The following is a 72,089-nucleotide window of genomic DNA, read 5'->3' on the forward strand; positions in this document are numbered from 1 at the left end:
AAAAAAGTAATTTCAACATATATTTGTACATATATATGTAAATGCATTCCAAAAATGTAGATTAAGTGTATTTTTAAAGGCATACAGTATATTTGAATATGTATATTTAAAAATATTATTCCTATATTTTGTAATATATAAAAATGCATCTAAACTTACATTTTATATATATATATTTATTTGTTTAGAAATATATTTAATACGGTCAAAATTGTAGTATTTCATATATATGTCAATATATTTGGGAAGAATATTTTTAAAATATATTTAATATATATTTTTCTTCCATATGGAACATTACCAAGCTGCTCTTTTTACATATTTAATGGATTCAGGCTTATCAGACTTAACATGCTGTATACTCTTTTTTTTTTTCTCCCGGTAGATTTTTTATTGTACAGGAAGTCATGCTGTGGATTCTTTACAGTTAGAGCACTCAGAGTGAAGATTCTCCATTGTAAATAAACTGTGGACTCCTGTACTGTAAGGGCAGTCAGAGTGAAGGTTCTCTATGGTACATCAACTGTGGACTCCTTCTAAGTGTAGGGTTAGGGATAAACAGTCAGATTGTGATACATTGCTGGTTGCAAGAGCAATCAGATTGTGGATTCTTTACTGTAAGGGCAATCAGAATTACGAGACCCTATTGTAAATGGACTGTAGACTCCGTGTAAATGTAGGGTTAGGGTTATTCTCTTAAAAGATAGTCAGATTGTGATAAAGTGTTGAGTGTGCATACTTTACTGTAAAAGTAGTCAGATTGTGGATTCTTTACTGTAAAAGCACTCAGAGTGAAGAGTCTCTATTGCAAATGAACTGTAGACTTTTTCTGTACTGTAAGGGAAGTCAGAGTGAAGGTTCTCTATGGTACATAAACTGTGGACTCTTCTAAATGTAGGGTTAGGGATAAACAGTTGGATGGTGATAAATTGTTTGCTGAAAGAAGAATCAGATTGTGGATTATTTACTGTAAAAGCAGTCAGAGTGAAGGTTCTCTATGGTACATGGAACTGCATACTCCTAGTGAGTGTAGGGCTTAGACTATTCTCTTACAGGACAGTCAAATTATGATAAATTGTTGGTTGTAGAAATAATCAGATTGTGGATTCTTTACTGTAAGGGCAGTCAGAGTGAAGGTTCTCTATTGTAAATGAATTGCGGGCTCCATGTATATCTAAGGTTTAAAGTATTCTCTAAATGGATAGACAATCAGATTGTAATACATTGCTGGCTGTGCATACTCTTATGTAAGAGTAGTCAGATTGTGGATTCTCTACTGTAAGGGCAGTTCCAGTGAAGGTTGTCTATTGTAAATGAACTGTGGATTCCTTGTAAGTGTTGTCCGTATATTATTCTAATAAAGGATACTCAATCAGATTGTGATAAATTGTTGACTGTAGTACTTTACTGCAAGAGTAGTCAGATTGTGGATTCTTTACTGTAAGGGTAGTTCGAGCGAAGGTTCTCTATAGTAAATGTATTGCAGGCTCCTTGTAAATGTAGGGATTAAATTGTTATCTAAATTGATAAATTGTAATAAATTACTGGCTGTGCATACTTTACTTTTAGAGAAGGCAAATTGTGGATTCTTTACTGTAAGAGCAGTCAGAGAGAAGGTTCTCCATGGTACACGAACTATGGACTCCTTCTAAATGTAGGGTTAAGAGTATAATCCTATAGGATAGTCAGTCCGATTGTAATAAATTATTGACCTTACATACTTTACTGTAAGAGTAGTCAGAGTGTAGATTCTTTACTGTAAGGGCAGTCAGAGCAAAGGTTATCTATGGTACATGAACTATAGACTCCTTCTAAATGTAGGGTTAAGACTATAATCCTAAAGGATAATCAGTCAGATTGTGATAAATTGTTAGCTGTACACACCTTATTGTAAGAGTAGTCAGAGTGTAGATTCTTTACAGTAAAAGCAGTCAGACTGTGGAATCTTATTGCAAACTTTAACTCTTTTCTTTAAAGTGTATCGTAAGCCAAGAACAAAAAAATATTATACTGGATCTTACCAGTCCTTAGATGTAGCGGACAGGGGCAGACTGACCATTTGGAAACTCGGGCACTGCCCGAGGGCCCGGGGTCAGTAGGGGGCCCCGTGAGATGCCCCTGGTACCTTTTTTTATAGCCTTTTTTGAGTTTGGGCAAGGACACAGGGGCCCCATGATCTCCTATTGCCCGGGGGCCCCATGAGTTGTCAGTCCGCCCCTGATAGCGGATGTATTCCTATTCTTTCCTTTTGGTTTTCCCAGTGATCCTGCCAGTAAAACACTTCCTGTCCTAGGGTGACAACGCTCACTCACTGTACTGTATGTATGGAGTAGCTGCGTTGTCACCCTAGGAGAGGACTAAAAAAAAAACACCTTACCAACAGCCACCGGTCTCACAGTGATGATTAGAAACTAGTAGGCCGGGCCCCCAATCACATGGTCACTGTGACAGCCAATCACAGTGATCACATGATCCTGAAGCCAAAGTAACGCCTCCCATGTTATGACCTCTTAAAGGACCAGGAGGAGCTGGCTTAAAGTGTTAACAGAACAAAGCGGGGGGAAAAAAAGTTCTACAATTTGCCCGTCCTCAGAACAAGGAATTCTTAGCTGGACTCTACATAGTCTGGATATGCAGGTTGTGGATTCTTTTCTGTAAGAGCAGTCAGTCCGTGGGCTCATATTAATGGACAAGGATTAGTTACTGTAAGGGGAGATACTTTACTACAGACAGACTTCATGACGGATATTCATTTTGTGGATTATGGTTTTTGCCATGCAGGTTCCTCACTGAAATGTAGGAGGACTAAAGCTCATTAACTGTTAATAGGACAGGATTCTTTACTGTAAAGGCTGTTCAATTGCAAATCCTTTGCCTAATCACATTCAGATTTTACATCCCAATCCACCCCACTCCTCCTAGTTTAAACAATATGGTCCATCCCAGGGGCGGACTGTCAACTCATGGGGCCCCCAGGCAATAGGGTATCATGGGGCCCCTGTGTCCTCACCCACACTCAAACCACACCCAAAAAAAGCCTATGAAAGGTACCAGGGGCATCTCATGGGGCCCCCTACTGACCCCGAGCCCCTGGGTTCCCAAATGGTCAGTCCGCCCCTGGTCCATCCCGATGCTCAACCATCTGCAGTGCATATTGTGAAATACCCCTTAAAAATAATTTAGACACTTTATTTATTTATTTATTTATTTTTTTTATTCAAAACAGTATAGTAGATGTTTTTTGCACAAAAGGGCATAACATATTTTACACAATTGTAAGTTTCAAAAACTGGAAAAATATACAAAGACTTTTTTTTTTTTTTCAACAATAGAAAGTTGCATAAAATATCTTTTTTTCCATAAAGGCAAACATAGAAACAAACCCTACAATTCGTATTAAAACACTTGCATGTGACTGGCCGCAAGGACAAAAAATATATATGTGAGCTATTTTTTTTTTTTTTTCATCCATGCTTTTCCTCTTTACAATAAAATACGTAGTACCTTTGCATGTCGTTGCTCATACCACCGAAAAAAGTGAAGGCACGCAATTTTTAAAATTGATATAGAATTATTATCCATCTATTATGACAGATAACCTACACAAAAAAATATAAAATGTTTTTTTTAGGCCCTCAGAAAATTTATCAAATGATGTAGGTCTGATACGAGTGAACTGTCATGTATTTCCTCTGCACTCATTGGACGATCATCATATTAATTTTTTGCAAAATAAAAAAAAAAAAAATAATTTTGAAATATTTTTATATTTTTCATTTATTTGAAATATGAAATAGAAAAATATGCCAAACTTATTTTTTATTACAGCAATATACTGTTTCTGGTTCAATAATGCAACAATTTGGCAATTGTGGGCAGTGGTTTAAAAAAAAAATTAAATCGTGGACAAGGATTTTTGTTTAAACTGTTATATATATTTTTCTTCTAAAAATTTTTTAAAAAATAATAATTTAAAATTTATCAAATGATGTATGTCTGATACGAGTGAACTGTCATGTATTTCCTGTGCACTCATTGGACGATCATCATATTAATTTTTTGCAAAATAAAAAAACAAAAAATAATTTTGAAATATTTTTATATTTTTCATTTATTTGAAATATGAAATAGAAAAATATGCCAAACTTATTTTTTATTACAGCAATATACTGTTTCTGGTTCAGTAATGCAACAATTTGGCAATTGTGGGCAGTGGTTTAAAAAAAAAATTAAATCGTGGACAAGAATTGTTGTTTAAACTGTTATATATATTTTTCTTCTAAAAATTTTTTAAAAAATAATAATTTAAAATTTATCAAATGATGTATGTCTGATACGAGTGAACTGTCATGTATTTCCTGTGCACTCATTGGACGATCATCATATTAATTTTTTGCAAAATAAAAAAACAAAAAATAATTTTGAAATATTTTTATATTTTTCATTTATTTGAAATATGAAATAGAAAAATATGCCAAACTTATTTTTTATTACAGCAATATACTGTTTCTGGTTCAGTAATGCAACAATTTGGCAATTGTGGGCAGTGGTTTAAAAAAAAAATTAAATCGTGGACAAGAATTGTTGTTTAAACTGTTATATATATTTTTCTTCTAAAAATTTTTTAAAAAATAATAATTTAAAATTTATCAAATGATGTATGTCTGATACGAGTGAACTGTCATGTATTTCCTGTGCACTCATTGCATGATCATCATATACATTTTTTGCAAAATAAAAAAACAAAAAATAATTTTGAAATACTTTTACATTTTTCATTTATTTGAAATATGAAATAGAAAAATATGCCAAACTTATTTTTTATTACAGCAATATACTAGTTCAGTAATGCAACAATTTGGCAATTGTGGGCAGTGGTTTAAAAAAAAAATTAAATCGTGGACAAGAATTGTTGTTTAAATTGTTATATATATTTTTCTTCTAAAAAAAATTTAAAAAATAATAATTTGCACATTTTATTCATCAGTGGCACATGTGTTTCTTTTGATTAAATAGGCTGGTTCATTATCCATTTTCATGTCATTGTATGAAGCAAGGTAAGCACAAATATTTTTTATTTTATTTTTTTAATTTTTAACAACTTTAATGTTAGTTTGAACAGGCAAACTAAACTGAACGAAAGGGAATGATAAGGTTTTACAATTTTGTGGTTGCCCAATTGCATCCAAGATGGACTTGGTCCCCAAATAGCTTTTATTCCAGTGATAATCTGATAGCTAAAACATTTCCTTTGTCCTCTTGGTTTCTATGTTTTTTAATTTAAAATGTAGTTTGAGGGCTGGTCTATCGTACAAGGAATACCGGAATATGAATATTCAGCTGAATCAAATAAATAGAAATCTATGTACCTGTAATACGTTAGCGGCACTTAAGCGTATTTTCGGATGAATTATTTTTAATAATAAATGTAACTGAAACATCTCATTTCCACGGCTGTCAAATATATTAAGAGACTTCAAATATGACTACTTTAAATTAAGGTCCCACTTGTTTGGCAAGTAAATGGCTGTTATTTACAAAAAAAAAGAATAAAATATTAAAAGATAATTAAACAGACCTTTATTTGTTCACAACTAAAGTCTTGTTTTGTCATGAACATTTCCAAAATAAATTGAACATAATGCTGGAACATTCATAGATAAGATATACAAAGAAAGATGGGAGCAAAAAAAATGTAATTAGCATATAGCCAATGTGATTTAAGTACTTACAAGAGACAGAAGAAAATGATAAATGACAGTTATGTTGTGGTAACACACTTTTATAAAAAAGAGATACCAAATATATATATATATCTTTACACATATATATATATATATATATATATATATATATATATATATATCTATATAAATATAAATATATAGATATACATATAGAGAGAGTGTGTGTGTATATATATATATATATAAATAATATTTTTTACCTGTATATAATAGCCACCATTTCATAATTATGTAGAATCTGTATATTTCTCTAAAAATGAAATGTAGTACCTTAAATTTTTTTCCTTTAAATTTCCTACATATGGAACAATCCTTTGAAGACAAAGTAAAAAAAAAAATAAAATTGAAAGTTTTCTCTTAATGCAAATGTATGTTTTTGACCTTTAAAAAAATTATTTAAAGGTTTTTCATTTTTAGAGAAATATACAGATTCTACATAATTAATGAAATGGTGGCTATTATATACAGGTAAAAAATATGATTTATTTATATATATTAAAAAAAAATATATATATATATAGTGTGTATATATATATATATATATATATATATATAATATTTTTACCTGTATATAATAGCCACCATTTCATAATTATGTAGAATCTGTATATTTCTCTAAAAATGAAATGTAGTACCTTAAATTTTTTTCCTTTAAATTTCCTACATATGGAACAATCCTTTGAAGACAAAGTAAAAAAAAAAATAAAATTGAAAGTTTTCTCTTAATGCAAATGTATGTTTTTGACCTTTAAAAAAATTATTTAAAGGTTTTTCATTTTTAGAGAAATATACAGATTCTACATAATTAATGAAATGGTGGCTATTATATACAGGTAAAAAATATGATTTATTTATATATATTAAAAAAAAATATATATATATATAGTGTGTATATATATATATATATATATATATATATATAATATTTTTACCTGTATATAATAGCCACCATTTCATAATTATGTAGAATCTGTATATTTCTCTAAAAATGAAATGTAGTACCTTAAATTTTTTTCCTTTAAATTTCCTACATATGGAACAATCCTTTGAAGACAAAGTAAAAAAAAAAATAAAATTGAAAGTTTTCTCTTAATGCAAATGTATGTTTTTGACCTTTAAAAAAATTATTTAAAGGTTTTTCATTTTTAGAGAAATATACAGATTCTACATAATTAATGAAATGGTGGCTATTATATACAGGTAAAAAATATGATTTATTTATATATATTAGAAAAAATATATATATATATAGTGTGTATATATATATATATATATATATATATATATATATAATATTTTTACCTGTATATAATAGCCACCATTTCATAATTATGTAGAATCTGTATATTTCTCTAAAAATGAAATGTAGTACCTTAATTTTTTTTCCTTTAAATTTCCTACATATGGAACAATCCTTTGAAGACAAAGTACAAAAAAAATAAAATTGAAAGTTTTCTCTTAATGCAAATGTATGTTTTTGACCTTTAAAAAAATTATTTAAAGGTTTTTCATTTTTAGAGAAATACAGATTCTACATAATTAATGAAATGGTGGCTATTATATACAGGTAAAAAATATTATTTATATATATATATTTAAAAAAAAATATATATATATATATATATATAGTGTGTGTGTATATATATATATATATGTATGTTTTTGGCCTTTAAAAAAATGACTTAAAGGTTTTTCTTAACGCAAGTGTATGTTTTTTGGCCTTTTAAATGATTTCAGATTTTTTTCCTTGATACAAATGTATGTTTTTGGCCTTTTAAAAATTATTTAACGGTTTTTCCTAATGCAATTGTATGTTTTTTTGGCCTTTAAATGATCTCAGATTTGTTTCTTGATGCAAATGTATGTTTTTGGCCTTTAAAAAATTATTTAAAAGGTTTTCTTAATGCAAGTGTATGCTTTTTGGCCTTTTCAATGATTTCAGATTTTTTTCCTTAATGAAAGTGTATGTTTTTTTGGCCTTTAAATGATTTCAGATTTTTTTCTTTGACGCAAATGTATGTTTTTGGCCTTTTAAAAATTATTTAAAGGTTTTTTCTTAATGCAAGTGTATGTTTTTTTGACCTTTTAAATGATTGTAAGCTCGAAAGAGCAGGGCCCTCATGTTTTGCATTGTATTGGTATTGTTCTGTCACATGTTCTGTCCCCCTTTGTAATGTACAGCGCTGAGCGAACTATTGGCGCTTTATAAATACTGTATAATAATAATAATAATTTCAGATTTTTTCCTTGACGCAAATGTATGTTTTTGGCCGTTTAAAAAATGCTTTAAAGTTTTTTTTCTTAATGCAAAAGGTATGTATTTGTCCTTTTAAGTGTTTATAAGGAAGCATAGCGCTTTTTTTGATGCCTTAGCAAAAGAATAAAGAATTAGAATAAGTTGCAAACAAAAAAGGGAAAAATTTTTAACAGCAAATAACTGTAAAATTTATGCTGGCATAAAGTGCTATTTTTATCTCTGTATGGAATGGCTTTTCGTTAACTGTTAAAAATATAATTTTAGACACTTTCGGTGCTCGTACTCTATATTAGCAGTGCATGGTGAATCTTTGTACAAAATATTGGTGCTTTTCAACATAAAAAAAAACTACTTCTACCTATTTACAGCATGCAGCGATGTAGTCCATGTAGTCTGGGGAACATCGCAATTTTTATATATTTATGTTTTTATATATATATATATATATATATATATGTGTATATATATAATTTATATATATATATATAGAATTTATATATATATATATATATATACTTCCTGTATTTTGAATGGCCTTTAAAAAAAAAACACATAAAATTTGAAGATCATATATACAGTGTAGAAGCTACAAATGGGTGCAGATTTTTTTTTTTTAATAAATGTACAGTTCAACTTGACGTACAACATTTATGTTAACCCTTTTACAATTACTTAACTACTTTAACAGGGTAACAAAAAGAGAGAATTAGTGTGTTGTCTTCCAGTAGCTTAAATACAAAAAGTGAGTTTTAACGTAGTTATCAACCCTTAAACAAAGGGTGACGTCTGTACAGTACTAGTTGTAGCAAGGCCATTAGACTACACTGAGTACTTATATTTTATTATATTTTACAAAAGTCCAGAAAAACACAAGTATATTTACATAAATCATTTACACAATTGTTTGTATACTTTCAGGAACTCGTGTACCTTGTACATGTTATTTATATGTACAGTATGTACGGGTCAAAAAAGCTAGATGAATTCCAAAATATTTAATTTGCTACCACAATATTGTGGTTTCAGCCCAGGTTTTTTTTTCACAACCTATAGAATGTTAAAAAAAAAAAAAAAAAAAAAAAAAAGGATACAAGACATAGCATGAAATGTCATTTTTGAAATTTTTTAAAATTGACATTTTTTTTCTATACTTTCCCCTTTTAATTCAGAAAACTGTACCATTGCTGCTGTTGGTCAACAGTTTATTCACCTTAAGATTTTATTTATTTATTTTTTTTTTATTTATTCCGGTACCATTGCTGCTGTTGGTCAACAGTTTATTCACCTTAAGATTTTATTTTATTTTTTTTTATTTATTCCGGTACCATTGCTGCTGTTGGTCAACAGTTTATTCACCTTAAGATTTTATTTTATTTATTTATTTTTTTATTTATTCCGGTACCATTGCTGCTGTTGGTCAACAGTTTATTCACCTTAAGATTTGATTTTATTTTTTTTTTTTTTTATTTATTCCGGTACCATTGCTGCTGTTGGTTAACAGTTTATTCACCTTAAGATTTTATTTTATTTTTTTTTATTTATTCCGGTACCATTGCTGCTGTTGGTCAACAGTTTATTCACCTTAAGATTTTATTTTATTTTTTTTTTTTATTATTTATTCCGGTACCATTGCTGCTGTTGGTCAACAGTTTATTCGCCTTAAGATTTTATTTTATTTTTTTATTTTTATTTATTCCTAAAGGGGAAACTGAACTCCAGGCCAACCGTTAAGTACACCACTGAAATATTGACACCATTCAAATAATAAAGTATAACTAAAGGCAAAACTTTTTTTTTTTTAATTTTGGAAAGAGAGGAGAGGGATTAGAACCCCTGTCAGATTTTATTGCTGTCTGTGGCTCATTCTCTCTATTTTTCCTGCTTTATCATTTCCCTTTATTTGTGAAAGTGAAGGTAAAAGAAAAACCCAAAATTTGGGGTTGTCTCCAGAAAAGTAATACATTTTCCAATTGAGACACTAGTTCTGGTGACCTGGGGGTCCCCAATGGCTTCCGTTAATTTGCAGGGATTTCCACTCACTTCCTGTTTGGCTATGGGACAGGAAGTAAAGGTAAACCTCCGAAATGGGACACAGATGGTGAAAAAAAAAAACTGACAGGGGTTATAACTTTCCCTTACTCTATCCAAAATGAAAAAAAAAAAAGGTGTACCTATGGTTCTACTTGAATGATGCATTCAGTCCTGAGATTTACACGGCTCCGCCATACAACACAGCCAGACTCGTGATCCATCTGCTGGAGTTAGGCAACACAGTTTGGTGGCCTCCAAGACCCAATCCTGCGACAAGAGATGGATGTAAAGTCAAAAAATTCAGGTGCCTAACCAGTTTCATTTTTACAGATTTTTTTAATTAATACAAAATTGCATTCGATATTTTTCTTTTTTAACTTCTTCATGGAGTTAAGTCTAAAATTTAATTTTATCACCAACTTTGTAGGGGCTACAAAGTTGGTGATAAAATTAAATTTTAGGCTTAACTCCATGAAGAAGTAAAAAAAAAATAATCTAATGCAATTTTGTATTAATTAAAACAAATTCTGTAATGGGTTTTAAATGCAACTGGTTAGGCACCTGAATTTTTTTGACTTTACATCCATCTCTTGTCGCAGGATTGGGTCTTGGAGGCCACCAAACTGTGATGCCTAACTCCAGCAGATGGGTCACAAGTCCGGCTGTGTTGTATGGCAGAGCTGTGTAAATCTCAGGACTGAATGCATAGTTCAAGTCAGGGGCGGACTGAGAACTAATGGGGCCCCCGGGCAATAGGGGATCATGGGGCCCCTGTGTTCTCGCCCACACCAAAAAAAGCCAATGAAAGGTACCAGGGGCAACCTAATGGGTCCCCCTACTGACCCTGGGTCCTCGGGCAGTGCCTGAGTGCTCGAATGGTCAGTCCGCCCCTTGTTCAAGTAGAACTATAGGTACACCTTTTTTAAAAAAAAAAGTCAAATCCTATGAGAAAACATTTACCAAAAAAAAAAAAAAAAAAAAGCAGTTGTGCATTTAAATGAATCCTACTTTGTGCCCAAAAATATACAGACAAAAAGCAGAAAAAAAATTGTTTCAAGACTATACAACATCCTACTTCCAGTGACTTAAAAAATAATAGGTTTCATTATACAGGGTTTAAGAGCTATTTGTAAGCTAAAAATCTCTTTGTTGTTCTGGTACCAAAGATAAGACCTAAAAAAAAAATAAAAAGAAGTAAACTATAAAATGGGCATCTTGCTGAAAATTGGATAAAGAAAAATAAACTATAAAATGGGCATCTTGCTGAAAATTGGATTTAAAAAAAAAAAATAATAATATATATATATATATATATATATATATATATATATATATAAAATTGGCATCTTGCTGAAAATTGGATAAAAAAATAAAATAAACTATAAAATGGGCATCTTGCTGAAAATTGGATTTAAAAAAAATATATATATATATATATATATATATATATATATATATAATTGGCATCTTGCTGAAAATTGGATAAAAAAAAAAACTATAAAATGGGCATCTTGCTGAAAATTGGATTTAAGAAAAAAACCTATAAAATGGGCATCTTGCTGAAAATTGGATTAAAAAAAAAAAAACATCAGCTTTAAATCACATTTGCTAGGTGCTGAGTTCTTGTGAGGAGTCAAGCCAACTTTACATACCAAAGAAATGTATGGGGCAGGAAGTAAGCTATTAAAGTCCACTGCGGACATGTTTTGTTTGAAGGCTCTTTTTGGTACACAGTTTTGTTTGATGAAGTCCAAAATACCTAAGAGGTCTTGGACTAGAACTGGTAGACCGGACAGATATGTAACAATCCCTTTCACTTGAGTCATTGGACGTCCAGCTGTTCTAGTTGATCCTACTCAAAGATATGTGGCTTATTTTGTAACTGAAACAAAAGTCTTTAATGGACATTGGCCGGTCTTTGGTGAACCCATTCTTTGGCACGTTGTGCTGCAGCTTTTTTGGCTCTAACGATGAAACATTGATTATGGCGTCTACCACTGTTCCAAGTGTAGGTCCATTGCATTGTTTAAGTTGAGATCATTAACATCTAGGAAATCAGTGTTGAAAATGCTGGGACCAGTAGTAGTAAGGGATCCCAAACCTGTGGCTGAGCTTGGTGGGGTTAGGTCCAGCCACTCCATGGTCTCCCAAGGAGATTCGGTAAAGCTTAAATGATGGAGGGCAGTGCTTTCGGCGGATGATGGTGACATCTGGGTCTCCATAGGAGACAAAGAAGTGTCTAAGATCTCTCTGGATGGGAGAATATCTTCAGTCACTTTGCCTGAAAATCCATCTAGAACACGTTCAAAGTGCACGTTGTCATTTCCTATCTTGAGCAGAGGGATTTCGGAGGCTCTCCCAATGGGGCTGTGGGAATTGAGTAAGACTTCAAGGTGGCTGTCATTATTGGAGCAGTTATCGTAAGGGAGGTGAGAATTTGGAGCAGATAGATTTGAATTTCCCGTTGGCACACCCAGTTGGGTCATCTTCTGCCCACATGACCGCTCGTCTTTGGCATTTGCTGGCATTTCTGAAATAAAATTATTCAGATCAAACTCAGCTGATGGCAAATACAAATAAAGTCAGGAACAATTAAAAAAAAAAAAGTTTGAAAATTTCGAGGTTGTCTGTATGGTGGACTTACCTCCGCTTTCGATCAGAACGTCAAGAAGTTCGTCTATCTGTTGGCTTCTTGTGACTTGCTGTGGAAAGAACATATTGTAGTGAGGAAAATGTTGAGTAAGACATTTTATTCATGATGAGTGAAGGTGTAGAAGCAGGAGGGTGGACTGACCATTAAGGTACTCGGGCACTGCCTGAGGGCCCAGGGCATTAGGGGGCCCCACGAGATGCCCCTAGTACCTTTCCTAGGCTTTTTTGGGGTGTTTTTTGAGTGTGGGTGAGGACACAGGGGCCCCATGATCCTCTATTGCCTGAGGGCCCCATGAGTTGTCAGTCCACCCCTGTGTAGAAGACTGATAGATAATATAATTAGTTTTCAAGGTTTAGAAAAAAAAGTGTCTGACTTATAGACATGTGGATGCTGGGAATTTTGGATTTGTGACGGTGATGTCACCCGGTGACCATGCCCTCATTTTACCTGTCATTCTGCAAGTGTCTCTTGATGGTATTGGTCGTGTTCGTCAAGTTTTGAATGTTTTTTTCATGAAGGATGGTGTTTATTGTGATTGACGCTGGGGATTTTTATAAAGCATTAGTCAAAAAGTGTGTCTTTGTGTTTTTATTTGCATTAGACTTTTTTTTGGGGTGAATGAATAGGGGTACTTTGAACCCCATACTCATTCACATGGGGGGAGCTTGGATCTGGGGACCTCCTTATTAACCAGGGCTTACAGATTCTGATAAGTCAGCCCCCACTCCCCACAACTTCCAAGCCAAGGTTCAAGCCAGGGTTTTGGCGAAGAGACCCTTGTCCTCATCGACATGGGGACAAAATGCACCCCCTCATGCTGAGTGTATGTGGCCTGGTATGGTTTGGGCAGGGGGGGTGCTCACTCTTGTTCCCACCTTTCCCAGCCTTCCAAGCTGCATGCTTGAATAAGGGTATGGTATGGATTTTAGGGGGGACCCCACTCTCTTAAAAATTTGGCTCGGGGTTCCTTGAAATCCATACCAAACTTAAGGGTCTAGTATGGATTTTGGGGGGGTGGGGGTTGGTGGTGATTGGTGTTCAGGCTAAAACTGCTTTGTCAGACACCACAAGGACTACAACAAAATGGCACTCATTCACACACTGACTTGGCATATAGTGACCTCCTTAAAAATGGCTTCAGCATGGTCTCCTAACGTTGGGAGAACCCCCCTTCTCCCATGGTTAGGAGACCATGCTGAAGCCAAAGGAGCTCACTATGTGTTTTACCCAGTAGGTCCTCAATGATTAGGCTCCTACTGGATGAAACATGTTAGGAGAGGTTCTCCCATGGGTAGGAGACCAAGCTGAAGTCATTTTTTTTATCAAAAGGAGATCATTATGTGAAGAGGCAGTGTGCAAATGGGTGCCATTTTGTTAAGAACTTTCCCAGTCACTTAGAAAAAACTAGTATGCAGAACTCCCGCTACGTGTACTTGTTCCGGGGCAGAGACTTTTTAGGTCCTGAAGCCATTAGATCCTTGTAAGTTGTGGAAAAAGGCACACCAAACCTGTTTTTGAGGTACAAGCCTAACGGTCAATGTATTATTCAATTACAGACTTGTATCAATGAGCCTTGAGTCTGCTGTGCCATCTGCTGGTCATTCATCAGATTTGCAGTTTGTCTCTTTAATGCACACCTGTACCCTAATCAAGAACAGTTAAACTGAGTGCTGGGAACCCTTTGATTTATCTGCTTGTTTAAGCCCTGGATACAAATCTGTCATTGACTTTTGTTTGACTGCCCATGCCATGGATTTCCCAGTGATTTACTTGAACCGAGTGTGTACTCAGCTTGTCTATACTTATCTTTGCTATCTGCCTGTTAGCTCGGCTGGTGAAAGTTCGTTCTGCCTGTCTATCTTTCAGGGACAAAGACTCTTGGTACCTGACCTGACCATTAGCCTGCTACTCTCTGTCATTTGGTACATTACCCACGTTTTTCAGAGCTGGTGACAGGGCCTCTTTAAAGAGTGTAGGATTGTCTAGATTTTCTAAAACAGTTTATATTTTAATTACATTTTTTAGAATATTTATACATTTTCTTTAAATCATCGTATTTTCTATGCAATTATCATTAAAGGCCAGTACAGGCCAAGAGAACAGCTTATAGATGACCTCATTGCATTTCATAATGAAGGCCAGAAGATTCTGGATCAGTTACAGGAATTTCCAAGCCAAGGAACATGAGCACATGTTTGGATGAATACACTTCTATCACACAATATATATATATACAATGTTAAAGTTCAAATATTTAATCCAACCATTGCTACCCATAAATTATATTATTTCTTATATTAGGTGACATGAACAATCATTTATATTGGCTTACCTGTCTTACAGCATCCTCATAGGACGGAAGCTGCTTGGAATCCGATGTGGGTGCATTAGAGAAAGTTGTACAAGGTACAGAAAGCTTTTGACCTGCTTGGGGAGACTGTTGTAAAGTGTTCATCTGTAATTAGAAATATAAACGAAATAGGATTTATTCACTAAATAAAATCAAATAAACCAACATCGCCCCTTGTGGTTATTGTAAATTCAGTACAAGAGACAAAATGCCCTCCTCACATCCTAGAATTATATTTTTTTAACAGAAAAAAAATTAAAAAGTGTCAGAGAATGTGAAAAATACCTTGTTATGGCCATTAGATGGCACTGACTATAATAGGAAATATGTATGCTCCTGAGCATCATCTAGTGGCCATAATGCAGTCACACATTCAAATTGAAGAGAATGTAGACTGAGAACATTTGATTTAGCTTGCTTCCTCCTGCCTGCTGCAGACTGATGGAATCATCTCAGTCTAGGCAAAGCCACTGATTGGAGTTCAAACCTGACTTTTCAATTATAAAAAGTGTTTACTAAAAAAAATATATATATATACTGTCATTGTATATTGGGACAAATCAGGAATTGTTTTGTACAGACTTGTAGTTACTAAAAGGCCCAATAGGTAGAAATGAGGGGGCGGACTTGACTTTGTTCCTTAAAGTCAGTATCTGATTATTCTGAGTTTTAGGGTCCTAAGCATAACAAGATACTGATCCATGTACAGTGGGGATCGAAAGTTTGGGCACCCCAGCTAAAAATTTGTATTAATGTGCATAAAGAAGCCAAGGAAAGATGGAAAAATCTCCAAAAGGCATCAAATTACAGATTAGACATTCTTATAATATGTCAACAAAAGTTAGATTTTATTTCCATCATTTACACTTTCAAAATAACAGAAAACAAAAAAATGGCGTCTGCAAAAGTTTGGGCACCCTGCAGAATTTATTGCATGCACTGCCCCCTTTGCCAAGCTGAGACCTGCCAGTGTCATGGATTGTTCTCAATCATCGTCTGGGAAGACCAGGTGATGTCAATCTCAAAGGTTTTAAATGCCCAGACTCATCTGACCTCGCCCCAACAATCAGCACCATGGGTTCTTCTAAGCAGTTGTCTAGAAAACTGAAACTGAAAATAGTTGACGCTCACAAAGCTGGAGAAGGCTATAAGAAGATAGCAAAGCGTTTTCAGATGTCAATATCCTCTATTCGGAATGTAATTAAGAAATGGCAGTCATCAGGAACAGTGGAAGTTAAAGCAAGATCTGGAAGACCAAGAAAAATATCAGACAGAACAGCTCGCAGGATTGTGAGAAAAACAATTCAAAACCCACGTTTGACTGCACGATCCCTCCAGAAAGATCTGGCAGACACTGGAGTTGTGGTCACTATTCCACTATAAAGAGATACTTGTACAAATATGGTCTTCATGGAAGAGTCATCAGAAGAAAACCTCTTCTATGTCCTCACCACAAAAATCATCGTTTGAACTTTGCAAATGAACATATAGACAAGTCTGATGCATTTTGGAAACAAGTTCTGTGGACCGATGAGGTTAAAATTGAACTTTTTGGCCGGAATGAGCAAAGGTACGTTTGGAGAAGAATGGGCACAGAATTTAATGAAAAGAACCTCTGTCCAACTGTTAAGCATGGGGTTGGATCAATCATGCTTTGGGGTTGTGTTGCAGCCAGTGGCACAGGGAACATCTCACGAGTAGAAGGAAAAATGGATTCAATAAAATTTCAGCAAATTTTGGATGGTAACTTGATGCCATCTGTGAAAAAGCTGAAGTTAAAGAGAGGATGGCTTCTACAAATGGATAATGATCCTAAACACACCTCAAAATCCACGGGGGATTACATCAAGAGGCGTAAACTGAAGGTTTTGCCATGGCCTTCACAATCTCCTGACCTCAACATCATTGAAAATCTATGGATAGACCTTAAAAGAGCAGTGCGTGACAGACAGCCCAGAAATCTCAAAGAACTGGAAGACTTTTGTAAGGAAGAATGGGCAAAGATACCTCAAACAAGAATTGAAAGACTCTTGGCTGGCTACAAAAAGCGTTTACAAGCTGTGATACTTGCCAAAGGGGGCAGTACAAGATATTAACTCTGCAGGGTGCCCAAACTTTTGCAGACGCCATTTTTTTGTTTTCTGTTATTTTGAAAGTGTAAATGATGGAAATAAAATCTAACTTTTGTTGACATATTATAAGAATGTCTAATCTGTAATTTGATGCCTTTTGGAGATTTTTCCATCTTTCCTTGGCTTCTTTATGCACATTAATACAAATTTTTAGCTGGGGTGCCCAAACTTTCGATCCCCACTGTACATAGTTACATAGTTAGTCTGGCTGAAAAAAGACAAAAGTCCATCCAGTTCAACCATTAAAAAAAAAGTTATAATCCTACACCCACAGTTGATCCAGAGGAAGGCATAAAAAATCCAGCAAAGCACGATCCAATTTGCTCCTGCAGGGAAAAAATTCCTTCCTGATCCCCCGAGAGGCAATCGGATATTCCCTGGATCAACTTTCCCTATACATGTTATATCCAGTTATATTCTGTGTATCCAAGAAAGAATCCAGGACTTTTTTGAAAGCAATCCACTGAGCTGGCCACAACCAACTCTTGAGGGAGTCTATTCCACATTTTCACAGCTCTTACTGTGAAGAAACCTTTGGTGTAGGCACCAAAGGGTTGCTACTTAAAGTCATCCTTTTGCTTTACCATGCATGGGCAATGCTCAGGTTACTATAAGGTAAACAATTCATTTTTTCATTGATTTATGCAAGATTAATGAAAATCTTGCATAAAACAATGAAAAAATGAATTGTTTACCTTATAGTAACCTGAGCATTGCCCATGCATGGTAAAGCAAAAGGATGACTTTACTGGCGCCCCACCAGCTGTACATAGTGATCCTCTCTATTGTTCTCCAGCTGCTTCACTCATATCGGGAGATGAAGTGGCATACCCAGTACTTCTGGGGTGGGGGATCATGTGACTCCCTTCCTCCCATGTGACAGTAATGCAAAAAACAACTATCAGCACAACAGGTGAGCAGGAACCTCAAGTCTACATTGATGGCCTTGGGTAGTGCTCCTCTTCTGTCCCACCAGACCCAGGAAGAAACTGACCATGAAGAACTTTACATCACATCTACCTTACTGCCCACCTCAGGTAGGGGAAATCCTTGGAACACAGACTACCCCAAAGGCAAAAAGAGAGGGCGCACCGGCCTAGTGTATTAACATGGGACCATTTATTGTAAAAGCATCAGCTTTGATGAAGTAGTCACTGCCCTTGAAACACGTAAGCTGCGCCCTGTTGAATGGGCATCATTGGGTCTGGATTGTACTCCATGCTTGCAGTTGTTGGCTTCTGTGAGTATACTGGATTTAAATTATTTTACAATAGAATGCTCTCATGATAATGCACTAGGCTGGTGCACCCTCTCTTTTTGTCTTTGTTGTATCCCACGTGACAGTGTTCTTCATCTTGGTGATTGGCCACATAGAAGTAGGAGAGTCTTCAGCTCTGGGCAAGCTCTAAGATAATACTTGAAGCTTACAAGGCTTCTTTTCCTGGTTCATGTGGTCCAAAAAAAATGGTGGGAGAGCAAAGGCAAGGCCGGTGTGAGCAGCTGCAGCAATAAAGGGAACCTGTTCTTTTGCCCTGCATAAGCAAAACCCAAGTTCATCTGTGGGGTAATTATTAAGAAAAACTTAGTGACACTTTTTTTTTTAAACTATTTATTCTATATGTCTCAGCTCATGCCATCTTACCTTTCCTAGCACTGTCGGACTCTTTGGTGAGACGCCATCTTTGTTACCTTGCTTGCTTTCCGAATGGTCAGTGTACGGTGGCTGTAAACTGGTCTGGTTTGGAGAGAAGCATACTGCGCTTCCAGCATTCTACAAATACAAAGTCACAGCACAACATAGGATTAATACTTTTGAAGGGGTTTCTACATTTTCACTGTTAGGCTCTTGGATTTATGGAGGCCAAATTGTGGCTTAAACTTGGGCTCACAAACACATTAATAATTGAGGTTGTTAAAGATGAATTACAGGTATGGATATTTTTACATCTATTAGTCCACCTTGGATCAACTATATATATGCCATACTTATCGGTTCTCTGGAAATCATTGATGTAGGCGGCACCTCTACCCCAGTGATCTCCACTAGCTTCCGGGTCCTGTGCTGAGCAGCTGCCATGCTGCATTGTGACCACAGGAGGTTGGCCGCTGGACCCAGGTGCCATTTGAAGAATGCTTGGCATTTTCTGATTGGACTAAGTGGAGAGTGTCCACCACCCAATCTTTCCACCTCATCCAATCAGAGGATACTTTCCAAATGGTCTCCTCCGGTTTTCACGATGCAGCAGGACAGTCACTTGGCACAGGACCCAGAAACTAGTGGAGATCACTGGAGTAGGAGTGTCTACTACAGGGATTTCCAGCTTCTAGAGGGATCCCACTGGTATTGTATATACATAGTTACACTGGTCCAAGCCTGGACCCAGGTGCCATTTGAAGAATGCTTGGCATTTTCTGATTGGATTAAGTGGAGAGTGTCGACCACCCAATCTTTCCACCTCATCCAATCAGAGGATACTTTCCAAATGGTCTCCTCTGGTTTTCACAATGCAGCAGGACAATCACTTGGCACAGGACCCAGAAACTAGTGGAGATCACTGGAGTAGGAGTGTCTACTACAGTGATTTCCAGCTTCTAGAGGGATCCGACTGGTATTGTATATACATAATTACACTGGTCCAAGCCTGACCAATGTAATGATGTAAAAATATCAATACCTGGAATTCTTCTTTAAGAAATATACATTCAGACTTTTGAACAAACCTCCATTCATCCAACTTGGGCATTAAAAAAAAGGTGCAACGGTCTACTTGATGTATCATTGTAGAATTATAAAATGTTCAGTGAATGACTTCCACATCACCCTAAATGGTTGTTCATGAAATGTGTGGTGCACATCACCAAAAGAGGCATGACAAGACTGCAGTGGTGTACAAATTTCGAAGAGACGTGATAGCATCATTGCTGAGTCTGTTCTCTAAGTCAAGGGTTTCCAAACTTTCAGAACAAAAAGGGCCAGTTTACTGTCCTTCAGACCTTAGGGGGGCCAGACTGTGGCCAGTGGGAATAGAAAATGTCTTGGGGTCAGTGAGAGTAAACAGTGGCCCATCTTTGGTATTAGGGGGAGGAATCGTGCCCCAGTGATGGTGTTAGTGGGAGGAATAGTGCCCCATCATTGGTGTCAATAAGAGGAATAGTGCCCCATCATTGGTGTCAGTGGAAAGAATAGTGCCCTATCGTTGGTGTCAGTGGGAGGAATAGTGTCCCATCATTGGTATCAGTGGGAGGAATAGTGCCCCATCATTTGTGTCAGTGGAAGGAATTATGCCCCACTGTTGATGTCAGTGGGGAAAATAGTGCCTTTTATCGGAGGGAAGAATAGTGCCCCAAGGACTGGATAAAGATAAGCAAATGGCCACATCTGACCCTTTGGCCGCAGTTTGGCGACCACTGCTCTAGGTGATGTCTATGACCTATGACTTGAGAAAGATCCAGAGCAACTTAATCATTTATGGTACCAGGAGCTACCAATGTCACTTGGAGGCCAATGCAAGCTGTGTCATTACTTAGTACATATAGGAAGCTGCATTCCTGTTTGTAAACCTGTCCATCTAGTCCTGAGGTTTACACAGCTCTGACGCACAGTACAGCCATCTTTGGAAGGAAATGAGACCTGATTTTGATCTGTTGCAGCTAAATATCACCTACAGGCAGGGGTGTATTTACCACAAGGCAAACAAGGCATTTGCCTAGGGCCGCATTTTTCACTGCCCCCAAGAAGAAGGGATGGAAGAAGGGGCACACGCGGCATGGTGACCTGGTGGGTTTCGAGAGAGGCTGTGGGTTTCATGATGGTGTATGCACAGCCCAATTCTCATTCCTGGGGATGTCTGGAGCAGTGAAGGTGAGTGTCTTTCTCTCTCTTGCTATGGGGGATGGTGGCTGGTGTATGAGTAGCAAGGGTAGTGGAAGGCTCAGGTGGGGGGCAGGGGTGCTCTTGGTCAATGTCAGGCTCTTTCTGTGGGGGGGTAGGCGCCAATGTTTGTGTTGCCTAGGGCAGCACAAAACCTAAATACACCACTGCCTACAGGCCTTGCCCATCCACCAACACATGCCTGGACTGTGAAAGGATAAGCAGCAGACTGATTAGTGCTCCTCTCTATCACTTTGCTCTTTCCTCCTATCAGTATGACCCCCATTAACACTGGAGCACAACTCGATGGCTTCTTGTGCTGCTTCCTCTCCCAGTCTGAGCTCTGCTGTTTATTCAGAGGCTGATTCCAGGTCACATTCAGGTACTTTCTCACAGGGCTGTAGATACATTTTTTTCCAGGGGGCATGGTGGAATCGACCTTGTGTACCTTTACTGTTATGCACACCATAGTGAATTATAGGTCTGGCAAAACGTTACTAAAATTGGGAGGGGCTTAAAACTTGAGTCTACACAGTAAGGGCTTGTTTATACCTGCATTGGTCTCTGAAAAGTGATCTGTGGTGAACAACCTTTCAGAGAGAGGCTCAGGAGTGGCTGACACGCGTTCAGGAGCAGGGGCGGACTGACAATTCATGAGGCCCCCGGGCAATAGGGGATCATGGGGCCCCTGTGTCCTTGCCCAAACTCAAAAAAGCCTATGAAAAAGGTACCAGGGGCATCTCATGGGGCCCCCTACTGACCCCAGGCCCTCAGGCAGTGCCCGAGTTTCCAAATGGTCAGTCCGCCCCTGTTCAGTAGGTGATACTGCTGTCTCCCGAATGGCAGGTCATCAGTGGATAGACACAGAGGAATGCCTAAGCTGTGCAACTCCAGCACCTTAAAGCAGGCACCTGCCGGGACCTCTTGGTTGAGTTTGGACTCACATACCCCTCACCTTATCTACTCCTCTGCTTTCTCTGCTTGCATTCGTTTTTCATTGCCTTTAGTTCAGCTTATAAATTATTGCCATTGTCTATTTACACAACTCAAACTATATCAATCTAAATTGGTTACACAATGAAGTACAGTTTTACGATTTGAGATACATTACCTGTCCAGTGCAAATCTGAGTATTGATGCGTTGTGGAGATACACTTCGTGTGTCGCCTTGTGAATTTGGGGACACAGGCAGTAGGTAGTGGCAATGGTTGTTGGGAGATGGGGGCAGGCTGATGTGCTGGGGACTGTTTGTAGTTCCAAGTGGGGAATGTTGTGGAGAGCATTGGGGACTTAAAAAAGTGGAAGACATGGGGTTTGGGTTTGAGGCCTCCATACAGTGGTTGTTCATTAAGCATGGCATTGGTTGTGTTGTACATGAACCCAACTTCTCTGTTGCAATATTGCTCTGGTTTTTCATGGTCATTTGCTTAGAGGCAAAGGGACAGCTGGACACATTTTCCTGTTTGATCTGTACTCCAAAGAAGTGTTGAGATGGAAGTGCCTTATCTTGAAGCCCACAGCTCCCTTTCCTCTTCTGTAACTGAAGTCTAAGCTCTTCCACCTGTCTCTGCTCTTGCTGTAGCTTCCAGGTCAACTCATTGATGACCTTTTGCTTCTCCACCAACATTTTGTCTTTTTCAGCATCCATGCCTTCCAGTTCTGCTTGGTAGTTGCTACTGTTGATGCTGCTCATAAGACTTTCTTCGGCACTTAGGTGGATTGGGGAAGGGTGTAGACCAAACTGAGGAGAAGACATTGGCCCGTCGCTGAAGGTATCAGGTAAAGACCCATTTACAGAAAGGTCGGAAGAGGCTGGGGATATTGGTGGGGTGGAGCTGGTGCTACCGAATTGATAGAATCCATTTGAGATAACCCCTGCGGATGGGTGCGTTTGGTAACTCGACAAAGAGTTATTTGGTGTAACTGGAAAGGTGACTGTGGTGATCTCGCCAAAAGTTGGAACTGCGTTACCACTACATTCCTGGAAGGGCCTCAGTCGTTCCATCAGGGAGGTCTTTGTACCAGACACCGGCAACCCGCGTATTCTAAGCTGCTGTCTCAACTCTGACACCTTGGAGGAGAGGAAAAAATGCTAAAGTATAGCCATGTATGCACATCGTTCATGTACTGTTACCATAGAAAGTGCTCAACTCCAGGCTTCTTGTATGTTATATATTATATATATACTGATTAACTATCTTGACACACAAAAAATTGAGGTCACATTTCAAACATCTTTAGAAAACACTCAAAATGTTATTTTACATTTGGCCCCATTGCCTTTTTTTAGCCAACAGATCATAACTTACTTTTAGGTCATCCAGGTTGGACGGGAGAAGCCCTGGCTTCATGGAAGACATGTTAGACTGGCCACAGAAGGTGGTCTTTACTGGAGACAACGAAGGACTGCTGACCGTTGGCGTGTTGGCATTCCGGGTCATTAGTTCACTTTGCTGCCTATGAGAAAGCAGAATATTTGTAAATTAAATATCACTAAAACCGATGTTTTAGCAAAGTACAGCCAGCATTTATTTGTTCCTTGTCTTAAATACATTGTAGGGTATAGCGATCGAGTGGCTGTTCAGCAACTCCAATCACTTTTGCCATGCAAGGAATCGTCGGCTTCAAATTTTGATACCGGGATGATGCCTGCAGGGGCAGGTATCATCCTGGTAGAACTATTTCAACCCCAGGACGTCATATGGCATAGGTGGGAAGTGGTTAACATACTAATGTAGCTTCAAAGGCTGTTTTCAACCTAATTAAATCAGCAGGTTACTTGAAAACACTTGATGACCCTGCCATGAAGGTCCTTGTTCTGGCACTTCCTGTTATTGGGTGACAACTGTCTCCCAGGTGAACTCCTGGGTTGTCTCCTTGTCATTTGCTCCCCTGCTGGAAGTGGCACACATTGCTCTGGACCAGATTTCTGATGGCGGTCAGGACTGAGCAATAATGTGCAACTGAAATGCATCTAGACAAAAGTGGCTGAATTGGATCGGAGGAGATCAGCAACACTTAGATGGGAAAAAAGGATGAAAGAGGGTACAAAAACTATTTTATGAAAGAAAAGAAAAAATAAATAAACTGGCAGTTGTTTAGGATACACAATACACAGAGAAACTGAAATCTCATTAGGTGAGGATTTATATGGACTTGCTTGAAAGCGGTTGTAAAGGCTCAAGGAAGGTAGAAAACCTTCTGTGTGCAGCAGTGCCCCCCTAATACTTACCTGAGCACCATCACGATCCAGCACTGTTCACGAGATCCTCGGCTCTCTCAGGTCACTCTCTCCTCATTGGCAGACAGCGGCAGGAGCCATTGGTTGTCACTACTGTCAATCACAGCCAGTGAGCCAATGAGCCGAGCAGGCCCAACCACGTCTGTATGTCAATGGACACACAAAGCAGTGGTTTGGGAGCAAGCCTACTAGGGTGCCCCCATAGCAAGGGGCACTAGGCAGGAGGGAAGGGCCAGGAGCGCCGGTGGTGGACCAGGGAAGAGGAGGATCATGGCTGCTCTATGCAAAACCACTGCACACAGCAGGTTAGTATGACATGTTTGTTAAAAAATAAAAATGACCTTTACAATCACTTTAATTCTACTGAAAGTGTCGCTAAACCCAGGACCTTGCATTCACTATGGTGTCCATTTATGAACCAGCGGTAAATGATCGCTGCTCAGTTCTCCTATGAATGCCTTTTATGAAGCGGTGTAGATCAGATCTCCGAACGAAGGGAGAACGGTCTACAAACGCTGGAAAACGGCTGCTTTTACTATATTCTCGCAAGATTACAGTAAAAGATCAGTTTACTTAGCAGAGGTAAATTATCGCTGCTTAGTTTGCGGTTCCTCCGATTCTCCAGCTCTGGGCTGGAGAATCTGCAGGGAGAACACAGATCTCCAATGAAGGGCTGAACATGTTCTCCGCTGATCTCCTGAGTATCATAAACTGTGAATGACCAGAGAATAACTGCGATCCTCTGAATCGCAACTATTCTCTGTGTCATAAACGGACACCTATATCCAGTCACCCGGACCCCGCATTCACTATATCTGGTCTCCCCGGACCCTGAATTCACTATATCCGCTCTCCCCGGACCCTGCATTCACTATATCTGGTCTCCCCGGACCCTGAATTCACTATATCCGCTCTCCCCGGACCCTGCATTCACTATATCTGGACTCCCCGGACCCTGAATTCACTATATCCGCTCTCCCCAGACCCTGCATTCACTATATCTGCTCTCCCCGGACCCCGCATTCACTGTATCTGGTCTCCCCGGACCCTGCATTCACTATATCTGGTCTCCCCAGACCCTGCATTCACTATATCCGCTCTCCCCGGACCCCGCATTCACTATATCTGGTCTCCCCGGACCCTGCATTCACTATATCTGGTCTCCCCGGACCCTGCATTCACTATATCCGGTCTCCCCGGACCCTGAATTCACTATATCTGGTCTCCCCGGACCCTGCATTCACTATATCTGGTCTCCCCGGACCCTGCATTCACTATATCTAGTCTCCCCGGACCCTGAATTCACTATATCTGGTCTCCCCGGACCCTGAATTCACTATATCTGGTCTCCCCGGACCCTGCATTCACTATATCCGCTCTCCCCGGACCCTGCATTCACTATATCTGGTCTCCCCGGACCCCGCATTCACTATATCCGCTCTCCCCGGACCCTGCATTCACTATATCTGGTCTCCCTGGACCCCGCATTCACTATATCCGCTCTCCCCGGACCCTGCATTCACTATATCTGGTCTCCCTGGACCCCGCATTCACTATATCCGCTCTCCCCGGACCCCGCATTCACTATATCTGGTCTCCCCGGACCCTGCATTCACTATATCCGCTCTCCCCGGACCCTGCATTCACTATATCTGGTCTCCCACAGTACACAGAACATGGAAATGCAATTATTTTAGTACATATAAACTGCTAAATACCTCTTCTCATCAGCAGTTAGAGCAGTCTTGTGACTTCTTTCAGTGTCTAGCAGAGCACTAGTTATAGCTTGAAGGAGGAGTTTCTTTCTGCTCTAGGAGGATACAAAACCCCTGACCTCTGTCTGGACAGTGCTAATTGGCTCTGTGCTGATCACATGCACTCTCCCAAGAAACAAAATATCTCTCTAGCAATACACACCAAATTGAGCATGTGCAGAATGGCTATGGTTCAGTATGTCTTATCAGGAGATAAGACGTGGACATTTGAACAAAAGGAGGAGCAGAGAAGACAGGATCAAATAGCCTTTTTACACAATGCAGAGGATTAACCCCTTAGGTTCCACAGTGAGTATAACAAGCATGCTTTACTGCATCTACAGACTGATTGTACTGTTGTGGGTTTAGTAACACTTTACCAAGTGGAGACGTACTTGAGATGTGAGTGGTGCATGCCCTGGTAACTGAAGTGTTGCTGTTGCTGCTGGCTGAGGATCTGCAGTTGAAGGAAGAGTTGCTGCTGTTGCAGGAGTCGGGCGTAGGCCGAGTCCATGGGCGGTGGAGATTTCTCTGCCTTCTGGTCCGGAGGAATGTACTGGTGGTACTTCAGCTTTTTCACTTTTGGCTTAATGTCTTTGGGCTTTTTGTGCCGGTTTTTGGCGTCCGTGGAAGGCTTGTTCTGCTGATTTCAGACAAAAATGGGGATTAGCCACGCCTTATTGTTTTGGCGTTCTCAGGTGAAGTCGTTTTTGGGAGCAAAAATCAATGAAATTTACACAAGCAAAATGCCAAAAATGTCATGTTATCTCAACAAAAAATTTCTGATAATGGGGGGGGGGGGGGGAAAGGCATCAATTACAGGACTGTCCAAAGGAGGAAAGGGGAAGGATGTGGATACAAATGGAAAATACCTTCAACTAAACTAAATGCACAATTAATGTATATAGGGCTGGGACAAGGGGTGGGTGGGCGGCTGCCCTGGGCACGGTGGTATCATGTGAGGTGAGGGGGGGGCACCACAAGGAGATTGGGCCGAGGGGATTTGTGTTGGGAGGAGGACTTAGGGGGGCGACAGGGGGTAAGAATGGCTCTAGGAGGGGAAATTTGGGGCAGCATGCTGGGAGTGATGATTTAGGGGATTTGTGTTGGGGGGGAGAGGATGTGTCCTAGGAGGGGTTTTGGGGGGTCTTTGCTAGAAAATGTGATATGGTGGGGGGTTGAATTTGTACTAGGAGGGGAATTTTTATGAGGGAAGAGTTTGTGCTAGTAGGGATGATTGGGGGGTATTTGTGGTAGGAGGGATGATTGGGGGGTATTTGTGCTAGTAGGGATGATTGGGGGGTATTCGTGCTAGTAGGGATGATTGGGGGGTATTCATGCTAGTACGGATGATTGGGGGGTATTCGTGCTAGTAGGGATGATTGGGGGGTATTTGTGCTAGTAGGGATGATTGGGGGGTATTCGTGCTAGTAGGGATGATTGTGCTAGTAGGGATGATTGGGGGGTATTCGTGCTAGTACGGATGATTGGGGGGTATTCGTGCTAGTAGGGATGATTGTGCTAGTAGGGATGATTGGGGGGTATTTGTGCTAGTAGGGATGATTGGGGGGTATTTGTGCTAGTAGGGATGATTGGGGGGTATTTGTGCTAGTAGGGATGATTGGGGGGTATTTGTGCTAGTAGGGATGATTGGGGGGTATTTGTGCTAGTAGGGATGATTGGGGGGTATTCATGCTAGTACGGATGATTGGGGGGTATTCGTGCTAGTAGGGATGATTGGGGGGTATTTGTGCTAGTAGGGATGATTGGGGGGTATTCGTGCTAGTAGGGATGATTGTGCTAGTAGGGATGATTGGGGGGTATTCGTGCTAGTACGGATGATTGGGGGGTATTCGTGCTAGTACGGATGATTGGGGGGTATTCGTGCTAGTAGGGATGATTGTGCTAGTAGGGATGATTGGGGGGTATTTGTGCTAGTAGGGATGATTGGAGGGTATTTGTGCTAGTAGGGATGATTGGGGGGTATTTGTGCTAGGAGGGATGATTGGGGGGTATTTGTGCTAGTAGGGATGATTGGGGGGTATTTGTGCTAGTAGGGATGATTGGAGGGTATTTGTGCTAGGAGGGATGATTGGAGGGTATTTGTGCTAGTAGGGATGATTGGGGGGTATTTGTGCTAGGAGGGATGATTGGGTGGTATTTGTGCTAGGAGGGATGATTGGGGGGTATTTGTGCTAGTAGAGATGATTGGAGGGTATTTGTGCTAGGCATGGTAGTTCTCTTTGGCAACAAAGAGAAAGACACTCAGCTTCACAGCGTCAGGCTCTGCATACACCATCAAGCAGACCGCAGCCTCTTTTGGATAACACCTGGTCCCCATGTCGCATATGTCCCTTCTTCCTGGGGGGGGGTACTGCCCCCCTAAAAAATGCTGCCTTAGGCAAATGCCTTGTTTGCCTTGTGGTGAATACGCCCTTGCCCACACTACTGTGTCAAATACTTTCTGTCTCTCTCAGTACCTTTTGAGAAATCAGTGCATAGTTTCCAATGCGTTGGCCTACTAACCGACTAAGCACAGCCATTGTGTAGCGCGGTATACGTAGCGCACAAATATGGCCGCCCCTATGCACACGTGTAATTACAAACTAAACAAGGCTTTTGTAAGATTTCTACATTTTGATGGAATTATTATTTGCTTGTTTATAGAAAAAAATTAAAAAGTTCAAGGATAATGCATTGCATTTAAGCAGTTTGCGACACCTACCTTGACAAGCGCAGAGTTGGGTGCAGCAGGTCCTGTTGGTGACAAATGGTTGTCAGGGTGCAGACAAGGGTGACTTTGGGGTTTGCCCACATCCTGTGAGTCTTTTTCATTCTCCTTTGTGTGATTCTGGAAGCAGAGAATGTCGGGTTTTAGCCCAAATGCCCTTATTTATCCCACCACACAGCGAGACACCCAATCCAGGCAGACATCTCCCCGGGATTAGACCAAAGAAGTCTGAGATGACAGTCACGGCAAGAAGTTCTGGGGATTTATGAGAGTTATTTATCGTCCTATTTGTCTCCATTCTGCTGTAGTTACTCAAGGCTGCTTGGAAGGCGCACAAGAAGTGTCCTATATCACCGACTTCTACTAAGGTATGTCACGGTTGTTCAGAGAGAAGTTTGCTGGTTTTATGGATTTTTTGAGTTAATGACAAGTGAACGAGGGCCAACTCCATCCAAGTGACCATATCTGGAGATGGCTCTCCTCTGGCAAAATGAAGCTGTGATTGAATTAAACACTCCGTAATGTGTTGTATAATTGAGCTGTAGACTGCACCTTGTGGGACTTCTATCACCCCAGGAACGGGAGAAACTAGATATTCTTGCTGGAAAAGAACATTTGGGGAAGCCTTCAGGAGCTGGAGGCTTCACTCAGATCACTTTCACCCACTGAGATCTGATGTGTCCCAAAACAGCACCCGGTGCAAGGAGAAGGAATTGAATTGGCTACAACTGATTCACTGGGTGTGCCAAGTGCACTAAAGTAGACGTCAACCCTAACTTAAGGAAAGAGCGGAGTCCTCCAGCAGAGCAGAGTATTTCAGGAGAGGAGTTATAGAGGAAGGAGCGGAGTCCTCCAGCAGTGCAGAGTATTTCAGGAGAGGAGTTATAGAGGAAGGAGCGGAGTCCTCCAGCAGTGCAGAGTATTTCAGGAGAGGAGAGTTATAGAGGAAGGAGCGGAGTCCTCCAGCAGAGCAGAGTATTTCAGGAGAGGAGTTATAGAGGAAGGAGCGGAGTCCTCCAGCAGTGCAGAGTATTTCAGGAGAGGAGTTATAGAGGAAGGAGCGGAGTCCTCCGGCAGTGCAGAGTATTTCAGGAGAGGAGAGTTATAGAGGAAGGAGCGGAGTCCTCCAGCAGAGCAGAGTATTTCAGGAGAGGAGTTATAGAGGAAGGAGCGGAGTCCTCCAGCAGAGCAGAGTATTTCAGGAGAGGAGAGTTATAGAGGAAGGAGCGGAGTCCTCCAGCAGTGCAGAGTATTTCAGGAGAGGAGTTATAGAGGAAGGAGCGGAGTCCTCCAGCAGTGCAGAGTATTTCAGGAGAGGAGTTATAGAGGAAGGAGCGGAGTCCTCCAGCAGTGCAGAGTATTTCAGGAGAGGAGAGTTATAGAGGAAGGAGCGGAGTCCTCCAGCAGAGCAGAGTATTTCAGGAGAGGAGTTATAGAGGAAGGAGCGGAGTCCTCCAGCAGTGCAGAGTATTTCAGGAGAGGAGTTATAGAGGAAGGAGCGGAGTCCTCCGGCAGTGCAGAGTATTTCAGGAGAGGAGAGTTATAGAGGAAGGAGCGGAGTCCTCCAGCAGAGCAGAGTATTTCAGGAGAGGAGTTATAGAGGAAGGAGCGGAGTCCTCCAGCAGAGCAGAGTATTTCAGGAGAGGAGAGTTATAGAGGAAGGAGCGGAGTCCTCCAGCAGTGCAGAGTATTTCAGGAGAGGAGTTATAGAGGAAGGAGCGGAGTCCTCCAGCAGTGCAGAGTATTTCAGGGGAGGAGAGTTATAGAGGAAGGAGCGGAGTCCTCCAGCAGAGCAGAGTATTTCAGGAGAGGATAGTTATAGAGGAAGGAGCGGAGTCCTCCAGCAGTGCAGAGTATTTCAGGAGAGGAGAGTTATAGAGGAAGGAGCGGAGTCCTCCAGCAGAGCAGAGTATTTCAGGAGAGGAGAGTTATAGAGGAAGGAGCGGAGTCCTCCAGCAGAGCAGAGTATTTCAGGAGAGGAGAGTTATAGAGGAAGGAGCGGAGTCCTCCAGCAGCGCAGAGTATTTCAGGAGAGGAGTTATAGAGGAAGTAGCGGAGTCCTCCAGCAGAGCAGAGTATTTCAGGAGAGGAGAGTTATGGAGGAAGGAGCGGAGTCCTCCAGCAGTACAGAGTATTTCAGGAGAGGAGAGTTATAGAGGAAGGAGCGGAGCCCTCCAGCAGTGCAGAGTATTTCAGGAGAGGAGAGTTATAGAGGAAGGAGCGGAGTCCTCCAGCAGTGCAGAGTATTTCAGGAGAGGAGAGTTATAGAGGAAGGAGCGGAGTCCTCCAGCAGAGCAGAGTATTTCAGGAGAGGAGAGTTATAGAGGAAGGAGCGGAGTCCTCCAGCAGAGCAGAGTATTTCAGGAGAGGAGAGTTATAGAGGAAGGAGCGGAGTCCTCCAGCAGCGCAGAGTATTTCAGGAGAGACTTATAGAGGAAGGAGCGGAGTCCTCCAGCAGAGCAGAGTATTTCAGGAGAGGAGTTATAGAGGAAGGAGCGGAGTCCTCCAGCAGTGCAGAGTATTTCAGGAGAGGAGAGTTATAGAGGAAGGAGCGGAGTCCTCCAGCAGTGCAGAGTATTTCAGGAGAGGAGAGTTATAGAGGAAGGAGCGGAGTCCCCCAGCAATGCAGAGTATTTCAGGAGAGAAGAGTTATAGAGGAAGGAGCGGAGTCCCCCAGCAGTGCAGAGTATTTCAGGAGAGGAGTTATAGAGGAAGGAGAGGAGTCCTCCAGCAGAGCAGAGTATTTCAGGAGAGGACAGTCATAGAGGAAGGAGCGAAGTCCTCCAGCAGAGCAGAGTATTTCAGGAGAGGAGAGTTATAGAGGAAGGAGCGGAGTCCTCCAGCAGTGCAGAGTATTTCAGGAGAGGAGTTATAGAGGAAGGAGCGGAGTCCTCCGGCAGTGCAGAGTATTTCAGGAGAGGAGAGTTATAGAGGAAGGAGCGGAGTCCTCCGGCAGTGCAGAGTATTTCAGGAGAGGAGTTATAGAGGAAGGTGCGGAGTCCTCCAGCAGAGCAGAGTATTTCAGGAGAGGAGAGTTATAGAGGAAGGAGCGGAGTCCTCCAGCAGTGCAGAGTATTTCAGGAGAGGAGAGTTATAGAGGAAGGAGCGGAGTCCTCCGGCAGTGCAGAGTATTTCAGGAGAGGAGAGTTATAGAGGAAGGAGCGGAGTCCTCCGGCAGTGCAGAGTATTTCAGGAGAGGAGTTATAGAGGAAGGTGCGGAGTCCTCCAGCAGAGCAGAGTATTTCAGGAGAGGAGTTATAGAGGAAGGTGCGGAGTCCTCCAGCAGAGCAGAGTATTTCAGGATAGGAGTTATAGAGGAAGGAGCGGAGTCCTCCAGCAGTGCAGAGTATTTCAGGAGAGGAGTTATAGAGGAAGGAGCGGAGTCCTCCAGCAGTGCAGAGTATTTCAGGAGAGGATAGTTATAGAGGAAGGAGCGGAGTCCTCCAGCAGTGCAGAGTATTTCAGGAGAGGAGAGTTATAGAGGAAGGAGCGGAGTCCTCCAGCAGTGCAGAGTATTTCAGGAGAGGAGAGTTATAGAGGAAGGAGCGGAGTCCTCCAGCAGTGCAGAGTATTTCAGGAGAGGATAGTTATAGAGGAAGGAGCGGAGTCCTCCGGCAGTGCAGAGTATTTCAGGAGAGGAGAGTTATAGAGGAAGGAGCGGAGTCCTCCAGCAGCGCAGAGTATTTCAGGAGAGAGTTATAGAGAAAGGAGCGGAGTCCTCCAGCAGAGCAGAGTATTTCAGGAGAGGAGAGTTATAGAGGAAGGAGAGGAGTCCTCCAGCAGTGCAGAGTATTTCAGGAGAGGAGTTATAGAGGAAGGAGAGGAGTCCTCCAGCAGTGCAGAGTATTTCAGGAGAGGAGAGTTATAGAGGAAGGAGCGGAGTCCTCCAGCAGAGCAGAGTATTTCAGGAGAGGAGAGTTATAGAGGAAGGAGCGGAGTCCTCCAGCAGTGCAGAGTATTTCAGGAGAGGAGTTATAGAGGAAGGAGCGGAGTCCTCCAGCAGTGCAGAGTATTTCAGGAGAGGAGAGTTATAGAGGAAGGAGCGGAGTCCTCCAGCAGTGCAGAGTATTTCAGGAGAGGAGTTATAGAGGAAGGAGCGGAGTCCTCCAGCAGCGCAGAGTATTTCAGCAATGTGACAGGTTTCATGGGATGAATCAGAACATGCGTTTTGATCATATAGATGCACCTGCTGAAATCTAACTTTCCCGAATTCCGTATTATGAAGAGTTAATACAGCACTTCTTCAGGCTAAAGTCTGTCCTCTCATTGGCTGTTTTCATTGCAGACTAATCTAGGAAAGCTCTTAAAATATGACTCGGAAACCAACAAGACAGAGGCGACAATTCCTTAATCTGCGCAGCGTCTGGAAAATGACATCGGCTGTACGCGGAGAACAAGCTGCGAGTGCACATGCAGTTGGCAGGCAAAGGACGATAAATCTCCCGGGGACATTTCACGTAAATCAGGATTTCTACAAATTCTGTCCAGTTTTAGCTACTGAGACAGCCAAGGAAAGAAACCTTTACTAAAGTCTTTACTGTAACTACAAAAAAATTATTAGTGCAGACATTTAAATGAGGACGTGATGTCACTCCTGTATAATATATCTTATATCTGGAGAGCGGTGATGTCACTCCTGTATAATATATCTTATATCTGGAGAGCGGTGATGTCACTCCTGTATAATATATCTTAAATCTGGAGAGCGGTGATGTCACTCCCGTATAATATATCTTATATCTGGAGAGCGGTGATGTCACTCCCGTATAATATATCTTATATCTGGAGAGCGGTGATGTCACTCTGTATAATATATCTTATATCTGGAGAGCGGTGATGTCACTCCTGTATAATATATCTTATATCTGGAGAGCGGTGATGTCACTCTTGTATAATATATCTTATATCTGGAGAGCGGTGATGTCACTCTTGTATAATATATCTTATATCTGGAGAGCGGTGATGTCACTCCCGTATAATATATCTTATATCTGGAGAGCGGTGATGTCACTCTGTATAATATATCTTATATCTGGAGAGCGGTGATGTCACTCCTGTATAATATATCTTATATCTGGAGAGCGGTGATGTCACTCCCGTATAATATATCTTATATCTGGAGAGCGGTGATGTCACTCTTGTATAATATATCTTATATCTGGAGAGCGGTGATGTCACTCCCGTATAATATATCTTATATCTGGAGAGCGGTGATGTCACTCCCGTATAATATATCTTATATCTGGAGAGCGGTGATGTCACTCTGTATAATATATCTTATATCTGGAGAGCGGTGATGTCACTCCTGTATAATATATCTTATATCTGGAGAGCGGTGATGTCACTCCTGTATAATATATCTTATATCTGGAGAGCGGTGATGTCACTCCCGTATAATACATCTGGAGAGCGGTGATGTCACTCCCGTATAATATATCTTATATCTGGAGAGCGGTGATGTCACTCCTGTATAATATATCTTATATCTGAAGGGTGGTGATGTCACTCCTGTATAATGTAACATATACAGTCAGATCCATAAATATTGGGACATGGACACAATTCTAACATTTTTGGCTCTATACACCACCACAATGGATTTGAAATGAAACAAACACGATGGGCTTTAACTGCAGACTGTCAGCTTTAATTTGAGGGTATTTACATCCAAATCAGGTGAACGGTGTAGGAATTACAACAGTTTGCATATGTGCCTCCCACTTGTTAAGGGACCAAAAGTAATGGGACAATTGGCTTATCAGCTGTTCCATGGCCAGGTGTGTGTTATTCCCTCATAATCCCAATTACAATGAGCAGATAAAAGGTCCAGAGTTAATTTCAAGTGTGCTATTTGCATTTGGAATCTGTTGCTGTCAACTCTCAAGATGAGATCCAAAGAGCTGTCACTATCAGTGAAGCCATCATTAGGCTGAAAAAACAAAACAAACCCATCAGAGAGATAGCAAAAACATTAGGCGTGGCCAAAACAACTGTTTGGAACATTCTTAATAAGAAGGAATGCACCGGTGAGCTCAGCAACACCAAAAGACCCAGAAGACCACGGAAAACAACTGTGGTGGACGAGCGAAGAATTCTTTCCCTGGTGAAGGAAACACCCTTCACAACAGTTGGCCAGATCAAGAACACTCTCCAGGAGGTAGGTGTATGTGTGTCAAAGTCACCAATCAAGAGAAGACTTCACCAGAGTGAATACAGAGGGTTCACCACAAGATGGAAACCATTGGTGAGCCTCAAAAACAGGAAGGCCAGATTAGAGTTTGCCAAACGACATGTAAAAAAGCCTTCACAGTTCTGGAACAACATCCTATGGACAGATGAGACCAACATCAACTTGTACCAGAGTGATGGGAAGAGAAGAGTATGGAGAAGGAAAGGAACTGCTCATGATCCTAAGCATACCACCTCATCAGTGAAGCATGGTGGTGGTAGTGTCATGGCGTGGGCATGTATGGCTGCCAATGGAACTGCTTCTCTTGTATTTATTGATGATGTGACTGCTGACAAAAGCAGCCGGATGAATTGTGAAGTGTTTCGGGAATATTATCGGCTCATATTCAGCCAAATGCTTCACAACTCATTGGACGCTTCACAGTGCAGATGGACAATGACCCAAAGCATACTGCAAAAGCAACCAAAGAGTTTTTTAAGGGAAATAAGTGGAATGTTATGCAATGGCCAAGTCCATCACCTGACCTGAATCCGATTGAGCATTTCACTTGCTGAAGACAAAACTGAAGGGAAAATGCCCCAAGAACAAGCAGGAACTGAAGACAGTTGCAGTAGAGGCCTGGCAGAGCATCACCAGGGATGAAACCCAGCGTCTGGTGATGTCTATGCGTTCCAGACTTCAGGCTGTAATTGACTGCAAAGGATTTGCAACCAAGTATTAAAAAGTGAAAGTTTGATTTATGATTATTATTCTGTCCCATTACTTTTGGTCCCTTAACAAGTGGGAGGCACATATGCAAACTGTTGTAATTCCTACACCGTTCACCTGATTTGGATGTGAATACCCTCAAATTAAAGCTGACAGTCTGCAGTTAAAGCAAATCTTGTTCGTTTCATTTCAAATCCATTGTGGTGGTGTATAGAGCCAAAAATGTTAGAATTGTGTCGATGTCCCAATATTTATGGACCTGACTGTATCTGGAGAGCTGTGATGTCACTCCTGTATGATATAACTGATGGGTTGCTGTGGGTGGTCCATAGTTTTCATATCATATGATACAATATTCATTAATTGGCAATGATGGAGATGCCTCCTGACTGTGCAGGTATTTTCTATCCTATAACAATTAGTACATTTTGGAAAATAATTATCTGATAAAAAGGGATTTTATGGCAGAGAGTCCGAGCAGTGGTGGGTGGGCCGATGTGTATTCGCCGTCACACATCCTTTCCAGTATCTCATTTTGTTTTGCCTATTTAGCAGCTAAAACAGAAAACATGGAGTAGGTTGTAAAACAGTTTTTTGCCCGAACGTCCCGGACGCCCGCTTGTGAGCGAAGTGCAACCTGCAAGCCTCCGAGGCCAGTCGTATTTCCTAGGCCCCCTTCACTATTAGACACGCAGAGCAGACAATAGCTTGGCCATTTGCCCTCCTTGCCTGGAAAATCGAGGGCCGCCATGCCAAGTACACTGTGTAACAAAGACACAGGAATGAAGCTTCGGAGGCCCGGGGGCCAAAAACCTGTCATTTGTGGGATAACAATCCCCCGGATACCCTACACAGAACAGCGCTATCATCTGAAGAACAAGGAGAAGATGGAACCTTTGGTAGCGCTGTGTAATGTCACTACCTCCCTGACATTGTAAACAAGGTGATGTATAGATTTCTCGGTGAACTCTTTAATAAGACTCATTGACTTTACAAATGATTAAACTAAGCAAAGCTAAAAATGAAGCCTTCCGCCATCCATCATACCATCAAACACAAGGCCGATCTAACGGTTTATGTCAGTTTGGTTACATCAGAAAAGATTAAGAGTGGATCTTAGGAGGGAAAAAGTGATTATGCCGAGGGCCTCCAAGCAGGCTCCTGATGTTCCATCTGTACCTAATATTAAGTAGTATAAGGAATACATGACTGCAAATCAACATTTTCCAATTTAGACAAGATGCTGATATGCATTACAGTATCCTGGTTTCTGGTTTGTAATAAAACGTTTTAATTTTTTTGACGTTCTACTTGTTTCACCATATGGTCCACCCAATAGTCAATGAGAAAGAGATCAGAGCAACCAACGATTCCAGCCAAAGCAGGCACCTTTCACTGGTCCTTGCACATGGGTCACTGGGAATAGATAATATGTTTAATGCGAGAATCAAGGATTTTTTTAGATTTCGCAGTCATGTGCATTTTTTGGTACAATGTATTGTACTTTACCATGTAGAGAAAAAAGATCCATGTGGTTTTAGTCCCTACTTCCATTGAAATGCTTGTTGGCAGGGTTGCTTGCCTACCTTCTCTAGGTTTGCCCCACCCAACTTTGACAACTGAGAAAGCTTTGGAGGCAGGGGCAGACTGACCATTTGGGCCCCTGGGGCATTGTGTATGGAAGCCATGGCTTCAATGGAGTAGGGTTTGGGACCCAAGAAATGTCCCACAGAGGGACCTGGAGTCCACACAATGATGTCCTCCTCTACTAGACAGTTTACAGAACAGCCATGGTTCTCCTCTGAGCCGATAGCCGGATGTGTTTCAGTAAGGGACAAAAAAGTTCAGCATTGGTACGAAAACCCATCCTCTGCTCAAAGTCTACCACCGACCAGGGGCGGACTGACCATTTGGGAATTTGGGTCAGTAGGGGGTCCCATGAGTTGCCCCTGATGCCTTTCACAGGCTTTTTCATAAAGTTTTTGGGTGTGGTTTGAGTGTGGGTGAGGACACATGGGGCCCCATGATCCCCTACTGCCCACGGGCCTCATGAGTTATCAGTCCGCCCCTGTTTGGAAGTGAAACCAAAGAAAAGATACAACATAGAAAAAGAGCCAAAGATGCAGACAAAGTGGTCATTAGCAACAGTTATGGCCAAGCTTGTCCCAAGAGAGAGAGAAGGTTAGTCAATCATCCAAAGCCAATCATAGGATAGTGATCATATGAAACCATTTATCATCGCATAGATGTTTGGCCCGGTTACAATATGCCCAACAACACCTTGACATGCTTCACTGGGCTTCTTTGTGGCATTGGCGCAGTAAAGGCTTCTTTCTGGCAACTCGACCATGCAGCTAATTTTTGTTCAAGTATCGTCGTATTATGCTCCTTGAAACAACTACACTGTCATTTTCCAGAGCAACCTGTATTTCTCCTGAGGTTACCCATGCGTCTGTCTTTCTTTGTATCCCAAACAATTCTTCTGGCAGTTGTGGCTGCAATCTTTCTTGGTCTGCCTGACCTTGGCTTGGTAACAAGAGATACCATTACCTTGTTATGCAGGTCTTTTGACAGTTTTTTTCTGCTCCCCATGGCTCAGTATCTAGCCTGCTCAGTGCATTCATGTGAGAGCCAACAAACTCATTGACTATTTATACACAGACACTTATTGCAATTTAAAAAGCCACAGATGTGGGAAATTAACCTTTAACTGCCATTTTCCTTACAATAAAGCTTTATTGAAAAATTTTTCAAGTATACAATGTAACCTCTGTCATATTTACAGACAGATATATGCAATCAATAGTTTACAAGCCGAGACGGTAGCACATCATACACAAAATCTGTAACAAAAGACAAAGCTTAAGGTGCATCAGAATGGTCCATCGACTATGTTGCATCGAAGGACGAATAGCATAAGTGACAACAGAACAGCCACCAGCCCTAATTGACAAAATCGGGTTTTGGAGCTTGAGATATCAATGTATAAAAATACACTATTCAGATAGTAACACAAAAAATTACATAAGAACAAAGCACAAAACATCCCTATGAAATTTAATTGCCATTGTAACCCGTGTGTGTCACCGTGTGTCTATACCAAGGCCAAACATTCCAGGGGAGGGAAACTTGTGATCTGGGCCATTTGGGTGATTTCTGTAATCATTATGCTTTAGAAATGTGATAATAAATGGCTTCATATGATCAACATCCCTAAATAAAATACATTTTTTTTGCCATGATCAGTCATATTTTCAATATCAATGCCAAACTTTCATTATTTCTGCCAGGGGATTCAAACTGTTGAGCAAGTTCCAGATCGGAAACATCTACTGCAATACTCATACTTCCAAAAACAAAGAAAACACAAGGAAAACTTTATTTCATGTTCTTTGACTTTGATGAAACCTTTCCCAGATCTACTCAACCTTGCTCATGCCTGTGTGAAACCACTTTCATTTTCATAAGCCTAAAGCATAGGGGACCAAAAATACTCAGGTTGGTCATTTAGTGGTCCTGTAGGTCTACATAAACGTATCCCTGTGTTAATGATAGGTAGGGTATAGTAGATAACTAGACTGCAATATGAAGTTAATATCCTCTTTGAAAAGGCAACGTAAATGCATTGACCTTGTTGTCTTCTAAAAAATACAAAGAGAAGAGTTACCTGTGCTGGGACTGAGTCAGGGGAGTAGGAGGCATCTGGGAGTTTGGTCTCTTGTGGAGATGAAGATGGGTTTCCCTGCATTTCATCACTTCTCTCTTGGTCTGGAGACAAGCCGTCATCGCTGCTGTCTTCTTCAAAGGCAAAGGCGTCCACTGACTTGGAGTAACTTGCTGCATTGCCTTTAACAATGAGATACAAAGTTAAATTATGAGAGAAGTATTTTTGTAAAGAACAGTTCAACTTGGTTGGTTAAAACAAACCAAGTATCTTGGAGGACTTTACTTTAGATTAGCCTTTCTCAACCAGGGTGCCCAGGCACCCTTGGGAGCCTTGAGGTTTCTTCAGTGGTGCCTTGGAAAAATCCTCTAAAATTTGCCCAAAACTTAAAAATGCCTCTAAAAATTGCCAAAAACTTGTATACAAGCCTGCCTTTTAGTTACACAAAGCCACAGATTTTCACTGTGCACCATCACGACCTTCTAGCTGCCGGTGTCCTGACAACCAATGACATCATCAGTTGATAAGGAGGATGTCAGCTGCTTACACAGCATCCTAGTTTGACCCTCCCCTGCCCCTTCCATCAGTGCTGGGGTCACATTAGATCAGTGATGGAGAGAAATTGAGGGAGAAGAGAAACATTGGCAAACTAGTCAGTACCAGTGTGCAAAAGTGTATTTGCTTTGGAAGAATAAATCACCTCTAATGTTAGGTGTCCTACATGTGTGGATATTGCTGCTTTATATAAAACTTTTCACATTTAGAATGGGGGGCTCTTTTAAAATTATGGACAGTCTTGAGGCACCCCATTTTAGAATGGGGTGCCTCAAGACTGTTCATAATTTTAAAGGGTGCCTTGGGACCAGGGGCGGACTGACAACCCATGGAGCCCCCGGGCAATAGGGGATCATGGGACCCCTGTGTCCTTGCCCAAACTCAAAAAAGCCTATGAAAAAGGTACCAGGGGCATCTCATGGGGCACCCTACTTACCCCGGGCCCTCGGGCAGTGCCCGAGTTTCCAAATGGTCAGTCGGCCCCTGGAAGTGACTTGCCTTTGTTCATTTCACAATGTTATGTAGGCAGTATAGCTGCAGCATAAGGAGCAGAAACATTAAACACCAAATGGTCAGTCCGCCCCTGCTTGGGACTGTCCATAATTTTTAAGGGTGCCTTGACTGACAAAAGGTTGAGAAACACTGCTTTAGATGAAGAACTTTGAGTGTACACAGGCAAGCTATAGTCTGTGACCTCTGGTACTGGGGTGAGCATAATATGAACTCAATAATGTTGAGGGGGGTCTACATACTATTGACCATATAGTAGGTGTGATGGTCAGATCTTCTTACACCTTTGGCCATATAGCGTACACATAATATTTCACATGCACAACTTGTGCAGAGAAGTGAAATCCTTACAAATGGATATCTCACCTGTCTATGGTAGAGATAGGTAGGTCAAAATATAATTGTATTTATATGGCTGAAAGCAGCTTTTCATGGTGGTAGCAGCTCTTAAGAACTGGAAGCTATCCATATGGAATGGGGTGATTGGATGTAGACCAAGGGCAACTGCCAAAGCATCTGGCACCAATCAGCCGCTTCTGAGACATGATGAGAAAAGAATGATAGTTGCTAATACTAGACAGATTGTTTTTGATCCAGAAGCAAGTGCAAATGATCCAGATAGGCCTCTTAAAACTAATCGTTCCTAAGCAATTATTCCCTGAGGGTTTGTCTGCAGCAGTTGAGCAAATTCTTGTTGTTTTTGCTTCTGTTTTTCAGGAATATGGCACCCAGATCCTCTCTGACTAGACTACTGGTTGTCAGAAATTTTTTAGCTTGACCATTGTGGCTTCAAGAATATGAGTAAAAGATACACAATTTTCTTTAAATCTCAAACTTGGATTCAGAGGAAAGACAGAGGTTGACTTTGATTCATGAGGGAACATATTTTTGGCTTTATAACAGTATGGCCCAATGCAATGTCTCTTTTCCCCCAAAAAAAAAAAATCTGTAAAGGTGTATGCAACTCCGAGGTTCACATAATTTTTGTTAGCTGAAACTGGGCTTGGTTTACTTGGTTAAAACACTTAAAAGCCCATCACAGACCACCATGCCAGGCAGTAAATGTGACTCAAGCTCTGGATAATCTTTCTCTTCCTGGACCAGACTCCATTTTGTCCTCATGGATGGAGAGCTTTGAGTGTTGACAGGCAACTGGTAAATAGGTCTGTGATATCAGCCCTCAAATATGTGCCAGCTCAAAACGTAGACCTTGCTGCCCGCCGTTTGGAAGTTATTAGGTTTTTGGCTCCCATCTGTGCACTCAAGTCAGATTACGCAAATAACTAGACTGCACTTTTCAGTGTCTAAACATTTTATATGCAACAGGTTAAAGCCAAATTATCCTGCTTTATAGGTTTGGACCAGTAAAGATGTAATACCAAAGGGACGGATTTAAATCATTATTTTGTATGAAATGCAAAGAATGGCCCAAAAAATGTTGATTGTTGGACTTATCAACGTGAACAAATCTACAAACGAGGGCCAAGTTCATTGAGTGCTCAACATCTCTAGTCATGTTGGCATAGTGCAACGTTGAGCCCCAAATTACTTTCAAATTATGTTCGAAGAAATATTTTTTTTCTGACTTAAAAACACAATCCACAGGGAATAAGGAATAGTGTGATGTTATTCCAAGCATTTTTCACTTTAGACGGTTGAATTATATCGGTTACAATGTTGGCTAAAACATCTAAGTCTCCCATGTTAGCTATCTAGGTCAAAAATTCTATAGAGCAGCTACTAAGTCAAAGAAAATGATGGAAGTGAACAGGGGTGGACTGACAACTCATGGGGCCCCCGTTCAATAGGGGATCCTGTGTCCTTGCCCAAACTCAAAAAAGCCTATGAAAAAGGTACCAGGGGCATCTCATGGGGCCCCCTACTGACCCCGGGCCCTTGGGCAGTGCCGAGTTTCCAAATGGTCAGTCCGCCCCTGGAAGTAACTTGCCTTTGTTCACTTCACAATCTTATGTAGGCAATATAGCTGCAGCATAAGGAGCAGAAACATTAAACATCAATTTAGGGTTTACAAGTGACAACCCAAAATACGTACACACCAAAGTCCTACTATGATTTGAGGTGCTCCTCAACACCTTCTGGTATTATGTAATTATAAGATCTTTCTAGATTCTTTTATTGAGTTCATCTTGAGAGCCTCAACCAATCCTGAGGAGATGTACATGGCAGTTTGAAGTTCCAAAACCTTCCTGAGTGGAAAGATTCTACTTTCCTGTCAAAATAATGCTCAAGGTCTACTCAACTATGAAACCCTATGCAGGACAACTTGGGCAAATGTAAAGGTTCTGCTGGGAAAAACAAACCAAAGTGAAGTATAAAGTCCTACTATGATTTAAGGTGCTCCTCAGCACCTTCTGGTATTATGTAATTATAAGATCTTTCTAGATTCTTTTATGGAGTTCATCTTGAGAGCCTCAACCAATCCTGAGGAGATGTACATGGCAGTTTGAAGTTCCAAAACCTTCCTGAGTGGAAAGATTCTACTTACCTCTCAAAATAATGCTCAAGGTCTACTCAAATATGAAACTCTATGCAGGACAACTTGGGCAAATGTAAAGGTCCTGCTTGGAAAAAATAACCAAATTGAAGTACAAAAAGTTCTTAAGATAGCCTAGATGTTTTGTCTTTGCAAGGCAAAACAAGTTCCCAGCACAAGACCAGTGCAGACCTATGCTCTTGCTCATGCGCGTATGTATTGCACACATGCTCATGCTTCCAAGTGAAGGGGTAATGTTAGATGTAGTTGGTCCCCAGTGGCCTTTTTAAACTGGTCTGTTACTATGAGCAGTTGCTGAATGGTCTTCAGCTTGTTCCCATGTTCCTGAGACCTGATCCGCTGGACCTGCTTACCTGTGTACGACCTGGCTTGCCCTTGGACTTGGCTTCTGCCCCTGCCTCAACTCTGATTACTCTGACCATGGCCTGTTTACTGGACTTGTCTTTTCCTGCTGTTTCTTCACTGCTTTGCCCAGCTGATACTGACTTTGGCCTGCCTCTTGGACTTGCACTGCCTGCCGATTTGGTCCCTCGCTGCTCAGTTGTTGCTGACCACTGCCTGTCTCGTGGTCCTGTTTTAGTCTTCTACTCTGGTTCCAAGCTGCACCTGCATCGACTACAAGCTCAATCCACCTAAAGAGTGGACATCACTAGACAGGTACTCTGGCACTCGTGCCACTCCTTGCCTTCAAATTCTCTGTCTCCACCCTCAGGAGTGTTGGGCAGGAGGTGCAAGATAGGCCTCTACAACATTCTAGTCTTGACTATCTATGTGATAGTCTTGCTCCATGTCCAAGTGCTCTGTAATTATAAAGCACCTAAATACACTGTGAGACAACAGTACCGAACTTCTAAATGTTCTTTTGCCAAAATTGGTACCAATTCCCTCAAACACAATTCAAATTCTCTCAGAAGCATTCCCAGAAAAGTGGAGGCTGTTAAAGCCACAAAGGAATGAGGTGGGGGTTGTCAAAAACTGGCCATAATTTTGGAATAGGACATCCAACAAGCTCATAGAGGCGTGATGGCCTCAACAAAAAACAGAACGTGCCCCACCTTTCATGGCTTCTTTCACAGTAGATTCAAGAGGAATGATGTTCTTTTCCACCAGTTCTAGAGGACCTGGCCTGAGGGCAATCCTTTCATTCAGGTCATCTGCAAGGCGAGCCCTTTTTAATTTCATCTGGGCAGTTTGTGCTGATCCCTCAGTAGATGATTCTAGATGCAGGAAATGCTTGATTATTCTCAGTAAAATAGTTTTTTGAAAAACTCACATTGTAGCATAAATGTTTTTTAGGTGGAAGACAAAACTGAGACTTTCTTAAATATTCAGTGATACAAATTCCGTTTTACAATCTGATAGGCAAAATCTGGTCTCTTTGAAAAGTAGATAACTCACAAATATTTCAGTATTGGACCCCTTTTACACGAGCAAACCAACCGGGTCCGTCTGTCCATTTTTCAAATGGATCCGATCGGACGTTCCATTGCTCTCTATGGTGCTGCTGGTGTAAACGGACATGTGTCCGTTTACATCCGCCTGCATCTGAACCGTTCTGTTTAGGAGGGTGTCTATGGGAAGGTTTGACCATTCTTCCAGAAGCACATTTGTCAGGTCAGGCACTGATGTCGGGGGAGGAGGCCTGGCTCGCAGTCTCCACTCTAATTCATCCCAAAAGTGTTCTATGGAGTTGAGGTCAGGACTCTGTGCAGGTCAGTCAAGTTCCTCCACTCCAAACTGGCTCCTCCATGTCTTTATGGACCTTGCTTTGTGCAGTGGTGTGCAGTCATGTTGGAACAGGAAGGGGCCATCCCCAAACTCTTCCCACAAAGTTGGGAGCATGAAATTGTCCAAAATGTCTTGGTATGCTGACGCCTTCCCTTCACTAGAACTAGGGGGCCAAGCCCAACCCCTGCAAAACAACCCCACACCATAATCCCCCCTCCACCAAACTTTACACTTGGCACAATGCAGTCAGGCAAGTACCATTCTCCTGGCAACCGCCAAACCCAGACACGTCCATCGGATGGCCAGACAGAGAAGCGTGATTGGTCACTCCAGAGAACACATCTCCACTGCTCTAGAGTCCAGTGGTGGCGTGCTTTACACCACGGCATCCGACGCTTTGCATTGCACTTGGTGATGTAAGGCTTGGATACAGCTGCTCGGCCATGGAAACCCATTCCATGAAGCTCTCTACACAATGTTGTTGTGCTAATCTGAAGGCCACATGAAGTTTGGAGGTCTTTAGCTATTGACTCTGCAGACAGTTGGTGACTTCTGCGCACTGTGCGCTTCAGCATGCGCTGACCCCACCCTGTCATGTGACGTGGCCTACCACTTGGTGGCTGAGTTGCTGTTGTTCCCAGTTGCTTCCACTTTGTTATAATCCCACTAACAGTTGAGCGTGGAATATTTAGTAGCCAGGAAATGTCACGGATGGACTTATTGCACAGGTGACCACCTATCACAGGACCACGCTTGGAGTCACTGAGCTCCTGAGAGCGACCCATTCTTTCACCAATGTTTGGAGAAGCAGTCTGCATGCCTAGGGGATGATTTTATACATCTGTGGCCATGGAGGGGATTGGAACACCTGAATCACATGATTGGGAGGGCGGGGCCAATACTTTTGGCAATATAGTGTATCTACAGGTTACAAAATTTCCCTTCAAAAATCCAAAATTTTCACCAGAACCAAAAAGTGAGGGCCAATCCTCAAATTGGGACACCTGGTCATGTGAACTCTCCAGAATAAGAATTCAAATTTTAGAGATGTTTCTACTTACTTCATATTATGTATCTAGGACAGGAAGTTCGGAAAAATCTCTCAATGGGGACACAGAAGGTAAAAAAAAAATATACCAGGGGGATTTTAAACATTCATTACTCTATCCAAAACGAAACTTTCCAAAACATCCACTCCTTCAAATGTATTCTACAATCCATAAGGACTGCATATGGCCACAACATTGTAAAAGCTATAATAATACTCAAAATATTTTTAAAATAGTTTTTTTTTTTAACTTTCTGTGGCCGAGCTACTCACCTTGTAGAATATGCATGTTTGTTAGTTCAGACTTTTCCGGTCTGCTCCTGACCTTGTGCTTCAAATAATCCTCACCCTACAAAGAAAGGAATGATTGCAAAACATAAGTATAAAACAGGCACGGTCCCAGCAGGGGTGGGTGGGTTCCAAAATGAAACACATTCCTGTTCTTTGCTGTCTGGGAACAAAATGTTCTATAGGGGTAGCAATGTGTGGAACACTTTGAAAATTAGTTTGGGCCAGGGGTTTCTCAACCAGGGTCCATGGAACCCTAGGGTTCCTCCAGAGGTTGCTAGGGGTTCCTCAGGTAATAAACAACTTCTGCCTCTCAGATGAGTAACCATCACTGATCAATGATCCTTTTAGCTATCTTTAGGTGGGTCATTTTTCCAAATGGCCACAAATGTTAGGCGCGTTCTTTCCACTGACCATCACACTAATGTACTGTGAGCTGTAAATATAATATTTAGCAGGGGTTCGCTGAAGCCAAAAAGTTATTTCAAGAGTTCCTCTATGTTACCAAGGTTGAGAAAGGCTGGTTTAGGCTTTTATGGTTTCATAAGCAGTTACCCAGTGGATATGAAGGCCAAATGTTTGTGTACATTTCACCAGAACATCTATCTACATGGCCAAAAGTATGTGGACAACTCTCCAAATAAACTTGATTGACCTACACAGAGAGCCTTGACCTCAACCCAACTAACCACCAGTAAGCCAGGTCTTCCCATCCAACATCAGTGCCTGATCTCACAATTCCCACACACATCCAAACTTGTGAGGGAAGCCTTCGTAGAAGAATTGAGGCTCTTATAGGCATGATGGTCAGAGGTCCACAAACGTATGGCCAGAAAAAGTAGAACTTGGGAAGGACAGAACAATTTCACCAGAACATCTATGTACATGGCCAAAAGTATGTGGATCACTCTCCAAATAAACTTGAGTGACCTACACAGAGAGTCTGGACCTCAACCCAACTAACCACCAGTAAGCCAGGTCTTCCCATCCAACATCAGTACCTGATCTCGCAATTCCCACACACATCCAAACTTGTGAGGGAAGCCTTCGCAGAAGAATTGAGGCTCTTATAGGCATGATGGTCAGAGGTCCACAAACGTATGGCCAAAAAATGTAGAACTTGGGAAGGACAGAACAATTTCACCAGAACATCTATCTACATGGCCAAAAGTATGCGGACAACTCTCCAAATACACTTGAGTGACCTACACAGAGAGTCTGGACCTCAACCCAACTAACCACTAGTAAGCCAGGTCTTCCCATCCAACATCAGTACCTGATCTCGCAATTCCCACACACATCCAAACTCTTCTTCACAGAAGAATTGAGGCTCTTATAGGCACGAGGTTCAGAGGTCCACAAATGTATGGCCAGAAAAAGTAGAACTTGGGAAGGACAGAACAATTTCACCAGAACATCTATCTACATGGCCAAAAGTATGCAGACAACTCTCCAAATACACTTGAGTGACCTACACAGAGAGTCTGGACCTCAACCCAACTAACCACCAGTAAGCCAGGTCTTCCCATCCAACATCAGTACCTGATCTCGCAATTCCCACACACATCCAAACTCTTCTTCACAGAAGAACTGAGGCTCTTATAGGCATGATGGTCAGAGGTCCACAAACGTATGGCCAGAAAATGTAGCACTTGGAAGGACAGAACAATTTCTGTATTTTTTTAACACATTTTTATGGTATGGAGTAACAAATGTAATTAAAAAAAAATTTTAAGCATGTCTTTTTCCAGTAAATTACTGTTGGCAAACTTTATATTTTTTTTTTTCAATTTAGCAACATTCAATATTTTTTCTCCTTGATATTTTAATTTATTCCCAAGGAAAGCATTTAACAGCAAAAAACAATTTTAGATTAGACAACATTGCAAGTAAAATTATTTAAATAAAGAATCTTATCAATGTATAGATGCAAGTGATTGTAGAGGGTTACATACAGTATGCTATTGTAAACTGATATGAAGAGAAGAAAAGATGAAAACCTAATATTTTTTTTTCTTTCAAATTATTGTGAGTGTGACTTTTTTCCAATAGGGTGCTGTTGACAAATCTTATATTTTTCTTTACAATTTACCAACATTCACTACTTTGTTCTTTTTTTTTTTTTTAAATATTCCCTATAAAAGCATGTAGTAAACAGCAGGAAAAAAAAGATCCAATGACATAATTTCATGTAAATTAATATGAATTAAAAAAAAATCTGATCAATGTTTTTATCCATATATTTACATAAAATTATGAAAATTATGTCATTTGATTTTTTTTTTCTTTTTTTAGCTGGAGGTGATTATAGAGGGTTACGCTTGCCTCTTTTCATTGTTTTGAGTGTGTCTTGCTTTTTCCAACATGTTGCTCTTGACAAATATTTTAATTTTTTTTTCTTTATTTTTCAAATTACTCCCAAGACACAAAAATAGTTAACAGTAAGCAAAACAAGAGATCAAACAACATAATTGCATGTGAATCGATTTGAATAAAAAATTATGATCAATGTATAGATAGAGGTGATCATAGAGGGATAAATTACTAGTATTGTAAACTGATACTAAAAAGTGCAGGTAAAACCCTTTTTTTTTTTAAATATTTGGAATGTACCTCTCTTTTTTGTCCAGCATGTTGCTGTTGACATTTTTTAAATGTTTTTTTAAAAATTATTTTTGTAAATAACTCCCAAGAGATAAAAATAGTTACACTGATACAAAATTAAGCACATGTAATTTGTAAACATTTTTTTTTCAATTGTTTAGAGTGTCTTTTGCTTTTTCCAGCATGTTGCTGTTGACAAATCTTTATATTTTTTCTATATATTTTATTTTCTTTATTTTTTCAAATTTCTCCCGAGAGACAAAAATAGTTAACAGCAAAGAAACAGATCAAACAATATATTTGTATATAAATCGATTTGAATAAAAAATTCTGATCAATGTATAGATGGAAGTGATCATAGAGGGTTAAATCCACTACTGTAAACTGATACAAAAAAGAAAAGCAGGTAAAACCTAATTTTTTTTTCAAAATGTTCTGGATGTGCTTCTTTTTTTCCAGCATGTCTCTGTTGACAATATATATATATATATAAAAAAAAAATAAATCTAAATATATATATATATATATACATACATACAGTACATATATATATATATATATATATTTTTTTTTTTAATTTATTTTCAAATTACTCAACTAAAGACAAAAAATGTGAATAAAAAATTCTGATCAATGTATAGATGGAAGTGATCATAGAGGGGTAAATCCACTACTGTAAACTGATACAAAAAGAAGTGCAGGTAAAAAGCTAATTATTTTTTCAAAATGTTCTGGATGTATTTCTTTTTTTTCCAGCATGTCTCTGTTGACAATTTTTTATATATTATTTTTTTTTTTTTTTCAAATGACTCCCGAGAGACAAAAATATTTAACAGCAAAGAAACAGATCAAACAATATATTTGTATGTAAATTGATTTGAATAATAAATTCTGATCAATGTATAGATGGAAGTGATCATAGAGGGGTAAATCCACTACTGTAAACTGATACAAAAAGAAGAGCAGGTAAAACCTAATTTTTTTTTCAAAATGTTTTGGATGTACTTCTTTTTTCCAGCATGTCTCTGTTGACAATGTTTTATATATATACAGTCAGGTCCATAAATATTGGGACATCGACACAATTCTAACATTTTTGGCTCTGTACACCACCACAATGGATTTGAAATGAAACGAACAAGATGTGCTTTAACTGCAGACGGTCAGCTTTAATTTGAGGGTATTTACATCCAAATCAGGTGAACGGTGTAGGAATTACAACAGTTTGCATACGTGCCTCCCACTTCTTAAGGGACCAAAAGTAATGGGACAGAATAATAATCATAAATCAAACTTTCACTTTTTAATATTTGGTTGCAAATCCTTTGCAGTCAATTACAGCCTGAAGTCTGGAACGCATAGACATCACCAGACGCTGGGTTTCATCCCTGGTGATGCTCTGCCAGGCCTCTACTGCAACTGTCTTCAGTTCCTGCTTGTTCTTGGGGCATTTTCCCTTCAGTTTTGTCTTCAGCAAGTGAAATGCATGCTCAATCGGATTCAGGTCAGGTGATTGACTTGGCCATTGCATAACATTCCACTTCTTTCCCTTAAAAAACTCTTTGGTTGCTTTTGCAGTATGCTTTGAGTCATTGTCCATCTGCACTGTGAAGCGGCATCCAATGGGTTCTGAAGCATTTGGCTGAATATGAGCAGATAATATTGCCCAAAACACTTCAGAATTCATCCTGCTGCTTTTGTCAGCAGTCACATCATCAATAAATACAAGAGAACCAGTTCCATTGGCAGCCATACATGCCCACGCCATGACACTACCACCACCATGCTTCACTGATGAGGTGGTATGCTTAGGATCATGAGCAGTTCCTTTCCTTCTCCATACTCTTCTCTTCCCATCACTCTGGTACAAGTTGATCTTGGTCTCATCTGTCCATAGGATGTTGTTCCAGAACTGTGAAGGCTTTTTTAGATGTTGTTTGGCAAACTCTAATCTGGCCTTCCTGTTTTTGAGGCTCACCAATGGTTTCCATCTTGTGGTGAACCCTCTGTATTCACTCTGGTGAAGTCTCCTCTTGATTGTTGACTTTGACACACATACACCTACCTCCTGGAGAGTGTTCTTGATCTGGCCAACTGTTGTGAAGGGTGTTTTCTTCACCAGGGAAAGAATTCTTCGGTCATCCACCACAGTTGTTTTCCGTGGTCTTCCGGGTCTTTTGGTGTTGCTGAGCTCACCGTTGTGTTATTTCTTTTTAAGAATGTTCCAAACAGTTGTTTTGGCCACGCCTAATGTTTTTGCTATCTCTCTGATGGGTTTGTTTTGTTTTTTCAGCCTAATGATGGCTTGCTTCACTGATAGTGACAGCTCTTTGGATCTCATCTTGAGAGTTAACAGCAACAGATTCCAAATGCAAATAGCACACTTGAAATGAACTCTGGACCTTTTATCTGCTCATTGTAATTGGGATAATGAGGGAATAACACACACCTGGCCATTGAACAGCTGAGAAGCCAATTGTCCCATTACTTTTGGTCCCTTAACAAATGGGAGGCACATATGCAAACTGTTGTAATTCCTACACCGTTCACCTGATTTGGATGTAAATACCCTCAAATTAAATCTGACAGTCTGCAGTTAAAGCACATCTTGTTCATTTCATTTCAAATCCATTGTGGTGGTGTATAGAGCCAAAAATGTTAGAGTTGTGTCAATGTCCCAATATTTATGGACCTGACTGTATATATATATATATATATATATATATATATATATATATTATTTTTTTTTTCAAATGACTCCCTAGAGACAAAAATAGTTAACAGCAAAGAAACAGATATAATTACACGTAAAACTGATTTAAATTTAAAAAATTCTGATCACTGTATAGATGGAGGGGATCATAGAGCGTTAAATTCATCATTGTAAACTGATACAAAAAGAAGTGCAGGTAAAACCTAATTTTTTTTTTTTTCAAAATGTTCTGGATGTACTTCTTTTTTTCAGCATGTCTCTTTTGGCAATTTTATATATATATATATATATATATATATATATACATTTTTTTGTTTTTTTATTTTTTTTTTCCAAATTACTCCAAAAAATACTACAAAAATAGTGAACAGCAAAGAAACAGTTATAATTACATGTAAAATTGATTTAAATAAAAAAAATTCTGGCCACTGTATAGATGGAGGGGATAGTAGAGGGTTAAAGTCGTCATTGTAAACTGATACAAAAAGAAGCGCGGGTACAACCTAATGAAATCCCCAGTTATCCTACATGACAACTTTAGGCTCTCCAGTTTCGTCTCTGACCTCACCGTATCCTCTGATTTAAAAAACAGAAGTTGAAATATTATGATTAGTGAGGCTGACTCGGTACATTTCCTGCAGTTCGGTGAAAAGGTTTCATTCAGCGCAGAGCGACTGTTCGGCCATTTTGCAAGGATTAATGTCTCCTAGATGATGCTCGCTCTCCCCTCCCGTCAGACAGGCCATTTCCTCACTCCTGACTAGGAAAGCAGATTACTTTTTTTTACAAGGTCCATCTCAGGTCAGATGAGGAAAGGCACACAAGTACGAATGTGTGGTCGGTGGCAGGGGCAGACTGACAACTCATGGGGCCCCCGGGCAATAGGGGATCATGGGGCCCCTGTGTCCTCGCCCAAACTCAAACGACACCCAAAAAAGCTTATGAAAGGTACCAGGGTCATCTCATGGGGTCCTCTACTGACCCCGAGCTCTCAGGCAGTGCCCGAGTTCCCAAATGGTCAGTCCGCCCCTGGTCGGTGGTAGACTTTGAGCGGAGGATGGGTGTTAGTATCAATGTTGAACTTTTTTGTCCCTTACTGAAACACGTCTGGCTATCGGCTCGGAGGAGAACCATGGCTCTTCTGTAAACTGTCTAGTAGAAGAGGACATCATTGTGTGGACTCCAGGTCCTTCTGTGGGACATTTCTTGGGTCCCAACCCTACTCCATTGAAGCCATGGACTCATGATGGCCAAATAGGCGGAAACCAACGTATGCCATTTTGAAATAAGTTACCCTACAATATTGGGCTACATTTGCACAATCCACCAAAGGTTCTGGATAGGTATCTGGCCAACGAAGTGTAAAGCATGGCTCCACCCACTGTCCTCAAAGGAGGAATATTCCTCTTATTTTGGAGATATGTACTGAAATGAGATATGTGAATGCCTAGGGGGTTGATTTACTAAAGGCAAATAGGATGTTCACTTTGCAAGGGAATTTGCCCCAGGGCTGTTTTTGTTCTTTATTTTATTGTCTTTGCACATGATTGGGTTTTACCCACTAGCTCTGGGTCAAATTCCCTTGCAAAGTGAATAGCCCGTGTCAGTGTCCAGCAGAGCACTAGCTTTAAGTTTGTAGGAGGAGTTTTCTTTCTGCTTTAGGAGGATGCGGAACTCCTGACCTCTGTCTTGACAGTGCTGATTGGCCCTGTGTTGATCACATGCACTCTCCCAAGAAAAAAAAAAAACTTCTCTAGCAATACACAGTAAACTGAGCATGTGCAAAATGCCTACCGTTCAACCTGTCTTATCAGGATATAAGAGGTGATCACTTGAAAAAGGGAAGGAACAGAGAAGACAGGATCAAATGGCCTTTTTACACAATGCGGAGGATTAACCCCTTAGGTTACACAGTGAGTATAACAAGCATGCTTTACTGCATCTACAGACTGATTGTACTGTTGTGGGCAGGGGCGGACTGACCATTCAAGCACTCGGGCAGTGCCCGAGGGCCCAGGGTCAGTAGGGGGCCCCATGAAATGCCGCTGGTACCTTTTTTTATAGACTTTTTTCAGTGTGGACAAGGACACAGGGGCCCCATGAGCCCCTATTGCCCGGGGGCCCCATAAGTTTTCAGTCTGCCCCTGGTTGTGGGTTTAGCAACACTTTAAGCACACATGCATGAGGCCAACATTCAAATAAATATTGTGCAAATGGTAAATGTTCAAAAAAGGGAGCATTTGCACAGAATAAATCTTTTGGGGGCAGAGTTTTATATAAAGCAGTCCCTGGCAGGGGCGGACTGACAACTCATGGGGCCCCCGGGCAATAGGGGATCATGGGGCCCCTGTGTCCTTGCCCAAACTCAAAAAAGCCTATGAAAAAGGTACCAGGGGTATCTCATGGGGCCCCCTACTGACCCCGGGCCCTCGGGCAGTGCCCGAGTTTCCATATGGTCAGTCCGCTCCTGGTCCCTGGAAAAATGGACAGTGGGCACCTAAAGTCTATCTCTGCCCATGCTGCCCTCTGTATCTCAGACGCTTCTGCCTAATTTAGGGGGAAAAATGAGTTAAAATAACATCTGCAGTTTTTACCTTGGCTTTTTCCAGGTTCTTTTTCTGTTCTTGGAAGGCAGCTGGACTCTTGAGGGCTGAAACGGTAAACAGACAACGAGGCGGATTAGTATAAACATTTTTTATTTGCCTGAATTTATCCTACCAGTGAGAGCTTCCCATGTGTGAACTGGTCAGAGAGCTCGATACATCTGGGATAAATGACGAAGGGGATGTGCTCCACATACAAGAAATAACCACCCTATAACTTCACTCCACCATCTATCCATCACAGCAGAGGAAAAGGTCTGCTTCCCTTTTCTCTAAAGCAGGAGTCTCCAAACTGTGGCCCGCAGGACACGTCTGGCCCACTACGAGATATTTTCTGGCCCACGGCTAGAGTCAGTGGCGTATCTTCAGTGCACAGATCAGTTGGCCTCCACTTCTGATAGGAACCCTAACGTAAGGGGGGACTCGGATTTGTAGGGGGGTTATTAAAGAGGAGTTCCACTCACGCAGTCAGAAAATAGAAGTCAGCAGCTCCAAAAACTGTCACTTACCTGTCCCTCGGGCCCGTGGTGTGTCCCCTGCAGCCCGTTTCTCCAGCCATCCTGTATTCCATGCATCTTCAGTGTGGGCACCTGGCTGTGATAGCTTGCGGCTTCACAGCCGGGTACCCACTGCGCATGCGCGAGAAGTGCTGTGCTTCATGAATGGTCCTGTAGTCTTCTGGGTCCTGTCACGTGTCCCAAAAGACTACAGGGAAGGAGGACACCTTCCGCTTCCGATCGCCTAGGTGATCGGAACGGAAGTGGGAGTGGGTACCTGTCAAATTCGGCTACCCGCCCGTCCCCCCGTCCCCCAAAGGTTTCACTGGCTGTCTTCTCTCCCCAGCCATCCTGTATTCCATGCATCTTCAATGTCGGCACCCGGCTGTGACAGCTTGGGGCTTCACAGCCAGATGTGCACAAGTAGCGCTGCGCTTTGTGAATGGCCCCATAGTCTTCTAGGACCTGTCACATATCCCAGAAGACTACAGGGAGGAAGGGGGGAGACAACTTCCACTTCCGATTGCCTTAGCTGATTGCACCAGAAGTGGGACTGGGTACCTGTCAAATTTTGGTACCCGCTTCTCAAAGGTGCCAATCCTTAAAGGGGAGCAGTCCTTAAAGTGGAACTTCCTCTTTTGGGTGGAGCTCCGCTTTAAGTGATGGGAGCTTCTAATGTAGGAGGGAGACTTCTGATATGATGGGGGCTCATCCAGGATCTCAGGAAATATAGATCTGGATAAGCCTGACTTGGGAGTGAAATTTCAAGGACGAATTCCTTAAAGTAGTACCTGGGCCATCTTTTTTTTAATCCTGCAGTTCCAACAAGAATTGATGTAAATTGTATTTCAATCGTTCTTACTGTTCAATAGCAGGTGTAAAATATCATATAAGCTTCAAAATGTTAAAGATGAATTCCAGGAATGAACAATTTTGCACACTTACATTGGTCTAGCTTGGCCTAGCGTGATATCTGATTGTCCTCTGTGGAAGCTGTAGATCCCTCAAGTAGATTGAGCTATTACAGTGATGGCCATGGTCTTCCGGGTCTTGTGCCGAGTGGCTGCCCTTCTACACGTTTCTTTGTTTTTTACATCTGCAGCTTTCATTAAAAATAATCCCTGGTGGTCCTGCCATGAACGTTCCTTGTTCAAGCACTTCATCTGAGAGGGTGACAACGCTGTCCCTGTCTCCCGAAGGTGCTCCTGTGTTGTCACCCTGTCACATGGACTTCTGATGGAGACTACAAGTGGTTGTTTCAGCACACAGGCATAGTCACCACCAGGAAGCCCACCCTGAGAAATGCCATGCAGACATTGCTGGAGTGCAAGTCAACAGTAAGTAGCTACACAGAGGATGCAGCAGATCAGCAGATCTCATGCTGAGATGTAACGTAAAAAAAGAAAAGTAAGGCAATTACATCTGATATATATGTCACACATAGCAAACTAAATGTCATCTAGTTAGGGTTGAAAGTTGTTTTATTAAACAGCATATTGTGGTTAGTTTATTAAATCACACGGTCAGCCATCCCAATATAAAAGGAGAACTTGGAGCAAACTCTTTCATTTGACGCAGGACAGAATGTAGTTATCTTTGAATCAGTTAAATGTCTTGTAAACACACAACCAAAAGTGTAGTAATAATAATTAAAAAAGGAAGTGATTAGTACAACACTAGAATGTCATCCGTATCCAACACACAGTGTGCGCCTCTTAGCACGCAGTGCGGATCCGACTGTGTATGACATGAACGCCCACACATCTATATACACCATGAACTAAATATTTACTAGACCAGGAATATGACTGAACCAGAGGGGCTCCTCCAAAAGCTACACTGCTGGACAAGTATATCTCATAGGAAACAACCGATTGTCTCACTACTGAGTTTCTCATTTTTTGTTGAAAGTAGGTACAATTTCAACTATCTAATTTCTAGAAACATACCAGAGGCTCAAGCAGCAGACATGGGATGGAGATAAGAAGGACAGAGGTGGGTCTGTAATGGGTGTACAAGGATATGGAAGAAAGGGATGGGTCTATAATGGGAATACATGGATATGGAGGACAGAAATGAGTCTGTAATGAGAGTACATGGATATGAAGGACATAAATGGGTCTGTAATGAGAGTACATGGATATGGAGGACAGGGATGAGTCTGTAATGAGAGTACATGGATATGGAGGACAGAGATGGGTCTATAATGGGAAGACATGGATATGGAGGACAGGGATGAGTCTGTAATGAGAGTACATGGATATGGAGGACAGAGATGGGTCTGTAATCAGAGTACATGGATATGGAGGAGAGAGATGGGTCTTGTAATAAGAGTACATGGATATGGAGGACAGAGATGGGTCTGTAATGAGAGTACATGGATGTGGAGGACAGAGATGGGTCTATAATGGGAAGACATGGATATGGAGGACAGAGATGGGTCTGTAATGAGAGTACATGGATATGGAGGACAGGGATGGGTCTGTAAAGAGAGTACATGGATATGGAGGACAGGGATGGGTCTGTAATGAGAGTACATGGATATGGGAGACATGGATGGGTCTGTAATGAGAGTACATGGATATGGAGGACAGGGATGGGTCTGTAATAGGAAGACATGGATATGGAGGACAGAGATGGGTCTGTAATGAGAGTACATGGATATGGAGGACAGAGATGGGTCTGTAATGAGAGTACATGGATATGGAGGACAGGGATGGGTCTGTAATGAGAGTACATGGATATGGAGGACAGGGATGGGTCTGTAATGAGAGTACATGGATATGGAGGACAGAGATGGGTCTGTAATGAGAGTACATGGATATGGGAGACAGGGATGGGTCTGTAATGAGAGTACATGGATATGGAGGACAGGGATGGGTCTGTAATAGGAAGACATGGATATGGAGGACAGAGATGGGTCTGTAATGAGAGTACATGGATATGGAAGACAGAGATGGGTCTGTAATGAGAGTACGTGGATATGGAGGACAGGGATGGGTCTGTAATGAGAGTACATGGATATGGAGGACAGAGATGGGTCTGTAATGAGAGTACATAGATATGGAGGACAGGGATGGGTCTGTAATGAGAGCACGTGGATATGGAGGACAGGGATGGGTCTGTAATGAGAGTACATGGATATGGAGGACAGGGATGGGTCTGTAATGAGAGTACATGGATATAGAGGACAGAGATGGGTCTGTAATGAGAGTACATGGATATGGAGGACAGGGATGGGTCTTTAATGAGAGTACATGGATATGGAGGACAGGGATGGGTCTGTAATAGGAAGACATGGATATGGAGAACAGAGATGGGTCTGTAATGAGAAGACATGGATATGGAGGACAGGGATGGGTCTGTAATAGGAAGACATGGATATGGAGGACAGAGATGGGTTTGCAATGAGAGTACATGGATATGGAGGACAGAGATGGATTGTTATGGGAGTACAGTAATATAAAGGGCAAATGATAGGCTGTAATGAGAGTAGAGGGATGTAGAGAACATAGATGGGTCTGTAATGAGAGTAGAGCACATGGAGAACATAGATGGGGTCTGTAATGAGAGTAGAGGGATATAGAGGACAGAGATGGATATGGAGGACAGAGATAGATTGTTATGGCAGTACAGTAATATGAAAGGCAGTGAAGAGCTGTAATAGGAAGACATGGATATGGAGATCAGAGATGAGCTATATTGGGAGTATATGGATATGGAGGACAGAGATGAGTCTGTAATGAGAGTACATGGATATGGAGGACAGAGATGGCTCTGCAATGAGAGTACATGGATATGGAGGACAGAGATGGGTCTGTAATAGGAAGACACGGATATGGAGGACAGAGATGGGTTTGTAATGAGAGTACATGGATATGGAGGACAGGGATGGGTCTGTAATAGGAAGACATGGATACAGAGGACAGCGATGGGTCTTTAATGAGAGTACATGGATATGGAGGACAGGAATGGGTCTGTAATGAGAGTACATGGATATGGAGGACAGAGATGGGTCTTTAATGAGAGTACATGGATATGGAGGACAGAGATGGGTCTGTAATGAGAGTACATGGATATGGAGGACAGAGATGGATTGTTATGGGAGTACAGTAATATGAAGGGCAAATGATGGGCTGTAATGAGAGTAGAGGGATATAGAGGACAGAGCTGGGGTCTGTAATGGGAGTACATAGATATGGAGGACAGAGATAGATATGGAGGACAGAGATGGGTTGTTATGGGAGTACAGTAATAAGAAGGGCAATGAAGGGCTTTAATAGGAGCAGAAGAATATGGAGGTCAGAGATGAGGTGTAATGGGAGTAGAGGGATATGGAGGACAGAGATGGGTCTGTAATGGGGGTAGAGGGATTTAGAGGACAGAGATGGGTCTGTAATGGGAGTAGAGGGATTTAGAGGACAGAGATGGGTCTGTAATGGGAATAGAGGGATATAGAGGACAGAGATGGGTCTGTAATGGGAGTAGAGGGATATGGAGGACAGAGATGGATCTGTAATGGGGGTAGAGGGATATGGAGGACAGAGATGGGTCTGTAATGGGGGTAGAGGGATATGGAGGACAGAGAGGGGTCTGTAATGAGAGTAGAGGGATATGGAGGACAGAGAGGGGTCTGTAATGGGAGTAGAAGGATATAGAGGACAGAGATGGGTCTGTAATGGGAGTAGAGGGATATGGAGGACAGAGATGGATCTGTAATGGGAGTGCATAAATATGAAAACCAAAGATGGGTTGTTATGGGAGTACAGTATTGTGAAGGACTGAGATGGGAATGCAATGGGATTACAGGGATAGGAAAACGAAGGGCAGAGATAGGGCTGTAATGGAAATACATGAATATGATAGACAGAGATGGGATGTAATGATAGTACAGGCATATGATGGACAGAGATGGGATGTAATGATAGTACAGGCATATGATGGACAGAGATGGGATGTAATGATAGTACAGGCATATGATGGACAGAGATGGGATGTAATGATAGTAGAGGCATATATGATGGACAGAGATGATATGTATTGGGAGTAAAGGGTTATGAAGGATAAGGAAAGGGCTGTAACAGAACTGGAAGAATACAAAGGACAGACATGGGGCTGTAATGGCAGTAGAAGGATTTGAAGGACAATGATGGGGCTGTAATGGGAGTACAGGAATATGAAGGGTAGGGATGGGGTTTTTATGAAAGTACATGGATATGAAGGACGGAGATGGGAATGTAATGGGAGTATAGAGATATGAAGGGCAGAGATGAGCTGTAAATGGTGAAGGAATACGAAGGACAGAAACAAGCTGTAATGAAAGTACATGGCTATGAAGGACAGAGATGGGGTTGTAATGGGAATACAGGGGTATGAAGGACAGGCATGAGGCTGTACAGGGAGTAAAAGGCTCAGAAGAGCAGAGATAGGGTAGTAATGGGAGTACAGAGGTATGAAGGACAGAGATGGACTGTAATGGGAGTACAGGGATAGGAAGAACAGAGATGGGGTTGTAAATCAAGAGTACAGAGCAGAGAATCAGGAGCTCAGAGACACCAACCCAATGTACAATACATCTGAGTACCATGCACATTAAATGGCACAGCAGCCCACCGCATATAGAACAGGTGCATGCACTGTAGTAGCACACATTTTATTGTGCTTTGCCACAATGCAAATGTATGGGCCCTGGTCCTGGTGACAACACCAACCAGAACAGGAGGTGAAGTTACTCTTCATTCTATCCAAAACTAGAAAACATCAATATCAACTGGCAAAGTCATACGTTGTATTTGGTGGCAAACCTAGAGCAATACTACGATGTTACTTAAAGCTGGACTTAAGCTTATACAGATATCTCAAACATGTCTACCTACTGAAGCCAACTCTCCATTCACAGAGGGTATGAGCCTTGCTTAAACTGACTATCTGATAACTGTTGACCCTACCAGAAATCTTCTAATCCTGTGCTCACTGTTATCGCTCACCATTGTTACTATCTATCTTTGTGGACTACAGAACACCTCCCCCAATGTTTCTGAGATGAGGAAAGAGGAAGGTTGTCTCATCCTAGGTTGACCACACTGTTCCTCCACAGATATAGTACAGTGAGTGTTGTCACTCTAGGACAGGAAGTGTGTTACTGACAGGAACACTAAGGCAAAAATAAAGATATCTAATGCAGTCACCACCTCTAAGGACTGGTAAACTGCTACTTGTTACATTTATCTACATATTAGCCTTCAATTAAGTTGTAAAAGGTCCAATGCATGATGCATGTTGCATTGATATTGAGTGCATAGTCAACAATTTAAAATAATTTAAAAACTACTAAAAGTGGAAGACGAGACTATGAAGGTCAGTAATGTAGTAGACAATCCTCTAATGAAGACAAGACTCCTTTGTTAGTCAAGGTGATATTTTGTAGGTGTCCAGAAGATGAATCATCTCCAAGGTATACTCACAATGCATGAAGCCATGATCCACCAGATGCTGACGGTCCCTTCTCTGCTGAAGCCGTAACTGTAGAACTATTAGAAGAAAGATGTCAAGGATGAGAATGCCCATGGCCAGGAACATGACCAAATGTCCAGGTCCAATGGAGGACAATCACTTACAACTTTGAGAAGAAACATGCACTTTCTTCTACACTCAATTACTATATATCAGGGCATGATTAGATGTCAAAGGTCTGGAGGTTAAGGTTGGTTAAAGATTGGGTAAAACTCCATGCAGGGCAAACACACCTTAGTTTATAAGAACCACATCAGTCTAAACAACACCGCGGTTATGGTTGTTAATTTGGATCAAACATTACTGAGAACACTCAAGTTTGCTTCCCAGTTGCATAAAAGGTTCAAGATACCTAAAAATCATATCTCAAGATTTGGCTGAATAGTTAAATCACCTTACCTTAATCCCTTCAAGGACATGGGTGGTAAGATCTCTGCTCTTAGTTCCTAGGTCTACAAGCCTGCTATAGCCAGGTTGAGGGGGTCCCGTTCTCTCCGCTTGGATTTTAATTCCATATACAGTATGTAGGATGTAAAAGGAAGAGTGGGACCACCCCAGGTATGATCACCCATAACTCTAAGAACATGACCCAGGAACTATGATATGGAGATCTCACCTCTGGAAGACTAAAGACATGTCAATAAATGTCCCAGAAGGTTATCACCCATGCTTTAAAAGACTAAGCTCAAAATCTCTTTGCAGGTAAAGTAAAGCTATAGTTTTCAGCCAACAAGCTTAGACTTTGTAACTAATTAGCAGGAACTTAGCCCCTGCTCAAAAAATGTTTTAAAAGTTCTACTATATTGGTACTAGCTCTCCAGATTTAGATCATCATAAGGCCCTCCAGTACTTGAAGAAGGAAGAGACTGCAGGATATGAAAGGCTTATATATTGGTAGGTCTGGAAATACCAAAAATACTGGACCTACCAAAAATTACCCCACCCTAAACAATTGCTTCTTTCAATTATACTGGACCTACCAAAAATTACCCCACCCTTAACAATTACTTCTTTCAATTATACTGGACCTACCAAAAATTACCCCACCCTTAACAATTACTGCTTTCAATTATACTGGACCTACCAAAAATTACCCCACCCTTAACAATTACTGCTTTCAATTATACTGGACCTACCAAAAATTACCCCACCCTTAACAATTACTGCTTTCAATTATACTGGACCTACCAAAAATTACCCCACCCTTAACAATTACTGCTTTCAATTATACTGGACCTACCAAAAATTACCCCACCCTTAACAATTACTTCTTTCAATTATACTGGAACTACCAAAAGTTACCCCACCCTTAACAATTACTTCTTTCAATTATACTGGAACTACCAAAAATTACCCCACCCTTAACAATTACTTCTTTCAATTATACTGGAACTACCAAAAATTACCCCACCCTTAACAATTACTTCTTTCAATTATACTGGAACTACCAAAAGTTACCCCACCCTTAACAATTACTTCTTTCAATAATACTGGAACTACCAAAAATTACCCCACCCTTAACAATTACTTCTTTCAATTATACTGGACCTACCAAAAATTACCCCACCCTTAACAATTACTGCTTTCAATTATACTGGACCTACCAAAAATTAACCCACCCTTAACAATTACTGCTTTCAATTATACTGGACCTACCAAAAATTACCCCACCCTTAACAATTACTTCTTTCAATTATACTGGAACTACCAAAAGTTACCCCACCCTTAACAATTACTTCTTTCAATTATACTGGAACTACCAAAAATTACCCCACCCTTAACAATTACTTCTTTCAATTATACTGGAGCTACCAAAAATTACCCCACCCTTAACAATTACTTCTTTCAATTATACTGGAACTACCAAAAGTTACCCCACCCTTAACAATTACTGCTTTCAATTATACTGGACCTACCAAAAATGCTGGAACTACCAAAAATAACCCTACCTTACCAACAACACTAAACCTAACCTTACAGCACAATTGAACTTTCAGACTAAAACAGCTAAATATATTCCAGGTACATAAAAACAAAAGGATTGTAGAGTCTTGGGGTAAATTTAGATGTGCGTATAAATCTCCCTTGCCCCTGAAGCCTAATTTGCATAGTGTTCCAGAGGCTACTGACAGATGGCAAGGAAGCGATGCAATGCCTCCTCGGCGCCTGTTTTAACCCCATTTTTGCTGACAATTGCACTACAACGGGACGTTTGCAACGCTTCCCCATTGAATTGCATGTATAGCATTTGGCGGGCTTTCCACCTTCTGAACAATACAGGTCAGGTCAAATCTGCTGCGGCAGAGTTGAAACATCCCCGTCAGCCTATTGCAGCTTAAGGAGGGCTGTCGGCTGGTGGCAAAAACGTGGCTCAACCACACATTTTTTCTGCCCTCCTTGTCTAAATGAGGCCTTACAGTTCATTTTCTTTAGAAGGCAGCCACAGCCTGAGTAGAAGAGCCTGTCATGTACCAGCATGCTGCAGAAAAGAAGGACCCTTGCTCTCTGTGTGGTCTCTCTGCAGAGGTCTGACACACCTACTAGCAGGGGTGGACTGACCATTTGGAAACTCAGGCACTGCCCAAGGGTCCGCGGTCAGTAGGGGGCCCCATGAGATGCCCCTGGTACCTTTTTCATAGGCTTTTTTGAGTTTGGGCAAGAACACAGGGGCCCCATGATCCCCTATTGCCCGGGGGTCCCATGAGTTGTCAGTCTACCCCTGCCCACTACTGAGTTAGGCATGCCCGACATCTGCAGAGAGCACACTGCATCCACTGTAGCCTTGGCACACGGTTTTGATGCATCTGAAGCAAATTTAGCTAATTTAAACTGAAAGTTCAGTTGAGATTTAAAAAATAACTAACCCTTTATTATTAAACAAGGTCAAGGGATTACCATGCCAATCTAGATCACGTGGCTTTGTTTATCAAAAAAGCCATGTCACATAGCACTGCACCAGGGGCGGACTGAAAACTCATGGGGCCCCCGGGCAATAGGGGATCATGGGGTCCCTGTGTCCTCGCCCACACTCAAACCACACCCAGGGGAATCTTATGGGGCACCCTACTGACCCCAGGCCCTCTGGCACTGCCCGAGAGCCCGAATGGTCAGTCCTCCCCTGGCAAGGGCGTATTTACCACAAGGCAAACAAGGCATTTGCTTAGCGCAGCATTTTTCAGGGGGGCAGCACCCCTCCAGGAAGAAGGTACACAGGCAGATGGTCAGTCTGCCCCTGCACTGCACCCTTCTATCTCTAGGGAAGACCTTTTTGTCCTGCAGTGCCGCACCTTGAAATTGGAGGTCAATTTAATTTAAATTTCTACAAAGGCCAGATTGCTGTTTTGCAGTGAAACCAAGTGATCTTTTTGGGGGGGGGGGGGAAATTCCTTTAAAATGAATTGTTTTAACCAACCATCCAAGGAACAAATTTTAAATTTCCCTCCTATTTAAATAAAATGATTCCAGCCGATCTGCTGACTAAGCGTTGCGTGAAAGCCGTCAGGTATTGATGTGACATTGTAGCGGTGAGAAGGTAGACACGTGTCGGGCAGACGTTTCCATTTCAAGTTCTGGAGGCGAAAAGTCTTTTTATCTAACAGGAAACATGTGGAGGAAAGTGGCGACAGCTGCAGGAAGAGAACGCGAGTGTACAAGGCATGGGAGATTAGGAATATCGGTTTAGCAGTGGCGGTACAATCCGTATCTGCGGGAAAGCGGTTCTTTTGCTCGTTGCCGGGTTTATGGAAAGCAACAACAGAAGCTTGTAGGAGCGGACCATCCAAACCTAATAACAGCGATGTCAGCTTATATTTCCCCTGTGAAATTATCAAAGGTCTCTCCCTCTGCCCCAGGCAACATGTGCCTTTGTAGTATCACAACTGTAGACAGATCAAACTGATGGCGGAATTGGGTATTTACAAAGAAGTCTGGTTATTGCCTGGGGGCAGTGTATGCAGCTCTATGCAAAGGAGTTTCTAGGGTCCTAATAGATCAGGGGCACCTCTGAGAGGGGCTGGTAGAATACCATGATGACTACTTTGGATCAAATCTAAAACTAATGTAATCTTTATAAATAAAGATCAATGAAAAAAACTATAATGCCACCTCATGATGAGAAAATAAATAATAGAAATGTAGATATATGTACTGTGTGATGCAAATATTGTATCATCTCCATATCTCAAAAGGAGCCATAGGGCACTCAGTAGAAGACAAAACACTCAGTGGAAGATCTGAGGCATTCAGTAGAAGACTTTGGACACTCAGTATAAGGCTGGAATATTCAGTATAAGACTTGGGACACAGAGATAAGATCTGGGGAACTCAGTAGAAGACCAGGGGAACTCAATGAAAGACCTAGAGCAGGGGTGTCCAAACTATGGCCCTCCAGGTGTTGAGGAACTGCAAGTCCCATGAGGCCTGACATTCACAGGCAAGACACCCAGAGGCATGATTGGACTTGTAGTACTTCAACAGCTGGAGGGCCATAGTTTGGACACCTCTGATAGAGCATTCAGTAGAATTCCTGGGGCACTGAGAGGAAGACCTAGGGCACTCAGTAGGACACCTAGGGCACTTAGTGAAAGACCTACAGCACTCAGTAGAAGGCCTGGAGCAGTCGATAGTAGATCTGGAACACTCTGTGGAAGCCCTGGGACACTCAGTGGAAATCTGAGATACTAAGGGGAAGACCAGGGCCACACAGTCCAAGATTTGTGGCACTCAGAAGAAGATCAAGGAACAGTTAGTAGAAGACCTGGGACATTCAGTGGAAGATCTGGGTAATTCAGTAGAAGACTTGTGGAACTAAGAGTTAAGACCTGTGGCACTCAGTAGAAGACCTGGAACACTCAGTGGAAGACCTAGGGCACTCATTATAAAACCAGGGGAACTCAGTGGAAGGCTCAGGGCATTCAGTAGAAGACTTGAGGCACTGAGAGGTAGACCTGTAGCATTCAATATTAGACCTGGGACACTCAGTGGAAGCCCAGGGGCTCTCAGTAGAAGACCTGGGATACTCAATGGAAGACCTTGGGCACCAAGTGGAAGACCAGGGCCACACAGTCTAAGATCCGGGGCACTCAGTGGAAGACCAGGGACACTCAGCAGAAGACCTGAAGCATCCAGTAGAAGACCTAATGCACTCAGTGAAAGATCCGTGGCACTCAGTTGGAAGACCTTGGGGACTCATTGGAAGACCTTGGGCACATGTCTTGGGTGCCAGGGTCTAGTAATGCTGTTGGCTCCCTATCATTTGTCTTTATCTGAAATAAACAGAGAAATCACCCCAGTGGAACACAGATGTGAAAAAGTGTCATTTTAACCCTCTCACTGATAAACAGAAAGGTTTTTGCTTTAGATATACTTTAATGAAGAACTTAAAGCTCATAAACAAAAAAAAAACCCACAAAGTAGCTTAGAGGAGCTCAATACTGAGAGACACTGCAAGCTACTAATGCTAAACTCTTCCCAATTTGCCATGCTCATCCAGTGCTTTAGTATTTTCCGAAGGAGGTCAGCGGTGGAAGTTCCTGTATATTCTTTCAGTACATGCTTTCTTTGATCATCTTTCATTGCAAGAGGAAAATAATGTGCCAGGACATTATATTGTAAACTTCTCTGGTGTAGGGACTGTGCACTGGTGCAGCATCCTTTGTATAGCACTGCAGAGTATATCAGAGCTATGCAAAGAATGTATCATCTCCATATCTCAAAGGAGGCATGGAACACTTAGTAGAAGATACAGGGCACTGAGTAGAAGACATTCAGTAAAAGACCCAGAACATTCATCAGAAGATCTGGGGCATTCAGTAGAAGACTTGGAGAGGTAATACCTGCTGCACTCAGTAGATGACCCTGGGCACTTAGTGGAATACCTAGGGTATTCCGTAAAAGATCTGGAGCGCTCATTAGAAGACCTGGAACACTTGGTGGAAGCCCAGGGGCCCTCAGTAGAAGTACAAATCACCTTCTTTTGTTGTTTGACATAAGTCGCACTTCCATGTGCTCCTTGCTGTGAAGGCCAGTTATAGACTGAGGCAGTGGCCATTTATTGTACTGTGGAATTGTTGGTCGAGGGGGGCGCGCTGGACACCTTAGCTGCCATTGTGCTACATGCTGGGTGTCCAGTGCTCTCCTGTACATTTAAGGAGGGGTGGGCTCACTCAAGTCTACCTTCCTTTGGTCTATCCATTAAATACATGTGCCTCTACTATGGGGGACTCTTAAAATTGGAGAGTTAGGACCTACAGAATGCTGGGGTGCCGTGACGAAGCTCTGTAGCTTACACATGTATTTGCAAATGTGTGCTAACTAAACCACTGTTTTTGACGCATACTGTTAGACAGGTTAATTTGGTTGGTTTGCAGGCTGGTTGGCAAGTTAGAGCTGGGAATTTTTATTTTTTGTTGTTTGACGGCCCTCAGTAGAAGTCCTGAAACACTTGGTGGGGCCCTTAGTAGAAGACCTGGGGCACTCAATGGAAGACCAGGACCATACAGTTGAAGACCTGGGACACTTGGTGGAAGCCCAGGCGCCCTCAGTAAAAGACCTGGGGCACTCAACGGAAGACCTTGTACACTAAACAGAAGACCAGGACCATACAGTCGAAGACCTGGGACACTTGGTGGAAGCCCAGGTGCCCTCAGTAGAAGACCTGGGGCACACAACGGAAAACCTTGTACACTAAACGGAAGACCAGGACCATACAGTTGAAGACCTGGGACACTTGGAGGAAGCCCAGGGTCCCTCAGTAGAAGCCCAGGGGCACTCAACAGAAGACCTTGTACACTAAACGGAAGACCGGGACCATACAGTCGAAGACCTGGGACACTTGGTGGAAGCCCAAGGGCCCTCAGTAGAAGACCTGGGGCACACAACGGAAAACCTTGTACACTAAATGGAAGACCGGGACCATACAGTCGAAGACCTGGGACACTTGGTGGAAGCCCAGGGGCCCTCCGCAGAAGACCTGGGGCACTCAACAGAAGACCTTGTACACTAAACGGAAGACCGGGACCATACAGTCGAAGACCTGGGACACTTGGTGGAAGCCCAGGGGCCCTCAGTAGAAGACCTGGGGCACACAACGGAAAACCTTGTACACTAAACGGAAGACCGGGACCATACAGTCGAAGACCTGGGACACTTGGTGGAAGCCCAGGGGCCCTCCGCAGAAGACCTGGGGCACTCAACAGAAGACCTTGTACACTAAATGGAAGACCGGGACCATACAGTCGAAGACCTGGGACACTTGGTGGAAGCCCAGGGGCCCTCAGTAGAAGACCTGGGGCACACAACGGAAAACCTTGTACACTAAATGGAAGACCGGGACCATACAGTCGAAGACCTGGGACACTCAGTGGAAGAACTGGACACTCAGACTGGCTCAGTGTTTTCTGTACAGCACTGTGGTAAATGTCAGCGCTATACAAGTGTATAATAATAATAGTGAGTGACAATGGTGGGGACATTAGAGTGTTAGCTTTTCTGGTCCAGAGACCAATGAGGCTGGTTCAATGTTCTCTGTACAGCACTATGGAATATGTGAGAGCTAACTAAATGTATAATAATGATAATGATAAGTGTGTATCTAAGGGAGGAGATATTATTATTATTATTATTATACAGTATTTATAAAGCGCCAATAGTTCGCTCAGCGCTGTACATTACAAAGGGGGACAGAACATGTGACAGAACAATACCAATACAATGCAAAACATGAGGGGATTGAGGGCCCTGCTCCTTGGAGCTTACAATCTAGGAGGGAGGGGATGGTGGTACAGGAGGAGATAGCTGTGGGGGATGGAGTGGTAGGAAGAGTGGAGGAGGTCGGCAAGTTAGCAGGGGGTGGGGTAGGCTTCCCTGTGTAAGTGTAAGCTCCTGTGGTGCAGAGACTGATATCACTGGTTTCCATATTCTGCATAAAGTGGACCAGAACATATCCACAAGGCATGTAAATGGGTAAAATGCGTTGCGACGGCTTTCGTTAAACGGTTCAACAATGGAGAAAATATTACAACCCTCCTAAGTCCAATAAACACACATTTTGCATCTCATAAATTGGATCCGGAGACATTTCGTCTTCCTCGGCGGCGGTTAGCATGCGTCCATCTGGAAAAAATGCGATGGGCTCCTAGATTATCAGTGGACCCAAATTGCCAAGGACGGAGTCATGGTGACAAAATGGAAGTCGAGCGGACCCCCGTTGGTTCGGTCTCTTTCTCTCGCCGTGTTTAGATTCTGCTCTTGGCCAGATAAGTTTATTTACGGCACTGGATCACATCTAATCTCTCGCACTGCGACAGGACCATGTAAACACTTTCCTCAACTGCAACATTTGTCAGTGTGACCCAGATATTGCTGTATTTATGGAGTGTCACGCGGGCTTGGTGATGTGGTCGTCATGGTGATGGAATGCGGCGGTAGATAACCTACACCGCCGTTCTCCAAAGAGTGCTGAGCTGGGAAGATTAAGACTCAATTCTGTCATCTTAAAAAGAAACCTGGACAATCCTTAAAATAAAAAAAAAATGATATATCACTTTTGATATATACTAAACTATCTATAGATAGATATTATAGTATATATATCAAAAATGATACAAAAGAGATTAAAGAAAACCATTTGTAATGTACAGCGCTGAGCGAACTGTTGGCGCTTTATAAATACTGTATAATAATAATAATAATCCTTTCTGACTTATGAGAATTTTATATTTAAACCATTTTCTGCGTAGTCTTTAAAGTATTTCGTCTATGTGGTTCAATTCCCGACATGTCACAATATACAGCAATTGTAACATTTAAAAAAAAAAAATATTTTTATCATTTAAAAGCCATCCTTGAGCTCCGTGACTTTGCCTAGGCTGAGATGGTGTCATCAGTCTGCTGCAGGCAGCAGGAAGCATTTCCTCAGTCTCCCCTCTCTAAGTGATCAGATTGTACATTGTAACTTTGTAGCAAGTCACAAGGTGAGAGGCTGCAGCAGGGGCTGATCTGTGTTAGGTCCTGTCCACATTAGGCGATTTGAAATCACTGGCAGAATCGCCAGGATTCCAAATCATGGTAAAACACGCGATGGGTACCATTATTTTTAATAACACCCCAAACGTGGTGCAATTCTGCTGTGATTATCATGCAACAGAATTGCGCAGAAGTCCCAGGAAAGGTGCACGGTTAAGTATTTCTTTATTTTATTACAGGTACTATATCGCCGTCAATTTACGCAGCGCTTTACATATATATTGTACATTCACATCAGTCCCTAACAGGGGTGGACTGACAACTCATGGGGCCCCCGGGCAATAGGAAATAATGGGACCCCTGTGTCCTCTACCACACTCAAACCACACCCAAAAAAGCCTATGAAAGGTACCAGGGGCATCTCATGGGGCCCCCTACTGACCCCGGGCCCTCGGGCAGTGCCCGAGTGACTAAATGGTCAGTCCGCCCCTGGTCCCTAACCCTCAAGGGGTGTACAATCTAAGGTCCCTAACTCACATTCATACATACACATACTAGGGCCAGTTTAGACAGGATGCAATTCATCTACCAGCATGTCTTTGGAATGTGGGAGGAAACCAGAGTACCTGGAGGAACCCCACGCAAGCACAGGGAGAACATGCAAACTCCAGGCAGGTGGTGCCGTGGTTGGGATATAATAAATATCGTGCTAAGTTTGTCACCCCAAAAAGCAGCAGTACCATCTTTAGCGCATTGAAGTCAATGGGCTGCCCCATGCGCAAATGCGTGTAAATCTCGCTTTGAAAATCGCAAGCGGGGAGCGCTTGTTCCCGCTACTCAATGTCTGAATGGGGCCTAAGACATTTGTAAACACAGCCAAGGACTGCACAGGCACCATGATTTACATGATTGCGTCATTTCGGAGTTGTCATCTCAGTCCTTGAAGTAGATGATGACTCCGGATGATGCCTGAACAAAGATGGCGCTGTCCTTCTGGAGAGAAAAGCAGATGAAGGCATTGTCAAGGGGAGTCCTGCGAGAGGTAATACATACCTGGAAGGGTTACGCTGACACTTGGCGTGCACTTTCCCATTTATCTTAGGGACTGGGAAGCTGAAATTTAAAGCTGTGCGCACGCCGAAATATAAGTGGCTCGTATTTTTTAATTGGGTAGAAAATGTTATTTCTTAACAAGATAATAATCAGTTTTTATTGAGCAGAAAATAAGTCAAATGTTGTTGGCTGACATTTACAAAAACACACAAAAAAACCAAACAAAGTAATTAAATCTGTATGTAACAAACTAATTAGGACTCCGAGCCATCTGGGATTTATAAGGCCGGTACTCAGACAGCGTGCAGTGTGAACAGAATGATTCTGCAACATGATTGGGAGTCCGCTCCACCCTGACATGGACATCCCGGGATAAGGACACGTCCTGTCAAGGAAATCCACAGATGTACAATGTTAATCAATCCAAAAAATATTTCTCTGTTTTATCTCCTTCCCATAGATTCTTGGATTTGCCCAGGTTGCCTATTTTTTTCCATTAAAAAAAATAATAATATATGTATAAATATATATATATATTTAAGCCAATCAGTGTTGTTGGAACACCAGATGGAGACTGTAGGGGAAGAGGTATGTGACCGGCCCAACACTGGGAGTTTGCTGAGCAGGGCAAAAGAGATGACATCAAAAAGCTACTTCTGCATCTTCCTTACCCAATCACCTGGAGGAGACCATGCTCTACTCATTAACTGTACTGCAGTTAATGCAGTTCTGACTGAACAGAATTACAAATATTCTAGAAGAAAAAAAAATAGAACTATTTCAACAGCGTACTTTAACTCAGAAGAAAGGGCAAACATTCTGAGCTAAAACAACATCATGGAAATAAATTCTGTTAAAGTCATTAAAAGAATCAATTTATCAGAATCTTTAATCCATCTATTCATGTATTATCTGTCCATCCATCTATTGTCCATGTTTCCATCTATCCATCCATCACGTCTCCATTTCCCCATTCATCTTCTCTATATTTCTCTGTCCATCCATCCATCCATCCATCCATCCATTTATCTTCTGTTTATCCATCCACTCATTGTCTGTCTAGCTATTCTTCCATTCAGCAATTTATCTATCCTATATCCAGCCATCCTTTCATCATTTGTCCACCCATTCATCCATTCATTATGTATATATCCATCCATTGTCTATCC

At 41.6% G+C, this 72,089-nt stretch overlaps 1 protein-coding gene across 2 annotated transcripts; it reads right to left on the bottom strand.

Annotated features, from left to right (window-relative positions):
• Positions 1-11,547: 11,547 nt before the first annotated feature.
• On the bottom strand, positions 11,548-45,989 carry MYOCD (myocardin). 2 transcript variants are annotated; one of them, XM_089689591.1, is made up of 11 exons: positions 45,959-45,989; positions 43,965-44,126; positions 39,333-39,511; positions 28,762-28,887; positions 26,432-26,676; positions 23,351-23,498; positions 22,153-23,112; positions 18,813-18,941; positions 15,021-15,125; positions 12,680-12,737; positions 11,548-12,565 (listed from the first exon to the last, which is right to left on the bottom strand). In XM_089689591.1, exons 1-11 carry the CDS (start codon positions 45,972-45,974, stop codon positions 12,027-12,029), a joined length of 2,667 nt encoding a protein of 888 aa, XP_089545717.1. In that variant the 5' UTR covers positions 45,975-45,989; the 3' UTR covers positions 11,548-12,026. The 2 variants fall into 2 exon arrangements, with proteins under 2 accessions (XP_089545717.1, XP_089545716.1); XM_089689590.1 differs by having other exon boundaries at positions 15,021-15,143.
• Between the last annotated feature and the right edge of the window lie 26,100 nt (positions 45,990-72,089).

This window comes from Staurois parvus, unplaced genomic scaffold (genome assembly GCF_062004578.1).
Source record: "Staurois parvus isolate SC_StPar_1 unplaced genomic scaffold, SC_StPar_1.0 ptg000487l, whole genome shotgun sequence".
NCBI classification, from domain to species: domain Eukaryota; kingdom Metazoa; phylum Chordata; class Amphibia; order Anura; family Ranidae; genus Staurois; species Staurois parvus.

Coding starts and splice junctions, on each gene's coding strand:
- MYOCD (XM_089689590.1), bottom strand. Junction 26,677..28,761: donor CCAACTCTGCGCTTGTCAAG/GTAGGTGTCGCA, acceptor TGAAATCAGCAG/AACAAGCCTTCCACGGACGC. Junction 23,113..23,350: donor CCAACCTGGATGACCTAAAA/GTAAGTTATGAT, acceptor CTCTCCTCCAAG/GTGTCAGAGTTGAGACAGCA.